The sequence below is a fragment of the Rosa chinensis genome, chromosome 5, assembly GCF_002994745.2.
Source record: "Rosa chinensis cultivar Old Blush chromosome 5, RchiOBHm-V2, whole genome shotgun sequence".
NCBI classification, from domain to species: domain Eukaryota; kingdom Viridiplantae; phylum Streptophyta; class Magnoliopsida; order Rosales; family Rosaceae; genus Rosa; species Rosa chinensis.
This window is the reverse complement of record NC_037092.1, coordinates 26,200,014-26,272,102: the sequence shown is the minus strand read 5'-3', so window position 1 is coordinate 26,272,102 and position 72,089 is coordinate 26,200,014. Positions and strand designations below refer to the sequence as shown.

The following is a 72,089-nucleotide window of genomic DNA, read 5'->3' as shown; positions in this document are numbered from 1 at the left end:
CACTTTGAACATGGTTAGATGCATGATGTGTACAACTGGTTTGCCAAAATTTCTGTAGGGTGAGGCTCTAAAAACTGCAAATTATATTTGCAACAGGACACCTAGTAAAGCCATAGAAAAAAACTGCTTTTGAGCTATGGTGTGGTAGGAAACCTAGTCTTCATCACTGCCATGTTTGGGGATGTCATGCAGAAGCTAGGGTTTATAGTCCAAGTTTGAATAAACTTGATCCCAAAACTGTTAGTTGCTATTTTATAGGTTATCCAGATAAATCTAAAAGCTATAAGTTGTATTATGCTCACCATTCACCTAGGATTTTTTAAACTCATCAAGTAAAATTCCTAATCCCTTCTCCCTTCTTCTTAGGGATTGAGGGTGGGACTTGCTCCCTACATTGTCTGTCTCCGAGAAACTAATATCACCTAATCCCTTATTTATTTAAAAAAAAAAATTTCCTAAGTGAAAAAGTTCACAATACAAACTTTGAGGATTTAACCTTAGATTTTGAGGAAGTTGTGTCAGATGAGAATATATATAAGTGTAGCATTGCCTTTAGAATAAGAACCATTAGCAACTGAAACTGTTACAGAAAATCAAGATGCACAAGATCAAGTGCTTGATCAGGAAATGCATCTTGGTGATCATCAAGCTGAACCTGACAATTTACCCTGAACCAATCCCTAATGCAAAACCTCAAAATCCTCAAGTAGCTCAATCTAATCCTGATAATCCTCAGCCTAGAAGATCACATAGAGCAAGAAAACCAACTTATTGGGGGGGGGCGAAAGTGACTACATTGTTTATCTGCAAGAAGCAGAAATTGAAATGGACTGTGCAGAGGACAATGATCCGACTACATTTAATTAATCCATTGAAAGTAGTGAATCATATCAGTGGCAGCAAGAAATGGAAGCAGAAATTGATTCCATGAGCCAAAATGTAGTTTGGGAATTAGTTGAACCTGACCCCAAATAGAAACCTATAGGTTGTAAATAGGTTTTCAAAACCCAAAGAGAAGCAAATGGCAATGTAGAGAGACATAAGGCAAGGTTAGCTGCTAAAGGTTTCACACAGAAAGAGGGCATTGACTTTACAGAGACCTTCTCTTCAGTTTCTACAAAAGACTCGTTTAGGATAATCATGGCTTTAGTGGCTCATTTTGATATGGGGCTACATCAGATGGATGTTAAAACAGCCTTCTTGAATGGTGAACTAGATGAAGTGATTTATATGAGGCAGCCAGAAGGTTTTATGCAAGTTAAGAAAATCAATTTATGGCGTAAAGCAAGCTTCTAGACAGTGGTACAAGAAATTCGATTAAGTGATTTCTACTTTTGGATTTACATAAAATCTTGTTGATGAGTGTGTGTATTTAAAGACAGTTGGGAACAATTTTATTTTCTTAGTACTCTATGTGGATGATATACTCTTGGATAGCAGTAACCTTAAACTGCTTAAAGATACCAAGAACTTTCTGTCAAATAATTTTGACATGAAAGATTTAGGAGAAGCATCATATGTGCTAGGTATTGAGATTAAAAGATACAGGGCATAGAAATTACTTGGCTTATCTCAACAAAATTATGCCACCAAAGTTTTGAAGAGATTTGGTATGGAAAAGTGTGCAGTTGGAGAAGTTCCCATGTCTAAGGGTGATAAGTTGACCAAGAAGTAGAGCCCTAAAAATGATATTGAGAAAGACAATATGGAGTCAAAGCACTTTGCAAGACTTGTTGGAAGTCTTATGTATGCACAAGTGACTTGATACACATTTATGCAAGCATGCGTATCGTTGTCAAGATAGGGAAATATTATACCCAAAGTTATCGTACCAGGAGGATTAGTGGCTGTGGTGACCCGAGATAGGGGTCCCACAGCGCCGCGACCCTGAGCCAATGAGAAACCGACATGTCACGAATGACATCCCGATAACTCATCAACCCAAAATCGCAAGGCCTTTTGGGTTTAGAATGTTGGTTTACAAAACACTTTCTTGGACAAATCATTCTAGCAACCGAACAGCATATTTTCGAAAGTGGAATTTAACGTGGGCTAAAGGATTTGGGCTTACAATAGGAGCCCAATTTGGAAAATAACAAATCCCTAAGTAAATACAAGTATCAGAGATGCGCCCCAGGGTTATGGGTCTCCTGAAATTTTCTAAATAAGTGAGTATAAAACAAATAAATTAATAAAAAGTAAATAAATAAGTTACTACAAAATCCGATAATGGACCCAAAACCTTATTTTAGTAAAGACAAAGAGGAATGCACCAAGCCGGGCCAAGTGCCTCCTCTGTACGCTCCCCGACCACATGCTCAAAACCTGTACACTGTTGTAGGGGTGAGCTTTCGTCCTCGCATGCCCAGTAGGGGCCGACCCAACCATGCTAGGTTTGAAAGATAATAAACTTGAAAATATTTATTACATAATATTGTGCAAGTTTATAGAAAATACTTTAAAAAGAGGCAACCACAAACATTTGTTCTCTTTTATAAAACATATGCAACATGCTTCACACAACTTGGAGCTCCGAGATACTTACCTGCTGGCTAAACTAAAACAAATAGATGACCGACCCGGTTCGTCATCCTTCGAGAACCGGCCAACTACTTTGTAATCCTTGTGACTACAAGTAGCGTAAGTGTCCATTTTCTGGCCCTGAGTCTCCTATGACTGGTTCACTATCGGTACTCACCCTTCCTCGACAAACATAGGAGCACAGCCCCCTCTGGAGGTTCACAGTTATCGACACTGTAGGATCCCTAGGAATCAACGCGTCTAGGTCCCATTCACTTTCAGGTCACAAGTACAAACATACAAGGGGTACAGTATCTCAACACACAAGTCTAGCCTCGGTTTTCGCAATCAGCAATTTTCAGTTACGTAAACACAAATATCACGAGGCATCGACTAATGAACAACAAAAAACGTACTAATTACAGGCAACATATTATTGTACTAGAGCATTCCACATATAGAAAAGCCTCTAACAAGGAAGGGAGAACTCACCCTACCTGGAATTGGAGTGCTCGTCCACACTTAGCTTTGTTTCCAACTTTCTATACTTCATCCAATTTCACGTGCACACGCTTGAGTCCTTTAATAAAAATTATTTCCGATAAGTAATTAATTTACAATTTCAAATTGTTCAATTCCTTTGCAAGTTACCAATTTATCTTTAACCAATAATTAATAGTAACCATTCCCGAACAATTCACTTAACGTAGTAAGCTCGTTCGGGATATGGTGATCACACTTCTTCCCATATTAAAGTTTTGGTCAACCGGTTTGACCTCATTTTATTTAGCCTTTAAACCTTAAGCAATTAAATAATAATTACCATTCCCAAATGATTTCGCCTTTCAAACTCCTTTCGGGATATGGTGATTATACTTATTTCCTAAATGTATTCCAAGTCAACCAGTTTGACCCTTTTTACTTAATCATTAAATACTAGCAAATAAATAGTAATTACCATTCCCGAATGATCACATTCTTACGATAACTTCTGGATGTGGCTACACTAGAATACTCCGATTTTTAACCTTCATGAACTTTAATCCAATATCCTAATTTAGCTCAATCAAATAAAATCCACCATTTTCATAATCAATTTCTCAAACAATTGTGATTACTTAATCTCCTTGACTTCACTCAACACATTGAGTTTTAATTCTCAATTACCACCAAAATAAACTCTTGGGCAAAAAGACATTTCCAAAATTGCTATCAGATACACCTTCTTAAATTGACAAAACCAATACTGTCACATTCAACCAATTTCAATCTCAACTACCAAACTGTTTAAGCATTTGACTCAAAATTGTCATCTTAAATTAACTTCATTCAATCCATTTTCCTATCAATTCCAATCTACTCAACAACATATCCATAACACCATCAACTCAATATTCCGATTAACAGCAATAAGATCACCGAACCCGGGCCCTTACCATTCTTCATTTCCAAGCTAAGAGTTGAGTCACCGCAGCTGCAATCCAACTCCAACAATTATCTTGACACCTAACAAATACAATAAGATCAACAATCCATCTCTTAACCAAATTCGTTCCACAAGAGAGTTCTTGAACCCTTACCATTCCTTAATACAAATGGAACTAACCCAGCACTTCTCTTCTCCAAAACCTTACGATTCCGTAGACCTCACTTCCTCCAAAATATCCCGAACACAGATTTCAAGTCCCCCACCTTCCATATCAAACAACACAAATTAGGGTTTTCAATCTAAATCTAATTGGAGGCCTCAACCAAGAATAGGGCTACGCAAATTACCTAACAGAGACGATTTGTAGGCTCAGCGACCGGGAGCGCGTACGGCGGCTCTGGTGGGAATCGGAGGTTGGGACCATGGGGTTTTGGATAAAGGATAGGTGCTGATACCATTTATGGTGGTGATGTCACTCAGGAGAGGCCGGAGAACGGTGAATCGATCTCAGCAGAAGGAGAGATTCCTGCGACGCTCGTGTGGCCTTGTATAGCTTCAGTGGATGGCTAGACTTCTGGGTTTTCCTCCTCCATGTCTACTAGTCAAGCAGTAGTGGCGGTGAGTACAGAAAGTGATCGGAAGTAGCCTTTCCGGCTAGGCATGGTGGCGGGAACTATGGTGGTTGTAATGAACCACCGAAATTCTTTTAGCTGTCCTTGTTCGGGTTTTCAGGCTCATTTCATTAGTCGTTTTTCGTCAATGACATCTTTAGTCATTTCTCGACTCCATCCTAGGCCCGAAATATGAAAATTTCAATAAAGCTCAATTCTTCTTCTTCTTCGGACCAACTTTGACAAATCTTTGTCTCAACAATAATCGTTAGTCTATCAAGCCCAACTATACTTAAATGGCTCGAATTGTAGTTTCGACACTCAAGATAATTTCCAAAATAAATTCCTTTACTTAAATCACCATACGAAAAAATTTTAATGGCGAAAAATTACCTTTGGGAATTAACTAAAATTTTCAGGGGCTCACAGTGACTAACCCACAATCCTTGGATAATCAGAAATAAAGATAGTTAGCAAACAAAAGAAAAATAAAAAGAAAATAAATAAAAATACTACTCTAAGGCACCAAGCCTTAGCAATGCTCGGCTTTAGTTCGCACCGAAGCCTAATCAAAGCTATTAGCCTAATGATAACTATTTACAATGAAGTAGAAAGTGTCACCGAAAATGTAATTTGCATTTCTAATAACTAAAGTGCAAGAATTTAAATGAAAACTTTAACTAACTACTAAATTAAATAAAGGAAAGAAAAGTAAGCGTTGATATCTAAAAGTTCAGCGGTAGCTGAACCTTGGTTAACGCTGATCCGATGGGCGGACCGCTACTTGTGATATTCAGATCTTCTGTTTACCTGTCAAGTGAACTACAGAGGGGCGTCAGAGGGAGACCGCGCTGGGCGGTCTTCTCTTCTCCAATGCCTAAGTTAGTCAATGTATTTATGTTGACAAAGTAACAGTAGGTAAGTAGTAAATGCGTAATTTAATGAGGAGAGAGGAGAGAACCTTTTATAGATGAGGAGAGAGTTGATCTTCTCCATGTTTTCGCTATGGGACTCATATGTTTTAGTCCCAGCTTCTAGAGCTTCTGATGCTATCTGGAGCGGCGCGTGGCGGCGCGTCAGCGGTGATCTGGGGGTAAGCCGGGGCTCAGGCGGTAGCCTGCTTGGCTGTGTTCCCGCAAGTCACTCCTTTGGTGGGAGTCGGTACAGCTGGTGATAGTATGAGCGTGGCTCATTATAGCTAATTATGCTTGCAAATGCTCATGTAAGTACAGTCAGAAATTTATATAAATAGGGGATTGGTAGCTAGGAATGAATCCTAACCTAATTCAATGCTCTAGATGCTAATTTGATTTACGTGCAATTTATTAAAGATGTTAGAAGCAGTACCCAAGGCTTTTCAAGGCTCAAGGGCCGAAATTCTCTTTCATGGTATTCCTACTCCGGTTCAAGGGCCATAGGAACTCACTTGACATGAATTAGAGCCGGTTCAAGGGTCCCTAATTCACATCAAGAGGTCTAGAGTTTGAGGAATTAGGCAACCAAGCTCGCCATAATTGTGATCAAGCTAATCATGTAGTGAACCATGCTTGTACTTCCCACAAATATTAAATCGGGGTTCTAGCTCTAAAATCTAAGGATATCATCCCCTAAATGTTAATCTAGACTTATTAAAACACATACCCAAGAGTTGACAATTTCTAAGCATGCATTCTAATCAATTATCACAAAACACAAGCATCCAATAATTATCAAATTTCATATATAAATTAAATTAAGCATCCATTACATCAAATTTGGATTAGAGCACACAACCCTAACCTCCAACAACAAAACTACTCACTACCCATAATCATAGACATCAAAATTACAAAATTCAAAGAGGAAAAAGTGAAGAGAAGTAGGGAGTAACAAGAACAAGCCACAAATTGCTATAGAGCAATTATAGCTAGCCTTGATTTACGGCTCCCCACTATTATCCAAATTTAATAGTAATGAAGCTCTTAATGTTTGGAATTCCCCTTTGAATCTTGTGAAATTGATGAGAAGATGTAATTTTGGTGAGGAGGTGTGGATCTTGGTGAGGAGAAGAAAATATGAGAAGAATGAATTTTGGTGAGGTGGTGTGGATCTTGGTGAGGAGAAGAAATTAGTGAGAGGAAGAAAAGATGAGAAGAGCACTACTAGAAAAAAGGTCTTTTACGGCCCACAAATGTAGGCCGTAAATGGACATGTCGTAAAAGACAGTTATTATTTATGGCGCGCATGAAGTGCGCTGTAAATGAGTCACAATGTGCGTTGTAAATAAATCAAAAGTGTGCCGTAAAAGAGGAGTACATTTACGGCACACATATCATGCACGCCGTAAATGAGTCAAATGTGTGCCGTAAAAGAGGTTACATTTACGGCACACATACCATACACGCTATAAATGAGGGTTGAAAAAATAAAAAGTAAAAAAACAAAAAACAAAAAAAAAAATCCACAATTATATATTATTTCATGTTTCTATATTTTTGTTAGTAAATAAATTTCATTTATTGTTAAAGGAAAAACACATTATGTGCCTTCGTCAAAGTGATTGACGGAGAGAGAATCAAGCAATTAGCAATTACCATCAATCAGCATGGATTACGGACCAATCAGTAGTTAATGTCATCATTGTAATTGTTCTTTCCGTTGTAATTCTCTCCCTATATAAAGGGGCTATGAAATGAAATGAGTAGACCAATTCCAATTCCCATTTTACTTTTACACGTTATCAGCACGCTCAGAGCAAATAGCCAATAGAAAAAAAAACCTAATTTTCTAGTTTTCTTTCTATCGAAAAAGAAAAAAACCCTAGAAGAAAAAAATATTTTCTTCTTTTTCTGCCGCCACCAACAACCAAAAAAAAATAAAAATCGGCCTTCGTCAACCCCACAGCAGTACACCACCGGCCTCCCTTGCTAGCACAGCAGGCTACCACCAGCCTGCGCGCCCCCCCCCCCCCCCCCCCCCCCATCGCACGCCAAGCCTACATCACCGGCCTCCATCTCGATCCGGCGACAGCAACATCCCCGCGCCAGCAGCCTACCTGCCTCCACCCATTGCTGCTGCAGCAACCCAGCAGGTAAACCCGCCCCTGCCCACCCGACCCGCCTACGTCAATCCCAGCACCGATCCCTGCAGCACCAGACTTCTGCGACCAGACCTGCACCTGCTCCTCACACTCTGACCAGTAGGTTTTTTCGACCCAGACCCGACGATCTCCAGTCCATTTCGTACCCAAACTCGTCGAAGAACGACGAATGAGATTCCGGCGACTCAAAGCAATAGCCACCGTACCCAGACCTTCGACGATCAGATTTGCTGAACAAGTCCCGGACCAACCTGCTTCGACGACCCAGATTGAGGCACTACACCCACATGCAAACTAGACGGAGAAAGAAGAAGAGCAGCAGGAGGAAGACGCGAAAGAAAAAAAAAAGAGAAAAAAAAAACAAAAAAGAGCTGACCCAGCCCAAAGAAAAGAGCCGGCCCAATTGTCAAAAAAAAAAAAAAAAAAAGAAGCTGGCCTGAGGCCCAGAAAAAAAAAGAAACAGGCCCTGTGGCCTAGAAAATAAAAGGAAAAAAACAACAAGGCGCTGTGGCCCATTGCTAAAAAGAGAGAGGAAGCGGCCCGGTTTTTCTCAAGTCCAAAAACATCGCTACGCATGCCTGCATCAACACGCGCATGCGCTAGGATTGTTTTATTTTCTCGAAATCAAGTATGTTTTCTTTATTTTTTTTTTTTAATCAAGCATGTGAATTTGATTTATCTTTTCTATTTTTAAGCATGCTTTAGATTTTATTATATATGCTTTTATTATAAAATTTTCAAGCATGCTTAGTTAGATTATATTAATCATTTTAAGCATGCTTTGTCATTTATGCTTTATATAATTATCTTTAAGCCTTGATTATATAATTGATTTTTGAGCATGCCATATATATCTATATATATTGTTATATATTATTTATGAAATTTTTAGCATGTTTTTATTTTATTTACACTTATATAAATTATGTCTACGCATGCTTTGTATTTTACTATTGTTTACATTTTATTTTATGCATGATATATTCTTGCTATTATTATATAATTTGCTATGATTATGTGTAGTATATAATTTGTTGTATATTTATGAAATTTGAGCATGCCATGTACTTTATTTCTTATATATGCTATGATTAAATGTGCTATGCTTATTTTTAGAATGCAATATACAAAAATTGCGTTTTGCCATGATAATGAAAATTCATGCGCATTATACACACACACTTACTGTGATAAAGTATTTTCACATGCATCGAAAAAAAAAATGTGACCATTACGAATCTTGGTCTTGAAATCTAATTCATATTTTTGGAAAATATTTCACGTGGATGTCTTTATGACTGCGTAATTTATATCTTCCCTCTTGTTTATGTAGATGGCTGATCCAACTCGACCTGAATTTGACATTTTGGACTTAGACGGACTTGAGTACCACCGTTGGGTTTCCGATGTAGAAACTGCCTTTGTGGCAAGAGATTACACTGCCACCATTACCGACTCCAAAGACAATGGATCGTCTGACAAGGTGAAAGCAAATGCCTTAATGTTTCTGAGGTGACATATTGATCCTAGCCTCCGCTGGGAATACCTTCAGTTGAAGACACCCAAAGAACTGTGGGAAGCCCTTAAGGGACGTTTTGGGAACATTCATGATACATTGCTCCCAGAACTGACCGTTCAGTGGAATGAAATCCGCTTGCTTGACTATAAAAGGGTAAATGACTTCAACAAGGATATGTTGCGCCTAAAAGCACGTCTAAATTTCTGTGGAAAGGAACTCACAGAAGATGATATGATCCAGAAGACTCTTTCCACTTTTCCTACTTCAGCAATTATACTAGCGAACCAGTATAGGCTGGAGTATGATAACAAAAGAATCACAACCTTCAACAAGCTGATCAACCTACTGCAAGTGGCTGAGAGGCATAATGAGGTTCTTTTGAACAACAATGCCAGGCCTGTTGGGACAAAGAAAATTCCTGAGGCTAATTATGGCAAAGTGAAAGGTGGAAAGAACCCCAATGCAAAGGGGGTTGGCCGTGCTGATCCCTACCCACGTGGCAACAATGCACCACCTAGCAAGGGACATGGGGGTCGTGATATGGGCCGTGAAGGCCCTCCCAATGTATGGCGCAGAGATGGTGGTGCTGGCCCTAGTGGTCATGGAAACAAGGTGCAAAGGGCACCGAAGAACCCTTCAGTCAAACAGAATAGAGTTGGCAATGAACCATGCTATAGGTGTGGAGTCATTGGGCATTGGTACAAGAACTGCCAAGCAAGCAACAGAGTAGCAGCCAATTACAAGAGGTATAGGGAGTCTAAAGAAAAAGAGGCTCACTATATGGAAGAAGGAGGCCGTGACCCAGACGTCAACCTCACAATTGCAGACTATAATGGCAACAAGGAATTTGCTCAGTCAACCGATGCACCAGATTTTGACTGATCTGCTTTATTTACTTTATTTTCCAAAAACAGTTGTGAAGGCATAATGCCTCAAGCACTGAATTTATTCAAATTTATTTACTACACATATTTACATGGTTCGAAATTGCAATATAAAGATGTAAAGCAATACATCTAGAGAAAAAATTATTATTAGAATGAAAAGATTATCATTCTACTAAAATAGAAATACTCTAAAGAATCTGAGATATATTTAAAGTCACAGACGCTCTATATGCACCAAGAGTTAATCGAACCTTGTTAAAGTTTCAAAGCTATTTGTGCCAACGGTTATCATGTAAAAATACACCGTGAGAATGGAACTGAATACCTTGATATTACATCTAATGACTATGGAAGGAAACGCATCTTAGAGAAACTTATGAGTCAATCTAGTGGACTGTATCTCACTACGATTCGGATCATTGAATCATATACTGTCACCAACAATGAAATGTGGGACACTGACTCATACAGGCTTTTGCAAGACCGTCTATGGCACCGAGGTCATGACATGATGATCCGTATTTTTAAAGAACTCACACGGACATCCCTTCTTTTGAGTGAAAAATGGGAGAAAAATCCGCCACACTGCAAGGTGTTGGTTCTAGTATTGCTCAAATGCAGTCATTGCCTTCTGAAGTACCAGAAGCACTACCTCACTCCCATTATGCCTTATTGACTATTTCAAAGGCACATCACTCGTTTTGCAAAGCCTGCTCTTTAGCAAAAATAGGATCGAGACCTTCCTATGCTAAAGATACAAAACAAAACATTCCATTCTTACAAAGGATACAAAGAAATGTCTGTGGACCTATCCATCCAGAATGTGGACCATTCATGTACTTTATAGTTTTGGTGGATGCTTCGACAATCTGGTCACATGTCGTTTTATTGTCCACAAGAAATGCTGCAATACTCCTAGCACAGATTATACGTTTAAGGGCTCACCATCCTGATCACCCTATCAAGTCTATAAGGCTTGATAATGCTGGAGAGTTTACATCAAAAGCATTTGATGATTATTGCATATCTATTTGGATCGATGTAGAGCATCCTGTACCCCATGTGCATACACAAAATGGTCTCGCAGAAGCCACCCTCAAAAGGCTACAGATGGTGGCTAGGGCATTGGTTATGCGCACCAACCTGCCTATATCTGCATGGGGTTTTGCAATATTGCACGCAGCTTTACTCATTCATTTCAGACCCACTGCTAGCCAACCATTTTCTGCGTACCAGTTGGTAACTGGATATGAGCCTGACATTTCATACTTACGCATATTTGGTTGCGCAGTATATGTGCCTATTGCGCCCCCACAGCGCACTACAATGGGTCCTCAGAGACGATTAAGTATTTATGTTGGATACGAATCCCCAAGAATTATCCGCTATTTGGAACCCTTGACAGGCGATCTCTCTACCGCTAGATTTGCGGATTGTCACTTTGATGAGACAGTCTTCCCGTCGTTAGGGGGAGATAGAAAAAAGGATTTTCCAAGGGAACGACAGGAATTGTCGTGGTTTGTCCCCACTCCGTCTCATTTTGATCCTCGCACTTCACAATGCGAAAGTGAAGTGAAAAGAATAATCGATCTTCAGAACGTAACAGATTCGATGCCTGATGTGTTTACTGATATCGTAAAAGTGACGAGATCACATATACCAGCTACAAATGTGTCTGCAAGGTTAGAAGTCCCCAACAAGGGGCACGGTGCCGCAGATAGAGGCACCGCAACCACACTTAGTGGAGGTGTGGTTGAGGCCATGGCTCCCCAAGGAAGAGGGGGAGGCCACTTGGTTCGATTGACACTCACCAAAGGAAGAAGAGGGTGAGTAAGGCACAAACCAATCATCAATGTATATAATCCCTCTCATGAGATTGTCTCTAATTATAGTTATGTCCATGAATCAATATTGGAGGACGCTCCGATGTTAAAAATGATTCCAGAGAACAAAGAAATCTCAGAGGATTATGAGAGTGTGTATGAGTTGATAGAAAGATCTTCCATACACATTGATGATATATACTGTTGCTCCACGAATCATAGAGCACGATGATATCGAACCACGCTCTGTTGCAAAATGTCAACAAAGAGCAGATTGGCCTAAATGGAATGAAACAATCCAGGCAGAATTAGATTCTCTGACAAAGAGACAGGTATTTGGTCAGGTAGTGCTAACCCCACCAAGTGTAAAGCTTGTAGGACATAAATGAGTCTTTGTCAAAAAGCGTAATGAGAAGAATGAAGTCCTGAGGTACAAGGCTCGCCAAGTCAAGTGCCTGAAACCACGTCAAGTGACTCTAAACCACGGAGTGCGTTTGCAATTAGGTTGAAACGCTCACTTTACGGATTGAAACAATCCGGGCGGATGTGGTATACCTGTCTAAGTGACTACTTGATTGGGAAGGGATATAAGAACGATGAATTATGCCCCTGCGTATTCATAAAGAAAACAAGTTCCGGATTTGCAATTGTAGCAGCATATGTCGATGATATGAACATATAATAGGTACTCTTGATGAAATAAGAGAAACCGTGAGCTACCTGAAATCCGAATTTGAGGTGAAGGATCTTGGGAAAACTCGATTATGTATAGGCTTTGAACTAGAACACCGAGTTACGGAATACTATTCCACCAGTCTGCGTATGTCCAAAAGTCAGGCAATTTAACATAGACAAAGCGCATCCTGCTAGCACTCCCATGATCAGTCGAAGCTTGGATGCAAAGAAAGATCCATTTCGTCCAAAGTCAGATGACGAAGTGGTGTTGGGAGCTGAAATTCCCTATCTAAGTGCAATAGGCGCATTATTGTACTTAGCCCAATGTACTCGACCAGACATTGCATTCTTAGTGAACTTGTTAGCTAGATTTAGCTCAGCGCCAACGCAGCGTCACTGGAATGGTATCAAGAATAATTTCCGATACCTAAAAGGAACCATTGACTTGGGACTGTTCTTTCCCTACAGAGAGACAAGAGGGACCGCAGATGGAACTGCAATCCCTAAAGGAAATGTTGATGGAGAGAACACCACTCTGTACACTAAAACGCCAAATGACGTTTTGGTCAGTTTTGCTGATATTGGATACGTCTCTGACCCACATAAAGATCGTTCCCAAACTGGTTATGTATTTACCAATGGGAACACAACGATATCTTGGAGATCAACCAATCAAACCCTTGTGGCTACCTCCTTGAACCACTCAAAGATCATTGCTCTACATGAGGCGGTTCGTAAGTGTGTATGGTTAAGAGCTATCATTACACATATTCGAGGGACTAGTGGTTTGAAGTTCTACCACTGAAGAGCCTACTTGCATTTATGAACACAATGTAGCTTGCATCGAATAGATGAAGCTAGGTTATATTAAAGGTGATAACACAAAACACATATCGCCAAAGTTGTTCTACAATTAGCAACAACGGGCTCTCCTCAAGATTCAAGTGAATCAAGTAAGGTCTGAGGAGAATATGGCAGATTTGTTCACCAAATCACTGTCTAAGGCCACATTTGAGAAACATGTGAAAAGCATAGGAATGTGAAGACTTTCCAAACTCCCTTGATTAATGCAAGTATCAGGGGGAGGTATAGACGTCAGGGGGAGTCTAATACACACATGTCATCCTCAAATGTAAAAGGTGCCTTGTGCTCTTTTCCTTCGACCAAGGTGTATTTTTTGTCCCAGAGGGTTTTTATTGTTACTTGGCAAGGTTTTTAGTGAGGCAACAACTCATGCACCATTTCACCTTTGACTTGGCACAAGGGGGAGTGTTAAAGAAAAAACACATTATGTGCCTTCGTCAAAGTGATTGACGGAGAGGGAATCAAGGAATTAGCAATTACCATCAATCATCATGGATTACGGACCAATCAGTAGTTAATGTCATCATTGTAATTGTTCTTTCCGTTGTAATTCTCTCCCTATATAAGGGGCTATGAAATGAAATGAGTAGACCAATTCCAATTCCCATTTTACCTTTACATTTATATAATTATTTTACATCATATAAAATTTGGTTACAAGCAAAGAAAAATAACCTTCACTACTACTTTACATCCATTTCCTACACTACTTTACATTCTAATGCTCATCCACTATGCAACTTTTCTCGCTCTTTTATTATATGAAACAGTAGCTCAAGAGTCCTAAAATTGACTCCCTGAGCTTCTTCCATTCCCTCCATTGTAAAGGTTTTTCCACTTTCAGTCTGCCCGTAAGAAAATATGCAGACATTGTACCTGATTACAAGCATTTATATGCTTGTAATTGTATCTAAAACTCTATAAATAAGCTAATCCTCAAATCAATTATTATGTAATTAATATATTTTTATTTATATTGTAGTAAATAAGCGGAGTTGTGGATTTCGGAAGAAGTTGTGCAAAAATGGAGCTAATTGGAGTTATCGACAAAAGAAGACGAAAAGTCAACGATGGTCAATGGGTCAATGCAAGCAACTATGTGAAAATCATTGAGTTGAGCTTGGGAAAAGCAAAAGAAGAAGAGAAGAAAACGGAAGAAAAGAAGAACAAGGAAGAAAAAAAATGGTGGAGATTTGTTAATTAAACATTAACAACACAAAGCTAGAGCTGCACGTGCTCTTTCATTTCTCTTCTTCCTTATGTCTTTCTCTTTCTTCTCTCCTTGTCCACTCTCATGCTGCCACGTGGCAGCCCATCCTTACCTTTTCCTCCTCCACACGAAATAACCACCAATTCTATCTCTTTCTCTCACAGATTACTCATATATATATATATATATATATATATATATATATATATTCTTCTTTCACCTCACCCTAGAATTCGGCCGCACACCCCATTCCCTATCCTCTCTCTTCCTTCTTCTCTACAGCCGCAACCCACCCCCAATTATTATTCCTTCCCATTTTCTTTCACACTCCCTCCTCTTCCCTTCTTCATTTTTTATTTCAATCTTTAGGGATTGGACACTCAAGGCTTCAAGGAAATTATCATCAAAAGCACACATCCATTTTTTGGTAGTTGAGTGAAGAAATTACTTAGTTCATACTAGCCCATAGCTAGAAGTGACCAAACTAACTCTCCTCTCTCTTCCTTATTATCTCTTTCATAATTTTTCTATGCTTTTGGTGATGTATTTGATAATGGGTTGTGAGTAGTTCAATTTTGGGAGTTAGGGTTGCGAAGCCCTAACTCATCTTGTATAAATATTGATGCTTTACTTTTAATAAATGCAATTTCCATTGTGCATGCTTTAAATCCGAATTTATTGGTCCTTAGAAGCATGTTTCTAGGCTTTGTCAACCTTTGAAATTATGTTGTGGGCAATTGTGATGAGTAGATTGATAAATTGACAATTTATTAGTTTTGTGGCATCTAGGATTTAAGTGTGGTGACCATTAGCTAGCTTAATTGTAGCTAAGCTTGCTTGGGTCTCTATTATTTTGCTCTCTAGCCCTCTAATTTTGGATATTGCGGTCTTAACCGGCGTAATGCCCAAATTAGAGAGTTGATTGTGGGCTTAACCGGCATAATCAATACACCGAAAGGATAATTGATTTAGCAGCCTTAACCGATACTAGATACGGGACTTGACACATTTAGGAAATGCATGCATTTGTGAAAGTAGCATCGATGTTTATAAGATAGTTAGTGTGAATCATCCAACACTCCCATGTTCCCATTAATTTGAAAACCCAAATTTAATTTTCTAGTTCGTTAATTAGTTGTTTAGTTTACTTTTCGGTTGTGTTTAATTTAGTTAATTCACAATTCAAAACTTCCTACAATTTTCAACTCATTTGTGCATATCCACCACTAGGCTCTTAGTTTTGATTAGGCTTTGGTGAAAACCAAAGTCGAGCATTGCTAAGGCTTGGTGCCTTAGATTAGCCTTTTTATTTGTTTTACTTTCCTTTATTTGCTTGTGACTTTAGTTCCGACTACCCAAGGATTGTGGGTTAGCCACTAATCCCCGTGGCACGATAACTTTGGGCATTATACTTCCCTATCTTGACAATGATATGTACGCTTGCGTAAATGTGTATCAAGTCAGTACCCATCTAGAACTGAGGTTGCATATGGCAAACAAAAAGGATTTATGTTATTCAAAGGTGTTTTTGTACTTCAGTAGATAACCAACAAAAGTTTTGCATCATATGCATGTACCTTGGTCTGCTTGAGGGCCGAATACTGCATCAAACTTAAAGGTCCTTCTTGTAACCCCATTTGACTTGACAGCAAGCTCACCTTCTTTCTCAGATTCAAAATCTAGAGCCATTGAAGCTCCTGCTGAAACTTCCTCAATGTTTAGAGGCCTACACCTACAAAAGACCCTTATGTTTCCTAAAAGAAAGCAAAACTGATGTCAGAAACCCTCTTCAGTATCACAATCGCTTGGACCTTTAAAGAACAACATACACCTAACCTTTCAACTCTAGCACCTTGTTCTAGAGCTCTTTATGTTCTTTGGCCCCTTCAATAAGCTTTGTCTTCAGATCATTATGCAAACTTACATGTTGATTTACTGTTGGATTAAAAGACATGATCAAAAAAGGGAAAACATATATTATATCTCAAAAGATTGGCATTGTCAACCTACAGCGTTGGCACCTTTGGCTTTTGGTATATCAGAAGTTTCCAGCTGCTCTATCCGTCGAACTTTATACCTTAACAGCAGATGTAACAAAGAACAAGTCAATTATGATGTATTAATATATTAATCTAGGAGGTGAGACTCTTCAGGAAACAAAGGATGCAGAGGATGATCAATTTAATAAGGGCAGTCAATCACATACCCACGGACAACCAACTTTTGAACATGTCATTAGGCATCAACTCAACTTTAGGACCACATATTCAACCAAAATATCAGCAAGATTTACACCATTTAACAAATAAACCCAAAGCACACCCGCATTCAACATCACAAGATTCCATGTTTATGCTTCCATATTGCTAAACTATAAGCTTAAACTACAATCCCAATCGAAAATTATCGTGCCTACTATAATTTAAGAAAGATGAGAAACTGGAAACCTAATTATCCATGTCCGGGAAAACGGCCCTAAGCTGGTCGATCAATCATGAAGCAGCAAATGACATCGTCGGAGGGGAGAAGCATAACGGAGAAGAAGAAGAAGAAGAAGAAGAAAAGCGAATTGGCGCGGAGGATGAGGCGGCGGATTGACGCTTGGCTTTGGCTCCTAATTTCGCGAGACTGACAGTAGCCACTGCGATGGTGGTGATCTAGGGGCTCAGCAACGACCCTGATATACTTCTTTGCTGCTCCATTCAATCCAATTGGAATTAAGATCAGCCCAAACTCAAAATGGCAAACAAATTCATAAAATCAAGGCAAAATTGGGGAAGGAGGAGTTGTAGATTGTAATTACCGTGACAAACGCAAGCTTTGGGATAGAGGCCAAACCTTTGAAGGGTTCGATGGTGAACTGCTTCTTACCGGGCTAAGGGGGCTGGGCCTTTTTGCGGGATAGATTATAGGGCTGGGCACGACAGCTATCGTCATAGTTGTCCGAGTGGAGGTGGTGGCGTTGGGAGAGCTCGAGGCCGTCCATATCGACGCAAAGAGATTGGATCTAAGAGAGGTTTACAGTGATGGGCTCGCCCTTCCTTGTATGGCCGCCCTCCCGAACACCTGACGCTCTGATCTAATCTTGTTTAGGATAAGATAAGAGAACGAGAGAGTTGAGAGGTAATGACTGGGAATTTGGGCGAGGATGAAGATAAGAAGAGAGAAAGATATGAGAGAGCCATAAAGACATATGAATTATGGAGAGGGAAATTAGAATTTGAGTTGAAAATATTAGCGGGCTTTATGACATTCACGGCGCTCATCAAAGCAAGCCGTAAAAGATTATTTTATAAATATGATACTTACGGCGCAGATGAAAAACACGTAATAAAAGATCATAAAATGAAGTCTTTTACAGCTCACAAAAAAGCATGTCGTAAATATACTTACACATTTACAGCATACATGAAAAATACGCGTAAAAGACCAAAAAGAGAAGTCTTTTACGGCGCACAAAAAAAGCACACCGTAAATGACCATCTTTTACAGTGCACAAGATATGCACGCTGTAATTTGCGCGTCGTAAAAAACAAGTTTTCTGGTAGTGGAGGGAAGACAAAAGTGGGATGAGGGCAGCCCTCCTTTTGGTGGTGCGGCGATGCTGTTGGGTATGGTGAGAAGAAGGATCGAATGAATATGTCTCGGTGTGTGAGAAAGAGATAGGACAGAATGGATGGTTAATTCATGGAAGGCCACGTGTCAAGTGGCTAATGGATTAAAGGGTGGAGGGCTGCATGTGCTATGTATAATCTGAGATGAAGAGAATGAAAAGCAAGGTTCACACGTGCTGCACCATTCCTTGATTAATCAAGTTAATTAATTATTTGATTAATTAACCTAATTAATAAACATGCATTCTTTTTGCTAAAATCTTTTCTTTTCACTCTTTTCCATGCACTTCCATACATATTATCGGACACAATTGAATCTCGCTCTCTTGATGGCTTTGACTACGGTTGACCCGCATCGGCTATTTTGTCTTTTTGTCGGAAACTCCAAATTGCTCCATTTTTGCACACCTTCTTCCGAAATTTACAACTCCGCTTATTTACTATAAAATAATAAAAATGGATTAATTACATAATAATTGACTTGAGAATTAACTTAATTCTAGTGTTTTAGATACAATTACATGCATAGAAATGCGTGTAATCAACAAGTCTGCACTAAGTCTGCACTAGGCCAGACTTGTCTTTTGCAGTAGGGATTTTATCAAGGTTCCAGTCTAATCTAGGCCATGAGCATTGGGTGGCTGGAAAGAAAATATTGAGATACCTGTAGAGAACCAAAAATTACATGCTAGTGTATAGACACGTGGAGGATCTGAAACTCGTTGGATTTTCAGATTCTGATTTTGCAGGAAATTATCTAGACTCCAAGAAGTCACCTTGTGGTTATGTATTCATGCTTGCAGGTGGTGCGTTGCTTGGAAGACCCTGAAACAAACACTTGTTTCAACTTCCACCATGCAAGCTGAATTTATTGCAGTGTATGAGACTGTGTGTGAAGGACTTTGGATCAGAAATTTTTTGATGTAGACCAAGGTGTTGAGTCACATTGTGACTGGAACACTTGTGATTTATTATGATAATGAAGCAGCTATTTTCTTTAGCAAGAACAGTAAAAGATCAAATAATTCCAAGTATATTGACTTAAAGTATTACAGTGTTAGAGAAAGGGTAAAGCATGGTGAGATAGCTGTTTTGAGCATTAACACAAATTCACAGCTGGCATCCCTTTACCAAGGCTTTAACAATGGCTGCATTTCAGAAGCATACACAAAGCATTCGAGTTTTAGCTAGCGTAGATGTTTAGGTTCAGTAAGAGTTAGTCCAGTTGGAGCATTTAAAATTATGAGGTTTTTTGAGTTCCTGTGTTTTCAGTCGTGATCTTTTAGTTTTGTTTATCACAACTTATTTGTAATGACAGTTTAAAGTTATCAATAAAACTTGAGGTATTTTTTCAAACTTTGGTTATTGCTGCAGCTTAATTAAATGTTCTGAAAATTGTTGATTTTTATACTTGATATTAGATGGCTTAAAATCATGTATAGCATGATGTTATGGTACAAGCAATAATTTTAAGTCATCAGTGTTCAGTAAACTTGCTTGAGTTTCTGATTTAAGAAACATACAGTAGGACCTGGTATATGCTTACTTGTTGATACACATTAGCATATATTGTATCATTTCTGGTTTGACATATGTGGATTGTAGGAGCTTGTGTTTATGGTTTTGAAACTCTGCATTTTTGTTAAAATGTATACTATTTCCTTCTCTGCATAAGTAACTGGGATCTGACCATGTTGGAATGGATTTCTAGTTTGATTTTGTTGCCTGGCGTGTACTACAGTAAGTTGAGTAGTTCTAACATTTTCTGGTGCAAATTATCAAGCCTAATATGTGTCAATCCAAGGGGGAGATTGTTAGAATCATTATGGACTTGTCACACATTAACATAAAGTAAATTGATAATTAGTTTAATCTCAAAACTAGTTCAACATGGACACAAACTATAAACCAATACTTGTAGCTTAATGAAACAGTGTATCAATTCATTAAGTATAGTAATCCACTACCTGTTAGCTTAGTGATTAGAGCACCCACTACCTAAGATCAAGGTCCTGGATTCGAGTCACCATGGGGCTAGGAGTGAAATCCGTTGATCCTCTTTTTTATTATTATTATTATTATTTTTTATTTTTTTAAGTATAGTAATCCAATTCTTAGTCTACATGGAAGACTATAATGAAGTGTTACATTAAGGATCTAATTAAGAGACCTAATCCGATATGAACTGCTTTAATGGGAAGATTCTTGAGGTTTAAGTCACCTATATAAATAGATGAATTGGTCCCTGTTGCTACCACAAGATTTTGCATAAGTTTTGTCCATTGAGAAGCAAAGCTGGTAAGTAACAAAAGGCCACATTCAAGTGATCAAAGTTATTTGCAGCTGCAGAAGATGGAATCCATGCCGGTAATTGCTAAAGGTAAGCCTTGATCTTTGTATGGATATTGTCGAGCTTATGTGCATATGATTTTGAGCATGGTTATATGGTTTTACAACAAAATATCCAAGCCCTAATGGTATTTTTTATGTTGTTGCTAAAATATGATTGGAGAGAGTAGAGCCTCCCAACTTGATTTATTAAAAGTGCTGGATATTACAAACAGAAGAAGGGAGGACAACGCCCATGCCCCTAGCCAAAAAATAGAAGAACTAAAGAGGTACTTGTTTCAGTTGTCTCGGAAGGAGATCGATCTAGCTGAACAAGGGGTATATTGGTCTATTACTATTGCTACTGGTCTCACTTATCTGCAAAATAGATGAAGGTCAGAGGGAAGACCGGGTGTGCCAGTCTTCAATGCTCTGATGCCTAAGTCAGTATCGTATAAGATAATGGTAATGGAAAGTGATAGTAAACAGTTACCTCTTTGAGTTGTTGGAGATGACCTTAATGTAGGAGATTTGTGGGAGCTTGGTTCCGTTTCTTTCAGTGTGAGACGCTCAGGGTTCCCGATATCGCCCCGAGTATCATGACCCTCAGTTGGGCGTTTACCTCGCTTATGTATAGGCGACACGAGTCTTGTGCTTCCGATACTTGTGCCTAGGAGGTATGTGCATACCAACTAGTCCCCCAAGTCCTCTTGGCTGGGGAGTTTGTCTTTGGTAAAAGTATCGAAAGTTCAAGACAAGTTTACGCCACGTGGCTTTCGTACGGCCATTACCCCTAGTCCCCCAAGTCCCCACTTAAGAGGAGTCTTGGTTGGGGTGAGTGGGTCGTGTTGGCATCTGGTGTTGTGTCGCTATCGCGAATCGATGGTGGGGTTGCATGTGTTTTCTGGCACATAGGTTATGCCCCTGTGACACATGTGGTGATGTTATTTGTATTCGTGTGCGGGAAGACCGGTGTACTGGAGTCCGTAATGTGTAATAATGGCATAATGGTGAGGAGCAAAGGCGACGGCGCATGACTTCTATAACTGTACATACCTCCAACAATATGGAGGATTTGCTATATCACCAAGCATAAGTAACACCCTATTGGGGGGGCCCACAAGCCATGGTGGGCCCCAACCGAGACATGCATCCAGTAGCCCGATGTCCAAGCAATGCCAGGGTAGTCGGAAGAGGCCAATACCTCGCTGGGAAGCCACCTTCCCAGCCTTGCCAACATGCCTCCACAATATGGCTTTCTAGACTAGAATAGTGGTTTTGTATCCCACATCTAAGAAAATGTAAATGAGAGGGGTTCCCTTACCTATAAAAGGGACCCCTCCTCCCACATAAACTCCATCCCATTACATCTCATGTAATCCTCTTTAGGCCGCAAGGCCCAATACACTAGTTAAAGCTTTCAAGTGAACGTAGTCTCCCACTAAGGCGGGAGATGAATTACTGTACATCTCGTGTCACATTCTCTCTCTCTCTCTTCCTTTAACGTTAATCAGACCTGACAGGACCCGCCCCGAATTTCACCCTGAAATCTGAGGTGGCCCTGTGGGGCCCACCTTAGGGATAACTCTACCAAAAATTCGGCAGAGTTACCTCTAAAATGGACTACCCAAAAACCTGTAAAACACACAAAACACTTCAAGCAAACCAACCTTATACTCCTGGAGCCACCCTGCTCCCATTTACCAACAACTCCACTTTCACAAAACACAAAACTCAGAAATACTAATCCCAAAGGTTAATCGGAGCAATACTACTATACACAGGGATATAAAAGAAGAGTAAAGGATCAAGCGATCCTACACTGCGGAAGTAGTGACAACTATGCCTCAAATGTCATGTACGCCCGACCTCCACTAATTCGCCTGCAAACTGGGCATTAGAAACCGAAAGGCCCAGGGGAAAGTAGACGAAAAACGTTAGCGTGAGTGGACAAAAATAAATAATTGAAAGAAAAAGGGTTTTATACTTTTCCACATTTATCTCAATAAAACTCCCGATGCATGCAATAAGAAAAAAGGACCGACTAGCCCCGCTAGTCAAGAACAACAACAAAAGAACATGGGGAAAATGGGTTCACCATACGGGAATGGAGCCCCTCAGGCTCAACCTACCCTCGACTGCCACTCACACATAGATTGTGCGAGGAGGAGAACTAATAACCTCAACTTCCATTCACACATAGATTGTGTGAGGAGGAGAATATCACCTCGACTACCACCCACGTGAGGAGGAGAAAGCTACCTCACTGCCACTCACAAACACAAAGTAAGTGAGGAGGAGACCTATTCACATGACCCGCGTATGGTGAGGAAGAAGATCGTAGAAAGCCAATAAATCTGTATAGTTTCCCCACATATCTCACGAAATAAGAATCCAAGTGTATAAAGACGTGACCCCGCACGCCAAGATCATCTCAAGTTCCAATATAAGTAGGGTATAAAGAAGTATAAAGTTTTGCTTCCTCGAATTCTTATTTCGTAAATTTCTTAAAAAGCTCCAAGAGCTGAATATAAATACAAAATCAATGGTATAAATTTTCCGAATCCGCATAAAACAAAATCCTCAAATCGAGCATAACGAATCTAAATTCAAAAGTTCAAACAAATAAATAAATCAATAATCCAAACCAAAATAAAATGCTCGATAAATAAATTGATAAATCGATAAACTCAAAACTTGCGGAATATAATTTGCATGCATCAATTAAAATCAAAGGTCCACTCACAGTACTATTGGGCGACCACGCAAACGAGTTCCTTCATCTAGCCATAGCGCGTGATATAGCCCTGTACACAATTATATTTCCGTAAACGGCAATCTGATAAAATAATTACGAACTTAAACGAAATCCGAAAATCTCTATCTCCATTACTTCTCAAATTCACCCCAAACCTCTTCCACAACACCAATTCATCAATTTATATATTCCACAACGAAAACGAGGGAGATCCAACAGCCGGATTTCCCACAATTCAATCACAAAACTCCAAATTTCGGAAATTCTCAAACAATTCCAAACTCCTCCAAAATTCACCAAACTTCACATACAAGCTCTATGATAATTATAGAATTTAACTAGCCAGAAATTGAAATTAAAAAGCTACCCTAGCCGCCGCTACAGCCGCCCACAGTGGCGGCGCCGCCCACTGCCACCAACTCCAATGGACACCAAAATTTGACAGCGGCACCTACTCAACACACTGATTCAACTTCTCAACTACAACATTCCCAAATAATCATTAAAAACGGCCAAAATCGATCAATGAACAAAAACCCAGAAATCCTCAAGAACCCTAGAATTTCAATTCGTCGATTCGGCATCTACACAACAAATTGTGATACAAGGCCATAGGGGAAATGATCAGTGATGAAAACCGAACCTTCGACGGCGAGATGGGGACCGGAGGTGGCCGGAATCGCCGGAAATCGGCAAAAGTCCCAAACTGCAGCCGGAAGGGTTTTCGCTTCGATCCGTGGTTTTCCTGCCAAATCGTGGAACACTAAGGTTGCTAGGGTGCTCGGAGGGAGGAGGCGCTCCTCTGGTGACCGGTGGCACACCAGTTGGTGGCCGGAATCGCCGGAAATCGATGGGAGGAGAAAAATCGTCGAACCGGAGAAAAGAGAGAGCTCGGGGGGAGGAGAGAGAAAGAGGAAGGGTGGGTTTCCGGAAATGGAAACCTACCCGGGGTAACTTTCTATTTTTATCAAAAATTACCATGAATAGTAAGTTCACATTTTTGGCCATAACTCTCGCATACGAAGTCCGATTTTTACGTACCACATATGCACGCGCTCGGTTTAACGTCCCCTACAACTTTCATGAAGAACATTTCCTCAAATTTTGACCCGAACAAAAAGTCAACTTTTAGGGCCACTAAAAGTACTAAACCGAAAGTAAAAGTGAAAGTAAAGGTCGTTTACCGTCCCAATGACTAGTAAACCGGTGAATTTAGGTTCGGGACGTTACAATCTCCCCTCCTTATAATAATTTTGTCCTCGAAATTTCATACTGTTAAAGTAGAGGTAGCACACATGTACTAATCTGCAATGCAACATCCTCAACGAAGGTAGTACTCAGAACATAACAAAGTGGGGATGATATCGCACGATTGATATGCACGTCTGCTCAACTCATGTAGAAACTAACTTTAGATCTAGTCCAAGAGGTGGCCAAATAAAATAAGGGAATCGACATATAAAGAGGAACAGTCCTCAAGCAGAAATATGACCAGTCACTGTAATCTTGAATACTGCATAAGGAATAATTGTCTCGCCCGTCAAGAAAACCAAGATCTGGAAATAACGATATAACCCACAACCAGAATGAACTTCTTTTCATAGTCCCCAAAAGACTAATCAAAACAATATCTCATCCATTGTTTCCAAAACCTTGAAGCTTGTCGACTTATCCTTGGTCAAATTTTTCTCTTACAATCACAAGTCAACTACTTTGACAACCCTAGAGATTTTTCCTATAATCCCAACTACCCAAGCAAATCAAAACATGCTTATAGATTAGATAGCACATGGTATTGACATCACAAACCATTCGATCGAAATAGTAGCATTCGTAACCTCTTCAAATACGTCACACAGTGAAGATCCACCCCGTTCTCCAATAATATTGTGATAGTATATCAATGCCATACTTAATACCTTTCCCTTCGTACGTGCGTTCATGGGGGTAACCCAACCGCTACTAATATGCCACAAAATAGTCACTGTTAACCAACAAGTCCAAAACAATTAACTTAGCTACCCCAAAACAACACTTCCTCTTTTGCCTGTTGTGCACAGATTATTGATCAAATATTATTCACATAAAGATCCCACAATTGTCAAATATAACAAAGGTAGCTTCGAACAACCTATAAGTTCTCAATCATGTAGTTATGGGGCCACTACACTTCCGCTGCGTTACATTGATACCTGACTAAAAATCATTGATCCAGCCTTGAATTTATGTTCCAAGTCGACTACGAAAACTCAATTGATAGTTGCCCTGCTGGCCACACTTATAGTATCTCAAACTAGTTAACTAACATTGTCTCTTGAAAACTTCTTATAAAAATAATGTGGTGGAAAACTTTTCTGACTCAAATGTGTTTCAAGGAATCTACTAATTACCAACGTCCCCAATCAAAACTGCTAAAATTCCTCACATGATAATACTTACGGTACGCAACGAGTACCCAGTCGTTCGAAACTCGGTGCAAAGCAAAACCCATTACTACTCACTCTACTCCAGCCCAAAAAACTCAAATCCAGGAGGAGATGCATCACTAAAATTATTCTTAACTAAGGCTACACTTCTTTAATAATCATAAGTCAGAAATCTGGTTAAATTCATGTCGTTCTCGTTGTCCTCTAATGCCACAATTGATAATTCTACTTCATATGCCAATGTAATTCTCACAACCAAAAACACCACAATCTGTATTATAAGATACTTGACTGGAATTCTGATGAAACTTAAATAAAATAGCATCCTTAGATAACTAGAAAAACTCTCTCTCATAATTGCTCCACCTGCTCCAAGTAGAACATTTCCAACCATCTGTCCGACAACACCTCATAACAATTCTACTACAGGTATGACATTATAGAAAAATTCTAAATTCTGTATGTGTCAAATCCTCTAATGGACACATACCTCTAATGGACTATCCAACAACACTAGAAATTTCTCCAAATCTGATCCAAATCTTGACCAACAGAAAAAGAAATTCAACATTTAAAAAAAGAAAAATCCTCAAGCTGGAATCTGGTTAGAGGCAACAATCCCAACAAAATTCACAGCATCCCTTGTTGACTCAACAGTTTTAAAGTATAGATATGCCCTCAAGCATTACCAAAAAGTCTTATCCACTCCTAAGCAACAATTTGCAAAAACTCTTTTGCTCAAAACAACCAGGAGAGAAAGTCGAATAAGAGCCCAAATAGAAAAACTCAAAGTCACTTAATTAAACAAATAACACTTTGTGTACCACAGAAACGTAGTCAACTTCCCAAGATAGGAAAATATGATATCAAAGAGGTTTATTGTCTGATGTTACAAGAATCACTAGAAATCAGTTATGTAAAACAACGGTGAACTTGCAAGTACTAGAATATAGCCAATTCCTCTTATTTAACTTAAGGCCAAAACTGATAAACAACAATTGCTCTTACCGGAAAGAGGATAAGATAACCACGAATCCACTCCTCAATCGACCCTTAACTTATAAAATTTCAGCTACAACAAGAATTCCTATGACTTCCCTGTGCTACCCAAAATTGCACCAAAAACTTTCCAAATCTTCTCACCAAGAATTATTCCAATAACATAACTCAATCATAGTAGCTCAACAATTAGTACTTAAATATATGTTAAACCCACGATAGAACATAAGCTCAATCAATTTATTTCAACTCAACTCCTACTTCCTGTTCAAGTCGTCTTAACTTTAGATAAGTGGTGACCGGATTTCACTCATACCAACAACTTCCTATACAATTCCAATTAAAGGTCACCAGGGTGGCAAAGTTCGCTCAATTCCTCCAAAGAAATCCATTACACATAATCGATTCAAGCAATAATCAATCCCCCAAGGTAGCTAACACAATTCACAAGATCTTTCTTTTATATAAATCATAGGACACCCGTCCAACATCTTGTAGCACACCAAGTGATATCCGGATCCGAACGTGGTCCCACCACAATAATGATCCAATTTCCTCAAAGTAATCATCACTGAAGTACATCACTTAAAAGCATACTACAATACCTTCCACCCAAAATAACAAGAGTCCTGATCAAACCTTTACTTAAAATATTTCCGGAGCTAACTGAAAACTTATTTCCTTTAAGTTATTCCCCCAACCGCTAATATCGTATCACAACCCATCCGTCAGGCAAAACTTCCACCAAGAGTCTATCACAATTCAACCTTCAAGGCTCCGTGATTCAAAACTCGAATCAGATTCTGAATCACATAGTAATTCCGTTCGAATTTCTATGGACACCCAACAAGGTCATTACTGCTATTCCCCAAACTTATGTGTAACAGTTTCACTCAAAAGCAGATATCCAAGGACACCCATTTGCACAATATCACATACGAAGAGTTGATTCCAACTCTCCCAATTATTTACCGACCAAAACCATAACTCTAATATAAAACCTTAAACATTCTTCCGATTCTCAAACTTCAAGCACATAACTGCAAAAACCCACTCTTGTTAATCTCCCTGCTCGTTATCATCCAATACTCGGGAAGACAAAACTATAAGTCGTGGTATTTGAAATCAATTCTTTTATTCCGAGCAAAACTATACCCATACACCCTGGTTAGGGTACGACTCAAAATGACAATTTCTAAAAATCTCATCCTACTTATATCTCTCAATTACTATCATCACTTCTCACTTACCATCATCAGTGACCAAAGTCACTTGAAAATAAAGCCTCTAGCCATAACAACCCAGAATAATTATTCAATTTTCTCTGTAAATGGTTTCCAACATTGAGGTTCCCAAAGAATCACCAAAAACTTCCAATAATATTTCAAATGCTACTTAACAACCAACCACATCCTAAAATATCTTTCTCGAAACTTGGTTCACAGTCAAAACCACCATTATTACCAAGTCCATTTCCACCCACAATCCTGATTTCCGAAGCAATCATATCATCTAGAGACAGCCCAAAGCTATTGTCGCTCGTCTCAGACACTCAAACACAACTCGAACTCCGGTTTCCGCACCTTAATCACTGCCCCAACACACTTGTTGGCATCAAGGAAAAGACAACCACAACATTTTCCTCGAATCACATTTCGTAGCACAACTCAAACTGTAGAGTAGTTTTACTCTACCATCACCAGGGATAGGCGCAAGATAGTTAACCAATCGAATACGCAAAGAAAACCGTAGGAGGTCAGCGTACAAGAGGCATAGCACCAGAAAAGAACCAACTAGCTTTGTACCATACACACTTGATGAATACCACAGCACCGAAGAGTACACGATGGGGAACCGCTGCAGTCGGGCCATCACTCGAGAGGTACTGGGCAACACCAAGTATATAAGGTAACAGAATAGAAACGAGTCTACAGAACCTAACAACCTAATGCTCTGATACCAAATTGACAGGACCCGCCCCGAATTTCACCCTGAAATCTGAGGTGGCCCTGTGGGGCCCACCTTAGGGATAACTCTACCAAAAATTCGGCAGAGTTACCTCTAAAATGGACTACCCAAAAACCTGTAAAACACACAAAACACTTCAAGCAAACCAACCTTATACTCCTGGAGCCACCCTGCTCCCATTTACCAACAACTCCACTTTCACAAAACACAAAACTCAGAAATACTAATCCCAAAGGTTAATCGGAGCAATACTACTATACACAGGGATATAAAAGAAGAGTAAAGGATCAAGCGATCCTACACTGCGGAAGTAGTGACAACTATGCCTCAAATGTCATGTACGCCCGACCTCCACTAATTCGCCTGCAAACTGGGCATTAGAAACCGAAAGGCCCAGGGGAAAGTAGACGAAAAACGATAGCGTGAGTGGACAAAAATAAATAATTGAAAGAAAAAGGGTTTTATACTTTTCCACATTTATCTCAATAAAACTCCCGATGCATGCAATAAGAAAAAAGGACCGACTAGCCCCGCTAGTCAAGAACAACAACAAAAGAACATGGGGAAAATGGGTTCACCATACGGGAATGGAGCCCCTCAGGCTCAACCTACCCTCGACTGCCACTCACACATAGATTGTGCGAGGAGGAGAACTAATAACCTCAACTTCCATTCACACATAGATTGTGTGAGGAGGAGAATATCACCTCGACTACCACCCACGTGAGGAGGAGAAAGCTACCTCACTGCCACTCACAAACACAAAGTAAGTGAGGAGGAGACCTATTCACATGACCCGCGTATGGTGAGGAAGAAGATCGTAGAAAGCCAATAAATCTGTATAGTTTCCCCACATATCTCACGAAATAAGAATCCAAGTGTATAAAGACGTGACCCCGCACGCCAAGATCATCTCAAGTTCCAATATAAGTAGGGTATAAAGAAGTATAAAGTTTTGCTTCCTCGAATTCTTATTTCGTAAATTTCTTAAAAAGCTCCAAGAGCTGAATATAAATACAAAATCAATGGTATAAATTTTCCGAATCCGCATAAAACAAAATCCTCAAATCGAGCATAACGAATCTAAATTCAAAAGTTCAAACAAATAAATAAATCAATAATCCAAACCAAAATAAAATGCTCGATAAATAAATTGATAAATCGATAAACTCAAAACTTGCGGAATATAATTTGCATGCATCAATTAAAATCAAAGGTCCACTCACAGTACTATTGGGCGACCACGCAAACGAGTTCCTTCATCTAGCCATAGCGCGTGATATAGCCCTGTACACAATTATATTTCCGTAAACGGCAATCTGATAAAATAATTACGAACTTAAACGAAATCCGAAAATCTCTATCTCCATTACTTCTCAAATTCACCCCAAACCTCTTCCACAACACCAATTCCTCAATTTATATATTCCACAACGAAAACGAGGGAGATCCAATGGCCGGATTTCCCACAATTCAATCACAAAACTCCAAATTTCGGAAATTCTCAAACAATTCCAAACTCCTCCAAAATTCACCAAACTTCACATACAAGCTCTATGATAATTATAGAATTTAACTAGCCAGAAATTGAAATTAAAAAGCTACCCTAGCCGCCGCTACAGCCGCCCACAGTGGCGGCGCCGCCCACTGCCACCAACTCCAATGGACACCAAAATTTGACAGCGGCACCTACTCAACACACTGATTCAACTTCTCAACTACAACATTCCCAAATAACCATTAAAAACGGCCAAAATCGATCAATGAACAAAAACCCAGAAATCCTCAAGAACCCTAGAATTTCAATTCGTCGATTCGGCATCTACACAACAAATCGTGATACAAGGCCATAGGGGAAATGATCAGTGATGAAAACCGAACCTTCGACGGCGAGATGGGGACCGGAGGTGGCCGGAATCGCCGGAAATCGGCAAAAGTCCCAAACTGCAGCCGGAAGGGTTTTCGCTTCGATCCGTGGTTTTCCTGCCAAATCGTGGAACACCAAGGTTGCTAGGGTGCTCGGAGGGAAGAGGCGCTCCTCTGGTGACCGGTGGCACGCCAGTTGGTGGCCGGAATCGCCGGAAATCGATGGGAGGAGAAAAATCGTCGAACCGGAGAAAAGAGAGAGCTCGGGGGGAGGAGAGAGAAAGAGGAAGGGTGGGTTTCCGGAAATGGAAACCTACCCGGGGTAACTTTCTATTTTTATCAAAAATTACCATGAATAGTAAGTTCACATTTTTGGCCATAACTCTCGCATACGAAGTCCGATTTTTACGTACCACATATGCACGCGCTCGGTTTAACGTCCCCTACAACTTTCATGAAGAACATTTCCTCAAATTTTGACCCGAACAAAAAGTCAACTTTTAGGGCCACTAAAAGTACTAAACCGAAAGTAAAAGTGAAAGTAAAGGTCGTTTACCGTCCCAATGACTAGTAAACCGGTGAATTTAGGTTCGGGACGTTACAAGACCTCCCTTGGTCACTAATAATACATTGGCGCCGTCTGTGGGAAGCCAACACAAAGGCTTCGTCACGTACCATGAACTTTGACCTGTAAGCATCAAGTCAACTCTCGGTCAACATCAAATCAGGGTTGGTCAACGCCGAACAAGGCTGGGTCAAGGCTAGTCAACGCCGACAAGGTTGGTCAAAGCCGAGCTATCCTGGTCAACGCTGATAAAAAGCGGTCAATGGCCATCTCAAAAAGGTCAACGCTGCAAAAAAAAAAAAAAACTATTTTGTGGTGCCAAATTACTCTGGACACCCAGAGATCTACTATGGATACTTTGGTACTCTCAATCATCATCAGCACTAGCCACTATAATCTCGTTCAATCATCGTCAATGGCATAATTCAACACGCCATCACAACAGCAGCAGCGCTAACACGCCAGCGATTGCGCCGGCACGCCAGCACTAGCGACAAGAGTCAGCATTCAACTCTTTATTCAACGCTAATGCCTTCCGCCAGCTGCAATCTCAGCTCACTGCCATCATAACGGCACCAGCACCAAGCGAGTAAAGCAACAGCGTCGACCACCAAGCACAACATCGTCGTTGGGCACCACCGCCAACAGGCCAACGCACTCCACCGCTGGCCAATCGCCACCGGCCTTCTCCGCTAGCCATTCACCGCTGAGCATCGCCGCTAGCTGCCACCAATGGGCAAAGCTCCATCAACTCGCTGGCCAAAGCCATCTTCCGCTAGACTGTACACCGCTAGCAAGCCAAGCCTCCGCTAGACACCGATCTTCCGCTAAGCATCACTGCAGTGCCAAGTGTCAACCACCGCTGAGCAAAACCACCGCTGAGCCTTGGATTCCTTGTAATCATCTGCTGCAATCATCCTTTCTCGGCTTGCTGTCAAAGGCAATGCGGTGCTGCTGGCATCAGCATCAACCTAACGGTAAAGGGCCCAGCAAAAAAAACCAGCAGTAACCAATGGCAACCCCTTCCCAGCGATAGCGGTAGCAACCCAACGACATACACAAAAAAAACCCAGCGGTAATACCGCCGATGCCAGCGACCCTCTGTTCACACCAGAGAGCTGCTTTGGCCACCCACTCAATGTTGTTCAATCAAATTCAGCGCCTAACGCATATCATCAATCAATCACTTGACGCCCAACTGACCGCATGTCCTCCCGCCTCCGGTCACCTGTCACACCCAAGGTTCTGCTCCGCTAGCCAAAGACTCCAGCACCTCTGGATCCTAGCCTGGTTAATAAGCTAAGCTTTTTATACTCTTTGCTTGTTTCTTTAGTGATCAAGAATCGGGTCCTAACTAAAATGTTCATCATATACACTCATGACCCCATATTTGATAGGACGACATGTCTAATTAATGCTATGTATGTACGCGTTCAGCTGACCGCTCATGCATGCTAGCTGTGATATACATGATTACACATTTACACCTAATGTTGGGTATCTATATTGGCTGCATGCACTGCTTTTATCAGCTATAGACACATACTCATCTACTTTTGAGCTAGTTATCAAATGAAGGCATATGTCTAATTCCTTTACCAATTATGCCTACATAAGAACTGTGCATATATGCCACCACTTGATGACTATTGTGTCATAAGTCCAATTGCATGTGATAATTAATATGCATGATTCAGTTTGGTTAACAAAACATTACACACATATGAACTCGCTATGGAAGTCAACCATGCATATCTGCCTAAACTCAAATGAACTGATGTGAATTATATACCATACCCATGTTTAATTAATGGGTTTATCTCAAAGCTTAGGTGTGTGCGTATACGGTGCTCGAATTAAACACCTTGTCTTTCATACTTCCACGGCTTTCTGTAGTGAAGGTACACATCTTGACAATGTTATACTTTCAGCCTACGTCAATGTCTATATTGATATATGTGTTTTAGAGAAACTGAATTTGAGAGGAATTTTCTGTGTATTCTCATTGATAATAGGGGCCTCTTTATATAGAGGATTACAATGCATAGAATCTCAATCATACAAGGAAAGTAATTCTACATTGATTAGGATTCTACATCCTTCTAATTAAATCCTATTACCACTAGGTCAAGTAACCTAGAGTTTGGGCTAAACACAAATTAGGTTTTCCTTCAACACTCCCCCTTGTGTTGCCCAAACGCGGTGCTTCTCTCGTTGCCTCGTTAAAAACCTTGCCGAGTAACAAAAACCCAGTGGGACAAAAATAACCTCGGTCGAAGGGGAAAAAGAGCACAACACACCCTTCACGATTCGAGACGAACATGTAGACATCTCCCCCTGATGTCTGCACCTCCCCCTGATGACTACGATCATGGGAGTTCAGATAAATTCTGCAAGCCAATTCTTGCCACATGTTTCTCGAACGTGGTATTGGATAATGACTTAGTAAACAAGTCTGCCTCACTGTCCTCAGATCGAACCTAGTTCACTTTGATCTCGAGGAGTGACTGTTGTTGCTGATTATGCTTGGTGTTGTCGCTTTTGATGAAGTCTTGCCTCATTTGTTCAAAACAATTAGCATTATCCTAAATGCTCGTAGGCTCATCAGTGGTAGACTTCAAACCACAATTGTTCGAACATGCGTAATTATGGATCTAATCCATATACATTCACGAACCACTTCGTGAAGAGCAATGATCTCTGCATTGTTCGAAGGTATAGTGACTACGGTCTGTTCTGTAGACCTCCAAGATGTCACGGTCTTTTCCCATGGTGAACACTTAACCGGATTGGGAATGACCATTGTGTGGGTCAGAGAGATACCCAACATCAGCAAAACCTTCCAAAACACATGTCGTTTTGGGATGGGGATAGAGAACGCAGGCCAGCGTTGGCGGCGTTTCTGGTGTGTGATGGGTCCGAATCCATCATCTCTTTGTAGGGATAGAACAAGCCCATATCAATCGTACATCTCAAGTATCGAAAGATATCTTTTACACCAATCCAATGGCGTCGCGTTGGCGCAGAGCTATATCTAGCTAACAAGTTCACAACATATGAGATGTCCAGTCTTGTGCATTGAGATAAGTACAATAATGCGCCTATTGTACTAAGTAAGGCACTTTTGCCTCTAGCACATCTTCGTCATCATCCTTTCGACGAAGAGGATCCTTTTCAGGATCAAGACTATGGACGATCATGGGGGTGCTTGAAGGCTTGACCTTGTCAAAATGCCTAAACATCCATCGACACGATGCTCAAGTTCCAAACCGAGACATAATCGTGTTCTCCCAAAAATCCTTCATCTCAAACTCAGATTTCAAGTGTTCAGCGGTTTCCCTTAACTCTTTAAGGGATTCTAATGAAGATCATGTCCAACATGAACAGCGATGGAATCCGAAACTTGTTATAGAAACACGTGGGCATATCCCTTCCCAATCAAGTAGTCACTTTAGTGAGCGTTTCAATCTCTTTGTAAACGCGCTCCATGGTCTAGAGCCACTTGACTTGGGTAAATGAAGTTCACCATGAACCTTCATATATATATTCCGTATCTAGATCCCTATAGAGATACGTAGTGACCACATTTGTAAGCTGCATGTTCAGTTATTCGGAAACTACCAAACTGACAGGGTAGTGGAGTGCAATGACATCCATTACGAGAGAATATGTCTCATCGTAGTAGATTCCAGGGCGTTTTGTGAGAAGCCTTGCGCCATAAGGCGAGATTTCCATCTCTTTTTCTCACTACGCTTTCTAACGAAGACCCATTAGTCAACAGGTTTTATGTTAGGAGGTGTTGGCATCTCTAGCTCGAAAACCTTCCTCTTCGTTAGAGAATCCATCTTAACCTGGATCGCATCTTTCCATTTAGGCCAAAAACTCTCTACGTTGGCATTCATTCATCAACGGAGCGTGGTTCGATATCATCGGACTCAGCAAACTCATGCGCAACAAAATGCGTAACTACATCATCAATTATGATGGAGTTTCTATCCCACGTCTCATGTACACTAGTGTAAGTTTCATAGAGCTCTATATTCTCAGGAATAGGGTTTGACGTTGAGGCGTCCCCCAACGATAACCATAACCCGGAAGATACTCATGAGACGGATTTTGAGTCTTGATGATTAAAGGATTGGAATGTGCCAAAGTATCCTTCGAACCCACGGGCCTCCCACGCATCCTAGCTGGGGCCATGGCCTGTAATGCCAGAGTGCCACTCTCTTTGGCATTGGCGCCATGCCTACCTCCGTGTAGGATGGCGCTTACGTCATCTCGTAGGGACGTTCTTCCTTGCAGGCATGTTTGCAGCATATTTGTGTGATCTCGTCACTTTAATAGGGATCAAGATGAGACATAGTGGGGATAGACTACGACATTCCTGTTGTTCCTATTGAACATCCTTGTTCTTATCTCCCCCTAACGACGGGAAGACCGTCGCATCAAAGTGACATCCGCAAATCTAGCGGTAAGGAGATCGCCTAGCAAGGGCATTTAAGTGGCGGACGATTGTTGGAAGCACAAATCCAACGTAGTTGCCCATTCGTCTGTAAGGACCCATCATAGAGCGCTGTGGCGGCGCAATTGGCACATAAATGGCTCACTCAAATGTGCGGAAGTACAAAAGATGTGTACCCAGTCACTAGCTGTAACGCAAAGGTACATTGAGTGGCGGTAGGTCGTAGACGAATTAGTATGGCTACATGCGATATCGCATCACCCCAAGCGGATGTAAGGAGATTGGTGCGCATTACCAATGTTCGGACTACCATCGTAGTCGTTTCCGAGAGACCAATTGGGTGTGTACATGGGAATGTGATGTCCAACATCAAGCCCATTGCAATATCCATCGAAAGTCTTCGATGTAAACTCACTAGCATAGTCAAATCCAATTGACTGAATAGGATGATTCGGGGAGTGAGCCCGTTGTTGTATGATATGTGCTAGGAGTGTAGCATAAGCAGCATTACAAATGGACAATGGCACAACACGTGACCAGTGTGTTTGCGTGTCAACCAACATCATGAGATATTTAAACGTCCGCAAGTTGGTTGAATCAATCCACAAAATCCCTATGGATTCTTTGTAAGAACAGAATGAGTAATGTCATATCCTTTGCATAGGACGGTCTCAGTCCTAATTTCCCTAAGGAACGGGCTTAGTAAACGATGTCCGTGTGAAGTCTTTTTGTAGACGGATCATCATATCATGACCAGGATGACCTATCCTGTCGTGACAAAGCCAATATGTGTCTAAGTCCAAGAGATCTTCTCTCATAACTTTATTGGATTTAATAGCTCGAATAGCGACACATAAACTTCTCTAAGATGCGACTTTGTTCGCAATCATTAGAGGTAATGCAAAGGAACTCATTTCCGTTCTCTACATGCATTTTCGCATGGAATTCGTTGGCTATTCATAGGGTAATATTTGCCCTAAGAGCGTAGAGAGTTTCTGTGACAACTGTAATCAAGGTGCCATTTGGCAAGTGGAACTTGGGCTATTCCATGTCCTTGAATTAATACTGATGGTGTAGCCATCGTAGTCACAAAGTCATATGCTCAGAATCAAAATGGAGTCATAATGAAAAGAACTCGAAATTTTATTCATAAGCCAACGAAATACATCATTGTTTCTATGATCAAAGAAAATCTAATCCAATAAAAAGGAATATGGCAATCGCCTACATCTCTTGGAAAATAAAAAGACTTAATCAAAATCGCCAGTTTCTGGGTCTTGATCCTTGTAGTCTTCCACCCTTAGATCTAGATCGCCATCTTGATCTTCTTGTGCCATGTAATTCGCTTCCCTTGCTTCACGATACGTCTTGTATGCGTTTGCAACATTCTGGGGTGCGGTACATGTTTTGGCCCAATGTTCAGTTGATCCACATCGAAAACAAACATCATTATGGTCAGGCTCCCTTGATCGAGGCGCCATTGGGGCGCGATTTGGACGACCTATCCTCTTGGTGGCGTTACCACCATGGTCGGAGGCTCCGCCTCTCTCTCTCTTCACACGTTGACCTCCACGGTTCCGTGCACGCCTCTCTTGGCGATTTCCTTCCTCTTTAGGGCGAACATATGGACCAGAACGTCCAGAATTGTCCCTATCCTTAGGGTTTCGCTCCTTGCGTCCTCCATTGGGGGCGCGACTATAGTTAGACTCCGGAATAGGCTTAGTTTCCACGGGTCTAGCATTATAGTTCTTCACAAGGATATTATCGTGCTTTTCAGCTACGTTCATGGCGCCAATGAGCTCATGAAACCTTGTGATACGTCCTGCATTTACATCAATCCGATAATTCTTTGAAATCATCAGTGCAGAGACGGGGAAGGTAGAGAGAGTCTTCTCGATCAACATCGTATCAGTTATGGCTTGGCCACAATACTCCATCAGAGACTTGATACGAAGAGCTTCCGAGTTATAATCAAGCACAGACTTGAAATCACAAAAGCGGAGGCTATGCCATCGCACTTCTAAATCAGGAAGCAGGGAGTCACGAACGTTGCCAAATCGCTGCTCAAGTTCTACCCATAGCTTTCTTGGGTCTTCCTCATTGAGGTATTCATTTTGGAGCGCGTCATTCATGTGCCTTGTCATGAGAATTATGGCTTTAGCTTGTTTTGCTTCAAAAGCAGTAGCTTGCTCAATGGAGAGCACGTTCTGACTAGGCTCTTGGATGGTTTCCAGAATTCCATCAGCCTTAAGATGTTGGCGCACATCTCGGACCCACCTATGGTATCCAGCGCCAGTTGTCTCGAGTGGAACAAAGTTCAACTTGTTCAGGTAACTCATCCTGAAAAACAACACAAGATTAGGGTTAGTTTCGGAGCGAAAAAGGCTACCACGAAAAACTATTAAATTTCTGAGCGTAGTCGCTTCTAAGAAAATAGGAATTTTCTGAGCGTAGTCGCTTCCAAGAAAATCCGATTCCAAGAGGGGTTTTGGATTAGATCGAAACAACGATGTATGTGGTCGATCGTTTTCTTCTCAACAAACTCTAAGTTTGGAGGACTCTACAAGCTCCAAGCTTGGAGTGAGCACGAACCCCCACAGTTCGGCTTTTGGTCTCCCCTACGTAGAGAAAGGGGGGTAGGAGAAGGGATTTTGGAAGTCCCCGAGAAAAGATGGAGAAATAAATAAATAAAACTTCAAAACGGGAACTTTTAGAAAAGTTTACCTTAAAAAGATGGCCGAAAAAAAATGTCACCGGGAAGTACTGTAGCAGACCGGAAAAGTTACTGTAGCTGCCCGGAAAGTCGCCGGAAAAGTGGCCGGGAAGTTGCCCGAAAGTCGCCGGAAGTTGGCCGGAAAAGTGGCCGGAAAGTTGCCCGAAAGTGTTGACCGGCGTTGACCGGTCGTTGACCGGAGGGTTGACCGGGTGCTGACGTGGCAGGTCCGCGCGCTGACGTGGCAGGTTCAGTGCTGACGTGGCAGAAGGCTTGGCGGCTTGGCGGCTACGTGGCTTGGCGGCTTGGCTTGGCGGCTTGGCAGCTTGGGTTGGGGCCTGCTGCACGTGGGCTCAACCTGTGGGTTTGGGCCTGCAGCAGGTGGGCTGCACAGGTCCCCCTATTATTATTTTTTTTTTTCTTCTTCTTCTGCCGGTTCAGGTTAGGAGGATTCCGGTGGCCGGTTCGGTGGAATTTTGGCCGGTTCCGGTGATGAAATTTCCGGTTCCGGGTTTCTGGGGTGGAGACGCTGCAGGTGGTTGAGTATGGCTGCAGGAGGTGGGGAGAAAAGCTTTGAACCGGGCAGGGAAACCTTTTGCTTTTTCCGGTGGCCGGTTCGGTGGTTTTCCGGCCGGTTCTGGGGGTGAGGCCGCCGGTTCTGGACTCCTGGAGTTGGGATCTTCAAGGTGGGCGGCGGTGGTTTCTGGGATTTGAAGGCTACGAATTTAGGATTTCAGGGTTATGGCTTCGTGCTGATAACGTGTTTTAGAGAAACTGAATTTGAGAGGAATTTTCTGTGTATTCTCATTGATAATAGGGGCCTCTTTATATAGAGGATTACAATGCATAGAATCTCAATCATACAAGGAAAGTAATTCTACATTGATTAGGATTCTACATCCTTCTAATTAAATCCTATTACCACTAGGTCAAGTAACCTAGAGTTTGGGGTAAACACAAATTAGGTTTTCCTTCAACAATATGCAAGTTATTTGTCATCAACTACTACTTTGCTTGTACACTTTGCTTACAATTTTATCAAAAGCACATATGCAAATTATTGATGTTGCTTTTACAAATCCACATATTAATAATCTACTTTGTTTCAAGGAAATTCAACTATTTCTACCGAGCATTCAACTACTTGCAAATGATACCTCAACTACGAGTTGATGTACATTATCGGAGCACTTTATCCACCAAAGCAATGGAGCGTCATGCTTGGACAACTCCAACATGATTTGGGTACTTACATCAATTTCAATTCCAACTCACTCCAAATCGGCATAAGATAAGTAACTATATCTTATCTTTTACGCTCTTGCAATTAGAGCTATTGCTATGCCTTTACATGCTTTTATTACTTTTAAGCATGCCCACAATATATCACACTTGATATGCATCTACATGTCTATATGATCCTCAGGCATGTTTACAACAATGCAAAAATATTATTAGCATCCACATTATAAGTACAAGCTACACATGCCATGTTTCTATTTAATTACAATTTAATTAAATAAACATGTGCCATCAAGCAAACTATGCCATTTCTAGAAGCTTGTGACACCTATGACTTAATTAAACATGCTCGAATAAACACTCGCAACGGTTACGACTTGCTTGGGTATCGAACATAGCCATGACTTGCTTGGGCCACGCCCCGCATGCTCTCACAGCACCTACCCGCTCAACTACACCCAACTTACTCGCACACAACCTAACTCGCTCAAACATATCTAACATGCTTTAGTTAAGCTCTAGGTTCACAATGCTTCACAGCTTTCATCGGAAGCTACTCTCAAAATTTTATTTGGACATCCATTACAATTGCCGCTATTTGTTGTGCATGTTACATGGTCATAAGATCCACATAAATATCACTTGCTATTTTGTTGCTCATACAATTAGCAAACTTTACATATACTCTATATGCAAACATATGGTCTAGCCTCTGGGTACATACTTTGTCAAACTTTTCCCACGGGTCTAGACTCCACGAGTCTATGGTCTACGACCAACCGCCAAGAGGTAAGGCAACGCCTCATAATGACAATGACCGCTACGCGACATTGCAGTCAAGCCTTTCTCCTTCGGGAAAGAGTAAAGAGACCGGTTAACACAGCTCACGGCAGCCGTTAATCTACAGTTAATCCCTGACGCTTGGGTATCAAAGATTAGGTTCTCTACCTAACACCCATTGCTTAAACGCAGCTCCCCTCATCAAAAATTTTTCCGACCATACGGAGGTCTATAGCAAGGAGTGGGGGACTCCTTGGAGGGCCTAGCAGGGGCCCACCAGAAAGGGCATAAGCGCTCGGTCCGACTAATTCTATATGAACAACGCACTCGCACTAATTATGCTCACAATACGGCACAAATCTACGCTTTGGTATCAACCCCGCAAGAAAACCTTCATTTACTGGGGACTTCGGGGACTTGTACATACACCTAGCATAATTAGCAACGTTTACGCCTCAGGGCATCACATTCGAGCTTCCCCCTCACGAGCTCTAACGCTCACGCCTCCGTGGCATCCCCGAGCTTTCACCCTCTTGCCTCAGCGGCACCGCCGAGCTTTCACGCTCTTGCCTCAGGTACACCGCCGAGCTTTCCTGATCTTGCTTCAGCGGCACCGCCGAGCTTTCACGCTCTTGCCTCAGGGGCACTGCTGAGTTTTCACGCTCTTGCCTTAGCAGCACTGCCGAGCTTTCACTCTCTTGCCTTAGCGGCATCGCCGAGCTTTCACGCTCTTACCTCAGCGGCACCGCCGAGCTTTCACGCTCTTAACCCCGAGCTTTCCTCTCATGCCTTCGCGGCATCCCCGAGCTTTCCTCTCATGCCTTCGCGGCATCCCCGAGCTTCCCGCTCATGAGCTCTAACGCTCACACCTTCGTGGCACCCCCGAGCTTCACGTTCACGCCTTCACGGCACCCCGAGCTTCCCTCTCACGCCTTCCCGGAAACCCCTGAGCTTCACGCTTATGCCTTCACGGCATCCCCGAGCTTCCCGCTCACGAGCTCTAACGCTCATGCCTTCCTGGCAATCCCGAGATTTTCACTCACGTCTCCTCGACATAGTACACATTAATGGAACATTGAATTCTTCTACCATTTTTCGTTTGCAACAAATCGAATTCTTTTCGAGTTCCATTAATAGGAGCGAAAACCAAACAAACACAAGCGTTCGCATAGCCATCGTTCACGAATTACAACCGCTTGCCTTCATGGCACTCATACAACTCACACCGAGCGTAACCTCGGCAACTCGACCTCTTTCATTTTCTTGTGCGCATCACGCATTTATCATATGCAATTCATATGTTCACACAACCACATGCACGCTCGAGTTTATACGTCATACTCAATCATACTCAGCACCATTCACATGTATACATCAACATGTATCATGCACCTCGTACATTCGTATATGACAATGCATATCAATGCAACTTACATATGTTGCCCAATACAACAAGCATTCTATATATGTGTGCTTTCGTCTTTGTTATGCAGGTTAACTAGTCCCTTCTTGCTTACGAAGTTCGGGGACTTGTAGGGGCTAGGCGCCTCTCGGACGTCACTTATGCTTAATGACATCATGTGTATAATTCCCCAACCAAGAATCTCCTCTTACTTGGGGACTTCGGGGACTTGTACATACCTCCAACAATATGGAGGATTTGCTACATCACCAAGCATAAGTAACACCCTTTGGGGGGGGGGGGGGGGGGGGGCACAAGTCATGGTGGGGCCCAACCTAGACATGCATCCCTTAGCCCGATGTCCAAGCTACGCCACGGTACTCGGAAGTGGCCAATACCTTGCCGGGAAGCCACCTGTGCATCATAGTCGGATACATGCTTCTCATATAGTTCCCTACGCCCAATAGAACAGGCTGTGTGAAAGGAAGTCAACAATTGGCACGAGAATGCTACTTCACAACCGTAGCACGGTCGACACGCCGCCATGAGATATTAACAGTAGGAAACAATGTGCCACCACCAGACATCTTGAGGACCCTAGAGATGACGAGAAGAAATATGTCAAAAAGGAGCCTGTCAACCCAGAAATATGTCAAAAAGGAGCCTGCCAACAGTAACCCCCACATGTTGGGACAGACCTACCCAAACGAAAGGTCGAACTCGCAGATCAAAATTTGGAGGTTTGGCAGCAGCAGCAGCGTCACCCCCTGGCGGAAGAAGGCTTCGTGGACAGCGGCATATCCCGCCGGCAAAATAGAAGCTCTCTCATCACCCGTCGGCGGACGTAGCTTCACTATGCCAGGAAGACGGAATATCCTCTTTAGACGATTTACCACTACCGCGGTCATCGGCCCTACAGCCTCATCCACCGGAGTCCCGTCGCGAAGGACCCATGCGGTTTCTACTTCATCACCCCCAACCTCTCTGCCCTCGGCGGAACCATTGGCTACGCTGTTGCTCGCTAGTCTCTCCTCACGACGCTTGCGGGCGGCAACCTCCTCCCTCACCCTAGAACTCTCTGCACGCACCTCCCAAGGTATGGTATGTAGCGGCTCGATGTCTAGCGTTTCAGACAGTGAGGTTCCTGCATGGGTAGACGGACGCAACGAGTCAATAAACACCCTATCCGCCACGCTGAATGACACGTCAGACCCGGAATCCTCACTGCTCGAGATCTCTACGACACTAGCCATCACAAACCCTAAAACCCAAACCAGTCAGTTCAAATAGGATCTAAACTCACCCTTATCTCTGTTTTCACCAAGAACACCAAGAACACCCATACCCAGAAAACCTAGAAAATGCCAGAAACCACTTTGAAAAACAAAAAACTAGAAATCGACAGAAGCAAACAAAAAACCAATAAAACAGGAATGAAATTTGGGGCTACCAACCTCAACAACAGAAACTCCGGTATGCTCAAAAGTGCTCGACTTCACTTCAGGAGATCTTCGTCTTCCAAAGATCGACAGCTTCACGGAGATTGCAGAACATTCTCAGATCTCAAAGCAAGGCTTGAGGACGACGATAATAGGTAAAAGTACAAAGTGTTAAACCTCCAGGTTTCCCTCTCTTTTATGTCAACATCAAAGCAATCTAGGCCGTCCGCTGAAAAACGACATCACACGACAACCGAACACGTGGCCCACGATCGCACTTAATCTCCTGATTAACCGAGGCGTCGCCTCGATTACAAAATCCATAATTACTCTCATTAATGGTGAGGAAACGGGCGTGCTACAGAGACGTTATTTCACACGCTAACCCAATACATGTCGGCCACGTGTCGAACGCCGTCAGCAGAACTTCTCCCATTTCATCTTGCAACGGAGCACAACTCCGTTCATTGGACCACCACCAGGTTGGTCCCAGCAACACTGCTTGCCGCTTACTACCAGCAGAGGGACCTCCACCAACGGCGATTCCCAAGGAAACGCCTCATCTTGACGACGACCGCTACGTGGCGTTACAGTCCGGCTACGTCCCTCCGGGACACGGGGAAACATCAACAGTCTACGACAACTCTAATCAGGCACGTTGACCCCCTCCACTCGGGTACCAAAGTTTGGGCTCGCTACCCAACACCCTCTGCTCAGTGCAGCTCCCCTCAACAAAAAATTTTCTGACCAAACGGAGGTCTATCTTAGCCGTGGAGTGGGGGACTCCCTGGGGGGCCTAGCAGGGGCCCACCCGAAAGGGTACAAAGCGTTTGCTCAGTAAGTCCATGGTTGACAATGCACTGACGCTAATTATGCTCTTGCAAGTCTAGCGGAAGTAAAGCTTCGAACCACTCCCCAACCAAGACTGCCCTCCTTGACTGGGGACTTGGGGGACTTGTACTTACATGAGCATTTGCAAACATAATTAGCTATAATGAGCCACACTCATGGTACCGCCAGCGGTACTAGCTACCACCAACTATGTGACCTACGGAAACAAAGCCAAACAGGCTACCGCCTGAGCCCCGGCTCGCCCCCAGATCACAGCTGACGCGCCGCCACGCGCCGTGCCAAGTTAGCATCTGAAGCTCCAGAAGCTGGGGACTGAAGCACATCAGTCCCACATCGAAAACATGGAGAAGATTAGTTCCCTCCTCACCTATAAAAGGTTCTCTCCTCTCTCCTCATTAGTTACGCATTTACTACTTACCTACCATTATCTTGTCAACACAAATACATTGACTAACTTAGGCATTGGAGAAGAGAAAACCGCCCAACGCGGTCTCCCTCTGACGCCCTTTGTATTTTACTTGACAGATAAACGGAAGCCCCAAATATCACAAGTAGCGGTCCGCCCATCGGATCATCGTTAACCGAGGTTTAGCTACCGCTGAACTTTGAGACATTAACAATAGAATTATGCACAAGTACACTAGTATTACACATAATAATGCAAATAGTGATCTAGAATGGCTAGATTGGGTTTGGACCAAAATTCATTCTGTTTCGAATGGCAAAATGCATAATTAATCTTAGTTGTGGTGAGATATAGAACTCTTGAAGCATATAAATGACAATATAATTCAAGCATAATATATATACCTTTAGGCTTTTGAAATAAAGCCATTAATCAAGGGTGAGCATGTTATGTGTGTAAGCTGTATATTTAGTTTGTATCCACCAAGAGAACAACATATATACGTGACTAAATTGTACATGATGAAACTTGGACATGGCACCCACCGGAACATAATTAAGCTTGTGTGCACCACCTGGTGGTGGTTTAGTTTGAAATTGGTCGAAGGTGGACATCCCTATATGATAAGTCTTTGTATATTAGGGAATGATATATGGACAGCAGCTATGTGTGGAGATTCATATGTGGTGAGCAACGCAGCTCACACGTGACGAACACATAATAAATATTCTAGTCAACAAATAAAGCAATGGTGGTGTGTTCAGCAAGAGGAACATGATGAGTTATGCAGGTATATAGCAATAGTGAGAAGAAACTCAAATTTTCAAGAGCCTTCTGAAGATGGATCGATGTATAAAGGCTGGGACTACGGGCAGTGATTGCATAAGAAACAACGAGTCAAATATAACAAGATTGAGAGAATGAATTTTCTGATATATTATTACACCCATTCTGTGGTGTATATAAACAGATGACAATCGTACTACAACGAACTACACCTATTGTGTACAACCGTACTACACAACATATACAAGGTAAGTAATTACAACAATATATTCCCTTGTAGCCTATTCCTAATAGGGAACGATGACTCACACTAACACTCCCCCTCAAGTTGGCGCATATACATCAACCATGCCCAACTTGCTAAGTGAGTCATAAAACGCCTTCCTGGAAACTCTTTTGGTAAGTACATCTGCAAGTTGCTCTTCAGTTGGAACAAAAGGAAAGCTAATAATTTTGGCATCTAGCTTCTCCTTTATAAAGTGACGATCAACCTCCACATGTTTAGTACGATCATGTTGTACTGGATTCTGTGATATGTCAATAGCTGCCTTGTTATCACAATACAATTGCATGGAATTTTTGAGTTTGAAACCCAGATCACGTAACAGATTTCTCAGCCACAACAATTCACACACTCCGTGAGCCATACCTCTATTCTCGGCCTCAGCACTAGAACGTGCCACAACTTTCTGTTTCATACTCTTCCATGTAACCAGATTACCTCCCACAAAGGTAAAGTAACCTGATGTCGACCTCTTGTCTGTGATATTTCCAGCCCAATCTGCATCTGTGAAGCCACAAACCTCAAGAATGTTGTTGTGTTTAGAAAATAGTACTCCCCTTCCTGGAGCTGACTTCAAGTACTTCAGAATCCGCATAACCGCATCCATGTGACTCTCACTCGGATTATGCATGAACTGACTCACCACACTCACTGCATATGCAACGTCTGGTCTAGTATGAGCCAAATAAATCAAGCGCCCAACTAACCTCTGATAGCGAGCTCGATCAGTAGGTACCTGATCTGGATACTCAGCTAAACAATGGTTCTGCTCAATAGGAGTGTCAATAGGTCTGCAATCCAACAAACCTGTCTCTATCAGCAAGTCAAGAACATACTTCCTCTGGCACAGATAGATTCCTTCTCTCCCCCTGGCTACCTCAATTCCTAAGAAGTACTTAAGTTCACCCAAGTCCTTAATCTCAAACTCAGAGGCTAGCTGTCTCTGCAGTCTATCCATCTCAACAGTATCATTACCAGTGATTACCATATCATCCACATAAATAATTAGAGCTGTTACCTTCCCTTGTTGATGCTTGAGAAACAAGGTATGGTCTGAGTTGCTCTGCCTGTAACCAACCTTCCGTATAAACTGTGAAAATCTTCCAAACCAAGCACGAGGTGACTGTTTGAGACCATACAGAGATTTTCTCAATCTGCAGACAAAATCACCAGGAGAAGCAACTACATACCCAGGTGGAAGGCTCATGTACACTTCCTCGGCTAACTCTCCATGAAGAAATGCATTCTTGACATCAAACTGTCGGAGTGGCCAGTTTAAACTAGCAGCGAATGAGAGCAGAACCCGAATAGTGTTCATCTTGGCAACAGGAGCAAACGTTTCATCGTAGTCTATACCATACGTCTGAGTAAACCCCTTTGCTACAAGGCATGCTTTGTACCGATTCACTGATCCATTTGCATTATGCTTCACTGTAAATACCCAACGACAACCTACAGCCTTCTTGCCTTGTGGTGGAGGCACAAGTTGCCAAGTATTGCTCTTCTACAACGCCTCCATCTCTTCCTCCATTGCCTTCCTCCACTTTGGATCCCCCAATGCATCCTGCACTTTGTTAGGTACTGATACAGTAGATATTTGATTCACAAATGATTCATATGACTTAGACAACCTCCTAGTGGACATATAATTGGCTATTGGGTATTTTGATTTGGCAGTAAGGGTAGGTTCATATCTTTTGGCTGATTGACCCCGAGTGGTCCTATTTGGTAACACATATTGCCCAACATTAGACTCATTACTACCAGTACTAGTGGGTGGACATACCTCAAATGAGTGATCTTCAGTACCAGGAAGCTGTGGGTCAAGGGTAGAAGCAATGGTAGGAGTGACAGTTGTGTCTTCAATATCATTTCCGGCCATAGAGACTGGTGCTTGGATGTTTGGAGTTGTATCTTCAACATCATTTACAATGGTGGGCCACAGGCCACGCTTGTCGCTGTTTAACATGGTATCAGAGCAAAGATCTGAAAGGACTTTGTCTCTTTGTTTTAATTTCAGTTTTTCCAAATTTGAGGAGTTAGAATCCATTGTTAGGGTTTATTCACCTCTTAACGACGTTACTATCATCGTCGTTTGTCTGCTAGGCGTCCGTCAAAGAACGACCAGTGTCTTCTTCTTTGACTTCGGCGACAGCATCTCCAGATTGGGTTTGCATCAGATCCAGCATCAGACCCAACCACCTTAGTCATCAGACCCGATCATTCTGCATCAGACCCGATTATCTTCTGCATCAGAATCATCGCATAAGATCCGGCATCAGACCCAATCACCTTGGTCATCATACCCGATCTTTCTGATCAGACCCGATTATCTTCTGCATCAGAATCGTCGTGCTCCCAGACCCGCCGATTTCCAGATCATCGTCGGCCTTCCCATTACTCAGAATTGTCACTTGCTCAGACCTGCAGATTTCTAGGCCGGCTCCTTGTGATCAATCATCCTCGGCCAGCCGCCTTCAACCGACGTTGACCTCGTCAGGCCAACGTCGTCTGCTAATTTCCAGCTCATCTCCATCTCTTCTTGCAACCAGTAGAAGCTCCAGTTCGCGTCCCATCTCGGTTCTTCACTCCGGCGTCGCCCAGATCATTTTCTTCACTCCAGCGACGTTACCCAGTCCCCGGCCTGTTACCCAGTTCCCGGCGAAGTTGCAAGGCCCCAGATCGCTGGTTCTCTAGTCGCACCCACTGTTTCTGATTCAACCCGTGCAACAGGTCTCAAAAAAAAAAAAAAAAAAAATCACTTCAAGTTCTGTTACTATTATTGTTTGAATTCTTCTATTCTTTTTATTCGATTATTCCGCTGCATATTATTATTGCAATGGGAGGTGATGACAGTAAAGGTCAGAGTTCCAAGGTCAATGATGTCCAGAAGGTTAAGGTGTCTGTGCGAAGTTCAGATGGAGGTTCTTTTGGGGATTGTGGTAAGATTGGTATGGCTTTAAAGGTTTCTAACTTTGTTGGCTCTGATACCAAGTCAAATATAACAAGATTGAGAGAATGAATTTTCTGATATATTATTACACCCATTCTGTGGTGTATATAAACAGATGACAATCGTACTACAACGTACTACACCTATTGTGTACAACCGTACTACACAACATATACAAGGTAAGTAATTACAACAATATATTCCCTTGTAGTCTATTCCTAATAGGGAACGATGACTCACACTAACACAACGAGCATTATGAATACTGATGGCTTTGATAAAATGCAAGAGTACGAAGACTTAACTTTTACTTGCAGCATTTTTCTGCTGGGAGCATAATTCCTTGTTGTTTTTTAGAACACACTATGAGCTTCAAGAATAGAGGTACAGGTGAGTGGGTGTCCAAAGTATGCGCTTGGGTGTCCAGAGCAAAACCCATCCCCCCCTTTTTTTTTTGGGTACATCACCGAGATACCTGCTTTGAGGTTAGCAGAATGTTCTGCTTTGGAGAGATGGCATAACAGAGCCCTTTCCATGTACATAGAAAGATGAAAGTTCTGCTTGTGAAGACCGGGAGTAAGACCACTAGGGAATTGATCGAAGCTGCCGGTACCATGAGGAGGAGTCGTCGACGTGAGATAAAGAAGCTGTTGGGAGCTGCCGGGATGAGTCACCGAGAGGGATGCCGGGCTCAGAGCTTGACCCATTGGGATTCTGAGACCGAGGTGGGTCAAGGTACAGAGATGGATCCTCCGGGATGTGCAGTGGATACCGAGCGGGGTCACCGGGTTAGGTCTTGGTGATGCCGGGTGTCGGTATGGGTTTTAAGAATGTGTTGACAGCGGTACCCGTTGGTGAAGTGCTTGCGGTATGGGATGCAGGGTACCGGTATTTAGAAGAGGCATCGGGGACTAGGACTGACTCGCCGGTGCTGGTTTTGACGTCCAGAAAAGAGTTTCTAGAGTAGTTGCCAGTGAGATAGAGGACGGAGTTGTCTGAGAGGAAGCAGGAGTACTGGAGAGAATTTGGGTGCACTATCGGTGGCACCTTGGATGATGATGCTGGCCGGTGAAGAGATGATGCTCGCAGGCCCAAATACAAGTTAGTGTGTCCGGGGATGGGTTGATGAGCGAGGCCAGCAGTTCTGTCTGGGTCCACGTGGAACTGGACCTTGATTCCTAGATGAGTGGTGTTCTGTTGCATGGCAGAGGGATGGAGAAAGGTACCGGGAGGTGTACGTACCCGCTGACTTGTGAGAGTCCCGGAGAAGAGTGGAACTTAGGAGTGGGATGCATGTGCACGTACCCGCTGACTCGTAGTACCCGTTGGCTCATGTACCCGCTCGGAGGCTTAGGTGAGGAATGTGAGGGGTATCCTGCATGTACCCATGTACCCGGTGACTCGTAGTACTCGTACATGACTCTTGCTCAAGGTCGGAGGTTCATACCCATGTACCTGGTGACTCGTGGTACCCGTACATGACTCTTGCTCAAGGTCGGAGATTCATACCCATACTTAGGTACCCTCCTTCTAGCACCAATGTTTCTGTGTGAGAATACAGGACCTAAAGTAAGAGAGATGACACAAGCATGTATAGTGGTTCACCTTGCCCTTGAGGCAAGGCTACGTCCACTTAGAAATTCCACTAGTAGTGAGGCCAAGTGGCCTTTGTAATAATACAAGTATGGGGATCATGGATCCCATCCCTCTCCAAGAAGGGGAGGACTTCCTCTTACAACCTCCACCATGGCGAGGTAGCTCGGGTGTCAGTCTACTGGATGCATATCGTAGGTGGGACCTACCATGTTGCGGGACCCATCTATGAGGTCTTTGCTTATGCTTGGCGGTATGTGGTATAAGTGATATCAACATCAGTCTTTACCATCAGATATAAATTACCAAGACGCACAGTAGATACTCTGCCTCTAATAATTTCTCTCCCATTAACTTAACTTCATATTAATAATAAGGATTAATTTCAGTTTAGTACCCTGTGATTTGGGGGTAACATCATGTCAGTCCCTGCTCTTTCAATTTGATCAGCAACACCCCTGTGCTTTCAATTTCAATCAGCCGTGCCCAAATTTTACTGTTCCGTCCAAATTTTACTTTGTCAATCCAGTCAAAGTTAACGTTCAAATTGGACGGAACAGTAAAATTTGGGCACGGCTGATTGAAATTGAAAGCACAGGGGTGTTGCTGATCAAATTGAAAGAGCAGGGACTGACATGATGTTACCCCCAAACCACAGGGTACTAAACTGAAATTTATCCTAATAATAATGACATCAATAGTGCATTTCCTCAAGATGTGAAGCAGTCTTATATTCTATAACAACATAATCATCTCCAATCCATGATAGAATGCTCTCACCCTGGTTAAAAGCATAAACCCAATCCCATTATTCTAGTCCCCGACATTTACACATAAGAATTTGTCAGAAAGAAATCAGCAAACATCGACATTTCGTACAACAATGTGGAAGCATTCAAAAACTGCATTACAAAATCAATCTAAACATACTTTTGTACCTTCCTAGATCTTATGTGCTTCAGAGTTAAGTTGCTGCTCCAAATCTGAAGCTCTTTGATACTTAAGGGATTAGAGCTCTACCCCCATAAAATGACTGCATATAATCTGAAGCTATTTATCATAACATTACATTCTGCTGATATTGTTTTGAGAGAATGTAAAAGTGTGATAGATTAATTTAAAATCAATGAACTGACCAGAAAGACTCATTTTTTAAATTGGATAGTCGGTCCAATTGTCATAGAAATATCAATAATAATAACCCTAAGGTAAGAGTCCACAAAATGCCTTCAATAATCATAATAACCCTATTGCCAAGCTTAGCCTCATGAATCTATACTTCTTCCTTGATTATGTTCTACCATTCTATATAAAGCTCTATCCTTTCTCACTTTTCCCTAAGTTCAGTCATTAATTCGATCCTAAAATCACTTACCCCTCAACACGGATTACAAACAAAACCTTAGCTGTAGGGTTTCACATATAAAAAAGAGACTAAGGCACGAAAAATCTTCATACGTTATAACGGAAAGTGAATAATATGAGCCTGCTAATACCTGCTTGGAAACATCTAACGAACCTTCTACAGGAAAATAGTCATTTTTCCCAAAATTAATTTCTTAATACGTTTCATCGACTATTCATAAAAGTTATGAGGCAGATGATTCTTACAACATGGCTACAGAAATTGTCGGTTTCAGGGTTGATTCCCATAATAGAAGTACTGTGAAGATCAACACAGGAAGCAATAAAGCATTGATTTCTCTCAGTAACCAAAACAAAATCAAATGTCTCACCAAAAAGAATTGAAGTAATAATCCAAATGGTGAGGATAGAAAAACCTTGATGAGAATGGTTGCTTTCCATCTGAAAGCAAAGTCTCCGTTTTTGATGTTGCCTATAACAACGAAACAAACCTGCGGAGCTGCTGTTGCCTAGAATCCTTAGATGCAGGTATCCAGCCGCAATCGTAGCCAAAGAAGAACATGCAAATCATTAAGCAAACAATCAGACAATCAACAAACCATAATGAAATCTGATGAGACCGATACTCACCACCATCAAGCACCGCAAGCCCAACCCAATCCAAAAAAAGATTCTTGATTACAACAGCGGTTTAGCAAATCTCAATGATAAGACTAGACACTACTACAAAAAGTTAATCACACAACACTAGTCACACAACGGAACACAAATCATCTGTTGTGTGTTGAAGTCAGTTTTATTATACAACGGTGCTGATTATATTCTGTTGTGTGAATGCCAACAAAGTGATAACTTTTTTATCGGAACTACATTGCACAACGGAATTAAGCATGGTCCGTCGTCTGAGCCTTAAAAATTGAGCGGCAGATTTCCCTCCACTCTCGAGTCTTGGTTGCCTCTTGAAATCTGAAATTTGGGCTACTTGATACAACGGTGCTTGAGGTTTCCGTTGTGTGATTGAAAACTGGATGCCAAATTTTGAGGAAGCTTGCTTGAATGTCTTCCACAAGGTAAACCTAGTGTAAGTTGTAGAAATTAGACAACAGAAGTTATACTTTTCTGTTGTGTGAAGTTGGAATATAGGCGGCAACATTTTAAGCCAAAATGCTATGGGCGCGGTATATTTCCCTCCATGTGTTTGGCATTTTGATTTTTGTAGTGCACTCTTACAACAGTTTGTTAGGTTTGTGTTGTGTGAGTCACTTTAGAATTTATTTGAAGTTTAATTATGCCTCCAACACTCTTGAAACTCTCTCGACAAAACGAAATGAAACTCCCAGTCAGTCCTCTCAGACACACCCTAAATCTCAGTCCGCTCTCAATCCTCTCTCACAAACCCTAAAGCGGCCTATTTGGATCTCTCTCACCATCCTCTCTCTCTATCTCTGTGCGAAACCCCTATCTCTCTTGAAAGCTCTCTCAATCTCAATCTGCAAGTCTGCAACCATGGCCGAAGCTCAAGAATCCGATCAAAAGAGTGAAGAAGAAGAAGAAGAGGAACACTATGGAAGCCGAAGCTCAAGAATCGAGCCCTCAAAACGACACCGTCATCACCTCCTTCTGCGAGATCACCTCCGCCTCCCAACAAGAAGCCCTCTTCTTCCTCGAATCCCACAATTACGACCTCGATGCCGCCGTTTCCACTTTCTTGGACAACACCAACCCGGTCCAGCCCTCCCACTCGCTCTCGCCGTCTCCGTCACACTCGCCCAAGTACTAGCCCTCCCAGTCGCCCATGCGCTCTCGCTCCCCGTCGCCGGCTCCGTCTCGCCCGGCCTACCAGCTCCGGTCCAAACGCGCCGCCTCCGGGACCAGCAAGGAGGACAACAAGCCGCCGGCTGCGCGTACACGTGGCGGCATTCGCACGCTTTCCGATCTGAATCGGCGTCCGGTGAAGGATGGGTCTGACAGTGACTCCGATGAGCCCAAGGAGTACTACACTGGTGGCGAGAAAAGGTATATTCTTATTTGGTTCGCAAAACTTTGGAGTAAAATTATTGGCTTTTTCCTTAGTAAGGATAATTTGCTGGTTTAGTAATGTGAATATAGAATCCAATGGTTTGTGTTAGTAATTTGCCATATTAACTCACTTACTGCATTAGGCTGCAAATTTGTGTTCTTAGCAATTGATAGGTTACTGAGAAAAGTGAAGGGTTTGCAGGAGAAACCATCTAACTCGACTGAATATGTTTTCGAGTTTGGTTTAGACAAACTCTTCTATCCCATGGAAATCCAATGCTACATTCTTTTGTTGGTATATGTGTTTAATAAGCAATCATGAACTTCTTGCAAAAATTGTTTTGATCGGAAAGCAGGTTATTCCAATCATTATGTCCCAATTGTAGGTAGCCTTAACAAGAATCAACTTTTTGGAATTGAGGACAAAATGTGTTCCAATCATTGTCAAGTTTATTAGACATTCTTGCTTTTGTCAACCTGAAATTTCTTTGAGTTTTTATTTTATCCAGATATAGACCCTGTAGTAGGGCTGGGCATTTAGCCTGAAAACCCGAAAATCGGCCCGGAATCGGCCCGGGACAGGCCCAAATGGTCCGGGCTTTAAAACAATAATTTTATAGTTTTACAAGGCCCGGCCCGAAAGCATTACAAACGGTCCGGGCCCGGTCCTTGAAAGTCAAAAAAATAAAAGCCCGAAGGCCCAAACTAATTATACATGACTATTGTCTTCTTCTCTCTCTTCACTTTCTTCTTTTAGTTTTTTATTCTTTTCTTTCTTCTTTCTGACTCTTGTCTCCTTCTTCTCTCTCTTCACTTTCTTCTTTTAGTTTTTTATTCTTTTCTTTCTTCTTTCTGACTCTTGTCTCCTTCTTCTCTCTCTTCACTTTCTTCTTTTAATTTTTTATTCTTTTCTTTCTTCTTTCTGACTCTTGTCTTCTTCTCTCTCTTCACTTTCTTCTTTTAGTTTTTTATTCTTTTCTTTCTTCTTTCTGGACTCGTCTTCTTCTGTCTTTTCTCTCTTCACATTCTTCTATCTTCTTTCCTTTTTATCTTCCCGTCTCTTCTTACCTCCCTCCCCTCTTTTGTCCCCCATTTTTCTTCTCTCCTTATCTTCTTCTTCTTCTTCTCCTCCTCCCCAGACTCTCCACTGTCTGTTCTTTTCTTTTCTTTTCTTGTCCTTTCTCTCCCTAGTCCTCCTTCCCCATCAGATTCGTCTGTACTCAACCCCAAAATCGGAGGACGAATCCGAGTTGAGCTTGATTCCATGAACCCAGACTTTCAATGGTGGTGGAAAGGTGCTTTGGAGCAAGATCTGCTCTCCAGATCTGTTTTTTTTTTCCCCTTTCTTTTCCTTTTCACCTTTTGGGCCCGAAAAAACCCGAGGACCGGCCCGATTTTTTTCGGTCCTGGCCTTTCCGGTCCTTAAAACTGAAAAACTAAAGTTGAGCCCGACCCGAAATATTCGGGCTCGGTCCCGGGCCTTACAAATTACATACCGGGCTGGGACCGTGCCCAGGCCTACCCTGTAGCATGTTTAATAATTTGCAATTGTTAATGTTGTTTGGTTGTTCCAGTGGTATGCTTGTCCAAGACCCCACCAGAGGCGGGGGTGACGTGGATTCAATTTTCACTCAAGCCAAACAGTTTGCACAAGGACCTCTGGAACCTTCGTCAAGCTCAAAAAGTTTTACTGGAACAGCTAGAACACTTAGGCTATGTTTGGTTGGTGGAAAGGAAAGGAATCAATTTCCTTTCCCATGGGAAAGTGAATCCGGAGGGGAGGGGAGGGAATGAATTTCCTCCACTTTTTCCCTTCATTTGGGAAACACTTTCCCTTCCAATGGCTGTCCCAAACACAGGAAAGGAAAGTGTTTCCTTTCCCAATGCCAATTTTCCGGGAAACAAACATGGCCTTACAGGAGAGACCGTTCCAACTGCTGCACCTCAGCCACCTGAGTCCATCAATCACACCATTACTTTCTGGAGGAATGGCTTTTCCATAGATGACGGTCCGCTGCGGAGGCTGGATGATCCTGCAAATGCAGCCTTCTTGGAAGTAAGTTTTCATGAAATTATCCAATCGTTTCAATTATTTTCAGAGCTCTATACCTTTTTTTATTTTTTTAGCATACCAGCTTTTGTTTTAAGTGAAGTTTACTCTCTTCCATTTTTATAGTGTTTTCCTTGGTTGTTAATTTGCTTTTTGACTTTAGAGCACCAATAGTTTCCTCCTGATCATTTTGTTTTGAGAATTGAGAGCTTCGCACTCTGTAAATTCTATGAAATAACTTCAGGGTTAAACTGAAATAATAAATTTTGGAGAAAATTGTGAGAGGATAACCAAGTGCTAACCAAGCAAAGAAAGGAGTTCATGTAGGATCACCTATAGCCGTTGTAACACATAAAGCATGGACATTAAAATGGATAGAAATTGGCTAAACACTACTTGGAAGCTTTGACACTTACCAATGCCACTAGTTGGTTCTGTAAATTCCTACATTTCAGTTTTAACTGGTTTAGGGCACTTTTGATGTTGATGCTCTACTCTGTGCAGGTGTGGTAGGAATCAAACTGGTATATTGTTAAGTGGGGCAGCTCCCAATGGTCTATTAGGGCTTGGTATGGATGATGTATCCATTCCTAGCATGTTAGCAAAACAGGGGCTTGCTTCAAATTCTTTTTCCATGTGTTTTGGAATTAACGGAAGTGGTAGGATCAGATTTGGTGATAATGGAAGTGTAGACCAACCAGAAACACCATTCTATGTCAGAGATAAATAGTGAGTGGTTAACTTAAATGTGCATATGCAGATGACAGGTGTACATACTTTGGAATTAAACGTTTTTGTCTTTAATATCATCAAAGTTTTACTAACCTTCTGCTCTTGAACTTGTACCAGTCCAACTTACAACATTACGGTTACTCAAATAGCCGTTGGAAAAAGTGTTGCTAATCTTGAATTCTATGCAATTTGGGACTCTGGTACCTCATTTACGTACCTAAATGATCCAGCTTACACCCATATTTCTAAGAGTGTAAGTAGTTTAATTCTGTGTTTTGTAAATACAATCTTGAGTTTCTGGTTTATCATATGTGATATGTGTACATATGTGTATGTTTATCATCTAAGTAATGTTATTGTCTTTTTTCAGTTCAACAGCACCATCAAAGATAAGCGGGCTACAGATAATTCTGATCTTCCTTTTGAATATTGTTTTACAGTCAGGTAATTATATCGGAAGACAATCTTTGTACTCAAATTGAGTTAATTTGATGTCGAAGAAGCTGTAGACTCAGTTGGGTTTTTGACAAGCATCAAAGGTAAAATTAGAGGTTCTGGGTGGAATTGTTCTTTGATTTAATTATGTCCTAGAGTTTGATTGACTTAGAGTTGAATGTGAATTTGGTTGTGTTACGGAACTGGGTTTGCCCTTTTGAATTAATTGATATTTTATTTGTGTATTAATTTTGTTTCTGATGGGGTTGTGGGGGTTTGCGTTAGTCTATGAGTGAGGCTCTGGAAACCCAAGTGAAGAGTAAGGTCTCCATCAAGGTAATGTTCTTTATTTCGTGTTTGTATTTCTGGGTTTTCGTACCGAGATTTGAATTACTGAGATGCTTTGTTGGGTCTGAACATGCGTCTCCCATGTGGTTTGCTTGTGTATTTGAGTTGACTTTGTCTTAGAACAGTTGTATGGTGTTTGGTGAAGTGATTGTTCCAGTGATTGATTATTATTATTTGGGTGTGTTCCACTTGGTTGTGTTATTGTAGCGTGGTTCCTGACTTCATGTGATGTGTTGATGTTATCGAAGGAGCTTGGTAATTACAGACATGCTCTTACTGATGCTGAGGAAGCAATTAGGCTCAGAAACACTAATGTCAAGGTAGTACTAATTCTTGAACATGTTCTTGTTCTTAGCTGGGATTTGTTTGCAAAGTTTGAATAATTGGTTGTTTGAGGTGTTGAGCATATTTGGGTGTTGGCTTAGGCATTTTACCAAGCTGCGAAATGAGCTCCAATGAACTTGACTTTTGATTTGGTGGCTGGGCAGCTCTTGAAAATAGTCCAAGTCCAAGATTAATTGAAAATGACCTTTGTTTTGATGTTGTTTTTATTAGATGTCCCAGTGAATAATTTGTTTCCAGCATTATATGATTGATTGCTTGCGAATAAATGAAGTTAGATGTTTGTGTTCTTGACTATGCAGATATATGGGTAGAGTGGCACTGTGGGCAAAGCATTTAGGACTTGTTGAAGAATGTTTCAATCAGCTAGAGAGTCTTTAATGTGTTCAAAGGGTATGGTCTTTGGGTGAGCAGAACTGGAGTCAATACTAGAGCTTCTACAAGGTCCTTGTCCATCATGTGTAGGATCAATGACGTAAAAGATCAAGAGGCTACTTAAGATCTTTGCCTACAAGAGAGCTTCGGCAAGAACAAATGAAGGTGCATTAAAGGAAAGCGCCAGTAATCTATGTATTTTAGGTCTTTCTAGCTAGAACATTTTACAAGTACAGTCTCAATTTTCTATGTTTTCTGAATGGTTTATAATGCTCACACAATGGTTAATAAAAATAGTATGTTGTTTGAGTTCTTCTCACACAATTTGTTAAGGCAATCCAAGTTGTCCAAGGTTAAGTCATACAACACAATACAAAACCATGTGTTGTATGATGATAAAAGAGTTCAAAATTGAGGCTTCTCCTACAACAGTCACTGGTTGGTACCCAAGTTGATTACAATATTCACACAATGGATAACCAAATATAGTTATTGTGTGAACTAACAACCAACAACAAAAGAAAACAAAATTCTGTTGTGTGAGATTCATAACACACAACAGAAATAAAATGATCACTGTTGTCTGAGTAATCAACAGACAAGGGAGATAATTTTACTTAAGTTTTGTGTTACTTACCTCAGACAACAAATATTAAGTTATATCCGTTGTCTGTTAGTAGTCTCAGACAATAAATAATGAGTTATATCCGTTGTGTGTTATGAATCTCAGACAACAAAGAATAAGTCATACCTGTTGTGTGTCATGAATCTCAGACAACGGCAAAATTTCATCTTCTGTTGTCTAAATGTGCCGAGGCATCGCCGCGCATGCCATGCCAGGCACATGCTGCGCAGAACTCACACAACGGAAATAGGTATTTCTGTTGAGCAAACTATTATCACACAACGGTGAAATCACCGTTGTCTGATTTTTCAATCACACAACACTCACTTAGACCACGGTGAGCTTGGTCATCACACAACACAAATCCACTGTCGTCTGATGACCTTTTTGTAGTAGTGAGACCTTATCAACTTGGAAACTTAATAGAATAGAGGGCTGGGATCACTTCAAGGGGATCAACCGCCAATATTTAAATTGAACACTTTCATTCATTCTGACTTCTCAAGATAATACATACATGTTCTTATAGGGACTAGATGCACGTTCTAGAGTATGACCCCTAGAAGACCACTCCCATAATTAACATTGGGAAATACCAACCCTAATAATTACAATGGAAAACACAAACTTATTTAATATCATAGACTATTAGGAAGTTCTAGAGAAGTAGACATTTTTCAAGAATTCACTGACCCTACCACTCAACAGGAAAAACAACGGCTAATCAGAGGAACACAGCTGATAATGTGGAGGAGAAAGGAAGGGCGCAGTAGGGAAGCCGAAATCAGAGTTGTATACTCTCTCCCCCCCCCCCTCTCCCCCTCGCTCTCTCTCTCTCTCTCTCTCTCTCTCTCTCTCTCAATACTCTTTCATCTTCTCTCTCCGTCTGTTTCTATGGAGTAAAGAACGAAAGACACGACAGCACTGCGTGGCACCAAAGGGCCTAGTTAGCTGCAGAGGGCAATTTCTTTAAACACAGAAGGGTAAAACCGTCTTGCCACTATTCATTCATTTTGTCTTTTCTGAAATGCCCAGTAAAAGCGTAGTTTAGCTTTAGTATATTTAGAATTAGGTTGATTATCAATAACAGCACTTGAATGTAGTTTATCCAAAACTTGGATATCTAATACTGGATTTTTCTCGCAGGTGGTACACCAACTAGTCCCATGTCGGACATTTTGGAGCTTTGGTCAGAATCTTTGTTAAAATAATGAGTACTCTCGTCATATATATATATATATATATATATATTTTGAAGGACAATAGAGTTAGGTTCCATTAATAACGACCTCACTCGGTCAAGCTAGAAGGATTCAAAAATCTCTCATAATGCATCTCGATGCACAAATCAGTTTACAAAGAGTAGAGCAACAAAAAAGAGAAGCAACAGAAAAAAAGACTAACCTGAAAAAGAAAAAGCATAAATAAGAACCCCTTCACCAAACCAACCCTAAATCAAAGCAACCAATATGAAGTGCGTTGACACCTAAGACCTTCAATGGTACATTGCCGCTCGTCAACTAGCAAACAACAACGATTAAGGGCAAGAAGCATGGAGCAAGGGGCTAGCAAACGCTCGGTTATTCAAAGCAATAAAATAAAAATGCACCCCTAACCGTCCTGGGGTAGGAGAACCTCCTCCAACTTCTTAGCAACAGGAGTCACAATCACCTGGTTGGGCTTGTTCCAATGACCACGAGGATGACTCTTTTTCTTCGGAGCCTTCCCAATAGTAGTAACAGGAACCTCTACCAAATCCTCCTCAAAAATTCCCTGCAGAGGTACAAGTGCCAAACAGAGTCGCTTGCAGTCCTGGATCATGGGCCTGAGCATAACTGAATGCAAAATGGTTTTTCGACCGTTTCGAACCGAAAAATATGGTTTGGTTTCTGAACCGAATTAAGAAAGCAAAAAACCCATATTTGCTAAACCGAAACTTACTGTATGCGGGTCGGAATCAGTGTTGGACTTATTTTCGACCGTTTGAAAACCGATCCGACAGATTTTCCTAATATATATTAAAAATATATAATTTATATTATGTGTCAATATTTGATTGATTTTATTTTTTCTTTCAGTACACCTTACCTCACTGAATCTAAATGAAAAGGAAAACCTAATACCCCCCTTACCCATACAGCCGATCTCAGATCCCTCATTTAAGTCACTCTCTCAACGGATCTCTCATCTCTCAACTCTCCGACGTCTCTCTCTTCTCTGACGTCTCCTTCTTCTCTGACATCTCTCTCTTCTCCGGGATCTGGTATGTGATCAAATTAGTCAAATTGGGAATTTAGATTTAGGGTTTTCTAGTTTTCTACTTTGATTTCTGATATTGTTTGTGACTTTGTGTGTTACGTCCCGAACCTAGAATTAATGATTTACTTTCGTGTTGGACGGTAATTGTTAAATATTTTCAATTTTTAACCTTTATGGAAATTTTAGTGGCCCTAAAAGTTGACTTTTTATTCGGGTCAAAATTTGAGAAAATGTTCTTCATGAAAGTTGTAGGGGACGTTAAACCGAGCGCGTGCATATGTGGTACGTAAAAATCGGACTTCGTATGCGAGAGTTATGGCCAAAAATGTGAAGTTACTGTTCATGGTAATTTTTGATAAAAATAGAAAGTTACCCCGGGTAGGTTTCCATTTCCGGAAACCCACCCTTCCTCTTTCTCTCTCCTCCCCCCCCCCGAGCTCTCTCTTCTCCGGTTCGGCGATTTTTCTCCTCCCATCGATTTCCGGCGATTCCGGCCACCAACCGGCGTGCCACCGGTCATCAGAGGAGCACCTCCTCCCTCCGATCACCCTAGCAACCTTGGTTTTCAACGATTTGGCCGGAAAACCACGGATCGAAGCCAAAATCCCCTCCGGCTGCAGTTTGAAGCTTTTGCCGATTTCTGGCGATTCCGGCCACCTCCGGTCCCTATTTCGCCGTCAAAGGTTCGGTTTTCTTCACTGATCATTTCCCCTATGGCCTTGTATCATGATTTGAAGTGTAGAGGCCGGATCGAAGTTAGGGTTCTTGATTTTTCTGGGTTTTGTTCATTGATCGATTTCGACTGTTTTTAGTTGTTATTTGGAAATGTTGTAGTTATGAAGTTGAATCAGTGTGTTGAGTAGGTGTTGTACCTGAAATTTGGTGGCCGGAGGTGGAGGTTGGCACCGGCGCGTGAAACCCACGCACCGCCACTGTAGGTGGCGCGTGAGTCAGTGTTTTGGCCGGAAATTTTGACTTCTTGTTACTATAATTGATCGATTATACGTCTAGTTTATTAATTGTAGCTTGGAAATGGATTTGGAGGTGAATTGAATATGAATATTGGTGTTTGTTCAAAGAATGGTGAAATTGTTAATCGAATTACGAGGAATCCATCCATCGGATTTCCTCGGTTTGGCCTTTGAGCCATACATTAAAGGCATATTATTGGTGAAGAACATTGAGAGAAATTGGACAAATAAAGTTGAGATTAGGTTTGATTTTAATTAATCCAATTTAGTTTTCCAACCCGAAATTAAAGTTACGAACGTTATATTGTACAGGACGTGAGGAGGATTTCCTCGAGGAGGGTTTGGATCGACGGCAGGCTTAGCCGTACTTTGTGAGTGGACGTTTGTTTTAAATAAGTGATGCATGCATTTATTTATTAAAGCCTGTTTTATTTTATTAACGTATTTTCCGAGCATATAAAGATAATTGTGAATTATCTTATGGAATTACTTTTAAATATTGTTTCTCATGAAGTAATTGTGATTTATACCGGTTGTGAGTTTTGGAGATAAAGTTGTTATGCTCGGATTCGATTTTATAATTGAGGTTGATTTTCGACAAATGGTTTTCGAGGTGATTTCAGGATTTATACTCATCAATTTAAGACTTTATTTATAAATTGAGTTTGGTTGGAATAAATCTCTATGATTATTTATTGATTACGATTTTGGCGTTGGGAATGCCTCATTGTTGATCTATTTATTTCTTTAGCGTGTGGGACACGCTGTTAATTTATACGGCTTTATACGGCCTTATATGTAATTCCGAGTACGGTTGGGAATCGTACCCGTATTTTATTTATACGTGGGACATGGGGAAGCTTTAAGGATTTATGAGATTTTATTAGTTTTTACTCACCATACCTGGGTCGTTATATATATATTATATTGCTAGCTAGCCTATTAGTACTCCTCCCTACTTACTATGTGTTCGTAGGCGAGTAAGAGCAGAGCATGGGATGCTCCAGAGTGTGGGACACTCCGACCCGAGCCTATGAGGCTCCCTTCTTTAGTATGGTGAAAGTTCTTCCCCATATTTCTTTTATGATTTGACTAGCGGGGCTAGTCCGAGTTATTTTATCCAGCGGGGCTGGTATGTGTTGTTGAGTTTTAAATTTAAAGAAATACGTTTTATAAACGTTGCATGCATCGAGACTTTATATTGTAAATTTGTGGGAAAGTATAAATTTATCTTCCTTTATACTTATTTATTTTGTCCACTCACTCTAACGTTTTTATGTACTTTCCCCCTGGGCCCTTTGTTTTAAATTGCCCAGATCACAGTGTTGCTGACCGGCATAGGAGTGGAGGCTAGTACCACCTTTGTCATCCATTCTCAGTAGGTTATTGATTAACCTACTTATTGTACTATTTCGAGTGTGTTCCTTAGATTGCTCTGGATACTTGTTGAGAGTGGATTTATACAGTTGTATAATTATGTGTGTAAGAGAGTGGTTTAATTTGGGAGGATGTTGAACGATTTGAGTTGCTGGGTTGTAATTTGTTTAAGATGTTTTGGTTGTGGAGTTTGATGTTTATATTTGGAGAATTATGGATTGTTGCTAGGAAGCAGGGTGGCTTCAAGCATAGCATAAATATTATTGAGGAGTGTTTTCAGCAGGTTTAGGGTTGCCCATTTTTAGGGGAGGTTCTGTCGAATTTTCTCGAAAAGTGGGCCCCGCAGGTCCACCTAGGATTTAGGAGGGTAATTCCGGGGTGGGTCCTGACAGTTGGTATCAAAGCATTAGGTTTCCCGTTTCCTGTCATTTATACTACTTTATACAATTGAGGACATCTAGTATCTTCCGAGTGATGGCCCGACCGCGGCGGATCCCCATCGTGTGCTCTTCGATACTAGTGTGTTCTTCAAGTGTATAAGGTAGTTGTCCTAGTATCTTCGTTGTGAGTCATCTAATTCTCTCTTAATCTCAGGTGCTATGCCTCCTAGACGCCGGACTCGTGGGGAGACCCCTCCCATTCCAGGAGATGAGCATACTCCTGGAGGAATAGCGGAAGCGTTGGGACGTATTGTGCAGCAGTTGACTGCAACGCTTCCGGGCTCCAGAACTGACTTTACCATGGAGCGAGCGAAGAGGCATGGAGCTTATAGCTTCTCTCATGCTCCTGATGCTATGGATGCCCAGAATTGGTTGAATAAAATGGAGAGGGTCTTCACTCAAATCCATTGCCCAGAGGATCGAAAAGTGGGTTTAGCGGTGGATTTTCTGGATGGTGTGGCTTTTGATTGGTGGTCTTATATGAGCAGGGATTTAGAGATTGATGGCCTAATCACTTGGGAACAGTTCAAAGAGCACTTTAGTGAGAGATATTTTGGCACAGCTATCCGGGATAGGATGAAATATGAGTTCTTGCATCTACAGAAAGGGGACATGACCGTGACAGAGTTTGAGCAGCGGTTCACCCAGCTAGCCCAGTTTGTGCCTGATATGGTTAGCACTGAGAGGGAGCGGATTTATAGGTTTGTTGATGCTTTGGGGGGTAATTATTCCGAGCAGCTGACAGGAGTGCCATTTAGTGATTATGCTGAGGTTGTTAATGCTGCTTTAAGACTTGAGACTAGGTATATGTCTGGTGTCCGACCTCGAGATTTGGGTGGCCCCAGTCAGGGCCCACCCAAGAAGGCTGCTTCTACCTCTGGGTCAGGATCTTCAGCAGGCAGCGGACAGAGCAGTGGGTCTGGTGCTGGATCTCATTATAGACGCGGGGGCGTATCAGGAGATTCCCTCGGGGGCAGTTTAGTGGACGCCCGTTTGGGCAGAGCAGGGTTGGTTTTAGTGGTCAGCACAGGGCTCCAGCTAGACAGCTAGCCCCGTTTGGGCAATACCAGCCAGGCGGATGCTTTGAGTGTGGACAGCAGGGCCACTATAGGAGGGATTGCCCTCTATTGACCCAGAGAGCTGCATTTACTCCTTATCAGACCGCGGGTCAGTCTTCTGCCGGTACATCTACTAGTGGTACCGTGGCTTCTACTAGCGGTACCCATATCAGTTCAGCAGCCCGCAACAGCCCGCAGCGGGGTAGGGGTCAGAGAGGACGTCCCACCACTCAGGCTAGGTTGCATGCCATGACGCAGCAGGAGGGCCACGACTCACCAGATGTTATTATTGGTACGTTGTCTGTTTTTGGTCAGCCTGCTTATACTTTAATTGATCCTGGTGCTTCGCAATCTTTTATGTCGAGTAGATTTGCATGTTTTGCGAATGTGCCATCATCGCTCCTTATGGGTGAATGGAATGTATTATTACCTGCGGGAGCATCGCTTAAGATAGGATGGGTTTTTAGAGGTTGTGATGTTTTGATTGAGGGTGTTAATTTGGAAGTTGATTTAATCCCTTTAGACCTTGTTGAATTTGATGTAATCTTGGGGATGGAGTTTTTGGCGACTCATCGGGCCAATATTGATTGCTTTCGTAAGATTGTGGTCTTTCAAAGTCCAGGGAAGCCAATGATTACCTTTCAGGGAGATCGTAATGTTCTAGCTTCCTGTATGATTTCCGCTTTGACCGCTGAGAAGCTGTTGAATAAGGGGAGTCAGGCTTATTTGGCACATGTAGTGGACACTAGCAGGGAAGAGTTGAGTATAAGAGAGATACCAGTGGTTAGGAAATTTCCAGATGTATTTCCTGATGAATTACCTGGTTTACCTCCTGCTAGGGAGATAGATTTCACTATTGATTTGCTCCCTGGCACCACACCCATATCTTTGGCACCATACCGAATGGCCCCAGCTGAATTAAGAGAGTTGAAGATTCAGTTGCAAGAACTAGTGGATAAGGGGTTCATCCAATCTAGTGTGTCTCCTTGGGGTGCTCCGGTTTTATTTGTTAAGAAGAAGGATGGCTCTTTACGGTTGTGCATTGATTATAGGAAGTTGAATAGGGTTACTGTGAAGAATAAATACCCTTTGCCTCGTATTGACGACCTCTTTGATCAGTTGAGGGGAGCTAAGGTCTTTTCCAAAATAGATTTGAGATCGGGTTATCATCAGTTGAGAATAAGGGAGTCTGATGTACCCAAGACTGCATTTCGATCACGTTATGGGCACTACGAATTTAGAGTAATGCCGTTTGGATTGACTAATGCTCCTGCATCTTTTATGGACCTCATGAATAGAGTGTTCCGTCCGTACCTTGATCGTTTTGTGATTGTGTTCATTGATGATATCTTGGTGTATTCAAAGGACAATAGTCAACATGCCAAACATCTAAGAATTGTATTGCGGACTTTGAGGGAGGCCCAGTTATATGCAAAGTTCAATAAATGTGAATTTTGGCTGAATAGTATTGGATTCTTGGGTCATGTTGTATCTGCAGAAGGTATTAGTGTGGACCCTCAGAAGGTAGTAGCGGTGCTAAATTGGGAAAGACCTACCACAGTGACAGAGATACGCAGTTTCTTGGGTTTGGCAGGTTATTACCGGAGATTCGTGCAAGATTTCTCAAAGATTGCAACTCCTCTTACTAGGTTGACTAGAAAGGGTGTGAAGTTTGTTTGGTGAGAAGAGTGTGAGCAAAGTTTTCAAGAACTCAAGGGGCGTTTAACTAGTGCTCCGGTCCTAGCTTTACCTGATGATAGTGGGGAGTATGTTGTATACAGTGACGCCTCGAGGCAAGGCTTGGGTTGTGTTCTAATGCAACATGGAAATGTGATTGCCTACGCCTCTAGACAATTGAAGCCGCATGAGTTGAATTACCCGACACATGACCTTGAATTAGCTGCGGTAGTACTTGCACTTAAACTTTGGAGGCACTATTTATATGGAGCTCGGTGTCAAATCTTTACGGATCATAAGAGTCTTCAATATTTGCTCACACAAAAAGAGATCAATCTGAGGCAAAGGAGATGGTTGGAGTTGATTAAGGATTACGATTGCATGATTGAGTATCATCCAGGAAGGGCCAATGTAGTAGCCGACGCTCTTAGTAGGAAGACATATCCCTCCCTGTTGCCCTCCCCTTCCTTGTCACATTTGAGAACAGTCCGGGTTCCACTTCTTTATGAATTGCGAGCTACAGGAGTTAGTTTAGAAGGGACTGATGAATTTGCAGCCTTAATAGCCAGTTTCCATGTGAGGCCAATCCTTATTGACAAAGTACGAGAGGCACAGCTACATGATGAAGCTCTACAAGAAGTAAGAGAGGCAGTAGAGAATGGAGCTAGAGAAGATTTCATTGTTAGAGGGGATGGAGCTTTGATGTTTGGGAATAGAATTTGTGTACCCAAACAGGATGATCTTAAACAGGAGATACTAGAGGAAGCTCATAGTTCTCCTTATGCCATGCATCCTGGTGGAACCAAAATGTATCGGACTCTTAAGGAATACTACTGGTGGTCTAACATGAAGAGGGAAATTGCAGATTATGTAAGAAGATGTCTAGTGTGTCAACAAGTGAAGGTAGAAAGACAAAAGCCCTCAGGTTTATTACAGCCATTACCGATACCAGAGTGGAAGTGGGAGCACATTACTATGGACTTTGTATCAGGACTACCACGTAGTCGTAATGGTCATGATAGCATTTGGGTAATTGTGGACCGACTTACTAAGTCCGCACATTTCCTACCTGTCAGCAAGACTTATAAAATGGGTAAATATGCGGAGCTATACATGAATGAGATAGTGAGACTTCACGGCACACCCGTTTCTATTACTTCTGATCGTGATCCTCGCTTCACTTCAAAGTTTTGGAGTGAGCTGATGGAGGCTTTGGGCACTCAGTCTCAGTTTAGTACTGCATTTCATCCGCAAACAGATGGACAGACGGAAAGGACCATTCAAACACTGGAAGACATGTTGAGAGCTTGTGTTTTACAATTCAAGGGGAATTGGGATAATCATGTCGCATTGATAGAGTTTGCTTATAATAACAGTTATCACTCCAGCATTGGCATGGCTCCTTATGAAGCCCTTTATGGCAAACAGTGTCGTACCCCTCTATGTTGGAATGAGGCAGGAGAGAGGAAGCTCATTGGTCCAGAATTGGTACGAGTTATGACTGAAAAGGTCAACCTAATCAAGGAGAAACTTAAAACGGCTCAGAGTAGACAGAAGAGTTATGCTGATAACAGAAGAAAAGATTTGGAGTTTCAAGTGGGTGACTGGGTATTCTTGAAGCTGTCTCCTTGGAAGGGTATTATAAGATTTGGGAAACGAGGGAAACTTAGCCCTCGATATATCGGACCATATGAGATCACGGAGCGGATTGGTGCAGTTGCTTATCGTTTAGCACTACCTCCGAGACTATCTAGAGTACATGATGTCTTCCATGTCTCTATGCTTCGCAAATATGTTGCTGATTCCTCTCATGTTCTCCAAGAGCAACCTATCCGGTTGAGAGAAAATTTGACATATGAAGAACAACCGGTTCAAATACTTGATAGGAGGGAGCAAATACTCAGAAACAAAACAATACCCTTGGTCAAGGTGCTTTGGAGTAATCACATGGTGGAGGAAGCTACTTGGGAACCAGAAGAGCAAATGAGAAAGCAGTATCCTCACCTATTTGGCTAGCAGGTATGTAATTTCGAGGTAGAAATTCTTTTAAGGGGGGAAGATTGTTACGTCCCGAACCTAGAATTAACGATTTACTTTCGTGTTGGACGGTAATTGTTAAATATTTTCAATTTTTAACCTTTATGGAAATTTTAGTGGCCCTAAAAGTTGACTTTTTATTCGGGTCAAAATTTGAGAAAATGTTCTTCATGAAAGTTGTAGGGGACGTTAAACCGAGCGCGTGCATATGTGGTACGTAAAAATCGGACTTCGTATGCGAGAGTTATGGCCAAAAATGTGAAGTTACTGTTCATGGTAATTTTTGATAAAAATAGAAAGTTACCCCGGGTAGGTTTCCATTTCCGGAAACCCACCCTTCCTCTTTCTCTCTCCTCCCCCCCCCGAGCTCTCTCTTCTCCGGTTCGGCGATTTTTCTCCTCCCATCGATTTCCGGCGATTCCGGCCACCAACCGGCGTGCCACCGGTCATCAGAGGAGCACCTCCTCCCTCCGATCACCCTAGCAACCTTGGTTTTCAACGATTTGGCCGGAAAACCACGGATCGAAGCCAAAATCCCCTCCGGCTGCAGTTTGAAGCTTTTGCCGATTTCTGGCGATTCCGGCCACCTCCGGTCCCTATTTCGCCGTCGAAGGTTCGGTTTTCTTCACTGATCATTTCCCCTATGGCCTTGTATCATGATTTGAAGTGTAGAGGCCGGATCGAAGTTAGGGTTCTTGATTTTTCTGGGTTTTGTTCATTGATCGATTTCGACTGTTTTTAGTTGTTATTTGGAAATGTTGTAGTTATGAAGTTGAATCAGTGTGTTGAGTAGGTGTTGTACCTGAAATTTGGTGGCCGGAGGTGGAGGTTGGCACCGGCGCGTGAAACCCACGCACCGCCACTGTAGGTGGCGCGTGAGTCAGTGTTTTGGCCGGAAATTTTGACTTCTTGTTACTATAATTGATCGATTATACGTCTAGTTTATTAATTGTAGCTTGGAAATGGATTTGGAGGTGAATTGAATATGAATATTGGTGTTTGTTCAAAGAATGGTGAAATTGTTAATCGAATTACGAGGAATCCATCCATCGGATTTCCTCGGTTTGGCCTTTGAGCCATACATTAAAGGCATATTATTGGTGAAGAACATTGAGAGAAATTGGACAAATAAAGTTGAGATTAGGTTTGATTTTAATTAATCCAATTTAGTTTTCCAACCCGAAATTAAAGTTACGAACGTTATATTGTACAGGACGTGAGGAGGATTTCCTCGAGGAGGGTTTGGATCGACGGCAGGCTTAGCCGTACTTTGTGAGTGGACGTTTGTTTTAAATAAGTGATGCATGCATTTATTTATTAAAGCCTGTTTTATTTTATTAACGTATTTTCCGAGCATATAAAGATAATTGTGAATTATCTTATGGAATTACTTTTAAATATTGTTTCTCATGAAGTAATTGTGATTTATACCGGTTGTGAGTTTTGGAGATAAAGTTGTTATGCTCGGATTCGATTTTATAATTGAGGTTGATTTTCGACAAATGGTTTTCGAGGTGATTTCAGGATTTATACTCATCAATTTAAGACTTTATTTATAAATTGAGTTTGGTTGGAATAAATCTCTATGATTATTTATTGATTACGATTTTGGCGTTGGGAATGCCTCATTGTTGATCTATTTATTTCTTTAGCGTGTGGGACACGCTGTTAATTTATACGGCTTTATACGGCCTTATATGTAATTCCGAGTACGGTTGGGAATCGTACCCGTATTTTATTTATACGTGGGACATGGGGAAGCTTTAAGGATTTATGAGATTTTATTAGTTTTTACTCACCATACCTGGGTCGTTATATATATATTATATTGCTAGCTAGCCTATTAGTACTCCTCCCTACTTACTATGTGTTCGTAGGCGAGTAAGAGCAGAGCATGGGATGCTCCAGAGTGTGGGACACTCCGACCCGAGCCTATGAGGCTCCCTTCTTTAGTATGGTGAAAGTTCTTCCCCATATTTCTTTTATGATTTGACTAGCGGGGCTAGTCCGAGTTATTTTATCCAGCGGGGCTGGTATGTGTTGTTGAGTTTTAAATTTAAAGAAATACGTTTTATAAACGTTGCATGCATCGAGACTTTATATTGTAAATTTGTGGGAAAGTATAAATTTATCTTCCTTTATACTTATTTATTTTGTCCACTCACTCTAACGTTTTTATGTACTTTCCCCCTGGGCCCTTTGTTTTAAATTGCCCAGATCACAGTGTTGCTGACCGGCATAGGAGTGGAGGCTAGTACCACCTTTGTCATCCATTCTCAGTAGGTTATTGATTAACCTACTTATTGTACTATTTCGAGTGTGTTCCTTAGATTGCTCTGGATACTTGTTGAGAGTGGATTTATACAGTTGTATAATTATGTGTGTAAGAGAGTGGTTTAATTTGGGAGGATGTTGAACGATTTGAGTTGCTGGGTTGTAATTTGTTTAAGATGTTTTGGTTGTGGAGTTTGATGTTTATATTTGGAGAATTATGGATTGTTGCTAGGAAGCAGGGTGGCTTCAAGCATAGCATAAATATTATTGAGGAGTGTTTTCAGCAGGTTTAGGGTTGCCCATTTTTAGGGGAGGTTCTGTCGAATTTTCTCGAAAAGTGGGCCCCGCAGGTCCACCTAGGAGTTAGGAGGGTAATTCCGGGGTGGGTCCTGACATTGTGGGTTTTACATCTTTGGTTTCTACTTTGCTTTTGATTATTGTGGTTAAATGATGCTGGTGTTTGTGGGTTTTTGATTGTTGTGTGCTCAGATTATGAAATTAAGGTCACAAAATTGATTTGTGTTTTATTGTTGTTTGTTTAGATTATGAACTTGAGTTAATGAGTTTTGATTTGTTTCTGCTTATTGTTGAGATATTGTTCTGATTTGTTTCATTTTTTATTGGCTTACTGCATATAGTTAAAGAACACTATACCACAAAGTTAAACATTAACTGTCGTCTGAATGAAAAAGATGTTGTTGTCTAGTAGCCTGTTGTCTGATTGACCTCATTCAGACGACAGTTAAAAACCATTGTCTGTTCAAAATTCACACAACATATATAGCTAAGTATGTGTCGTCTGAATATTTCCAAATTAAAATAATTAGGTTAAACTATTGTCTGTTACAAACTCACATGACAGTTCATTTATTGGCTGTTGAGAAAAATTATATTATAATAATAGTTTTAGGAAAACTATGTTGTGTGTGATGAATCTCAGACAACAGCAACACAACTATATGATGTTTGAAATGAATATCACACCACACTGTTGGAATGGCTCTATTGTCTGAAATGAATCTCCAACAACAGTCAGTGTTGTTTGTGTTGTAGCATTTGCATAAGGTATAACAGTGCGTTGATGGGATATGTCATCTAATAGAAACTCAGACCACAGTTACTAATTTATTTGTGTTGTAGGATTTGCATAAGGCATAACCAACCGCTTATGCGATATGTCGTCTAATATGAACTCAGACCACAGTTTTTATTATATTTAGTTGTGTTAAATGAATCTTAGTCAACATATCATTGTTATATCTGTTGACTGAATTTAATATTAGATGACAGTAATTTTGTTATACATGTTACCGGAATGGAGATCACACAACATTAATTTGTTATTTCTGTTGTCTGAAATGAAGTTCAGACAACATGTATTATTTGCTATTTTTAAATGTGTTGTATGAGTGGATCTCAGACAATAGTTTTGTGAACCCTTCTGTTGTGTGATACCTTTGGAAACTACAGTTATCTGACCTGTATATGTTGTCTAAATTGACTTTGCACAATTGTTGCAAATATGAACTTCATATCCTAAACAAATCCAAACTAAAACATGTCATAGATCAATGTCATCTGTTTCTTACATTGGCAATCCAAAACATATCTAGCAATCCTAACCAAAAGTAACCTCAATCTAGCAAGTAATAA

General features: G+C 41.6%; 3 protein-coding genes across 5 annotated transcripts; all 3 read left to right on the top strand.

Annotated features, from left to right (window-relative positions):
- The first annotated feature begins 53,198 nt into the window (after positions 1-53,198).
- LOC112201465 (plant UBX domain-containing protein 4) lies at positions 53,199-55,546 on the top strand. Its single transcript, XM_040507293.1, has 2 exons — positions 53,199-53,433; positions 55,011-55,546. Exons 1-2 carry the CDS (start codon positions 53,213-53,215, stop codon positions 55,228-55,230), a joined length of 441 nt encoding a protein of 146 aa, XP_040363227.1. The 5' UTR covers positions 53,199-53,212; the 3' UTR covers positions 55,231-55,546.
- A 459-nt stretch (positions 55,547-56,005) lies between these two features.
- Positions 56,006-58,028, top strand: LOC121048817 (aspartyl protease family protein 1-like). Of its 3 annotated transcripts, XR_005800912.1 has the most exons (4): positions 56,006-56,215; positions 56,336-56,471; positions 56,589-57,321; positions 57,646-58,028. XR_005800912.1 is itself a non-coding variant. In XM_024342341.2 (3 exons), the coding sequence occupies exons 1-3, from the start codon at positions 56,058-56,060 to the stop codon at positions 56,664-56,666; spliced, it is 372 nt and encodes a 123-aa protein (XP_024198109.1). In that variant the 5' UTR covers positions 56,006-56,057; the 3' UTR covers positions 56,667-58,028. The 3 variants fall into 3 exon arrangements, 1 of the variants encoding a protein (XP_024198109.1); XR_005800913.1 differs by having other exon boundaries at positions 56,659-58,028; XM_024342341.2 differs by having other exon boundaries at positions 56,589-58,028.
- Positions 58,029-63,549: 5,521 nt separating this feature from the next.
- On the top strand, positions 63,550-64,440 carry LOC112203531. The gene has a single exon (XM_024344490.1). It carries the CDS (start codon positions 63,550-63,552, stop codon positions 64,438-64,440), a length of 891 nt encoding a protein of 296 aa, XP_024200258.1.
- Positions 64,441-72,089: the final 7,649 nt, after the last annotated feature.

What these genes read in the sequence shown, in the direction of transcription:
- LOC112201465 (XM_040507293.1), top strand. Translation starts at nt 53,213, where the DNA reads ATGCGCTCTCGCTCCCCGTCGCCGGCTCCGTCTCGCCCGGCCTACCAG. An exon ending in TACACTGGTGGCGAGAAAAG is followed by an intron (nt 53,434 to 55,010) that starts GTATATTCTTAT and finishes TGGTTGTTCCAG; the next exon opens with TGGTATGCTTGTCCAAGACC.
- LOC121048817 (XM_024342341.2), top strand. Translation starts at nt 56,058, where the DNA reads ATGGATGATGTATCCATTCCTAGCATGTTAGCAAAACAGGGGCTTGCT. An exon ending in TTCTATGTCAGAGATAAATA is followed by an intron (nt 56,216 to 56,335) that starts GTGAGTGGTTAA and finishes AACTTGTACCAG; the next exon opens with TCCAACTTACAACATTACGG. An exon ending in ACACCCATATTTCTAAGAGT is followed by an intron (nt 56,472 to 56,588) that starts GTAAGTAGTTTA and finishes GTCTTTTTTCAG; the next exon opens with TTCAACAGCACCATCAAAGA.
- LOC112203531 (XM_024344490.1), top strand. Translation starts at nt 63,550, where the DNA reads ATGCCTCCTAGACGCCGGACTCGTGGGGAGACCCCTCCCATTCCAGGA.